Genomic DNA, 72,089 nt, shown 5'->3' with positions numbered 1-72,089 from the left:
TCCCCCTGCCCCATCCACCTCTCCAAACAGAGGTGCAGTTTTCATGCCGGGCTCCCACAGGTGGGAGAAAGAGTTGGAAGTTCAGCAAAATTTGTAACTTTGCCTGCTATTATCAACACAAAGTACACTAAGACAGGGGACATGTCCAGAGATGGACTGAACATCAGATTTGCTCCAGGAATGACAGAGATACAGAATGAAATATATCCCAGACCCTGAGGAATACTTGGTGTTGAAGGACTTCCAACCAGTCCTGTATGTCTTCTGTGTATATACCATGGTCAGCCATGTAGGGTATATGAAATGGTGTTCTTGATTAATACTTTTGGACTATGCTTGAGCTGGATGGATACTATAGATTTTGTAAAAAGTTGTTATTGTCTTTCATGGAAGTATATGTTCTCTGAATTTTGTGTTGTGCTCTGGAGAAATGAATCAGTCATATATATGGAGAAGACATACTTTGCCAAGTGCTTCGTTGCAGTCTTTTGGCAATATATTATGTGGAAAAAACCCTTGTCTGATCTTTTGATGCTCATTCTTTCTCCCTCTGGGCCTCCTGTTCAGTGAATAAGTACTAATACTTTTCCTGACTATGGGACTAGCTGCTAGTATTCCTCTGAGTCTCTTATACATTATGTGCTTTGTACTACCTATGCTGTATTTCCTGGGAAGGTGTTCTTGCTTCTTACAGCCCTTTGAATGGACAGATAGATCCAATAGTTTCAGTGAAACTTGAGTTCTTGCCTCTTACGGCCTTCTGGATGGCTTCCAAAGTCATGGCTGTTCACAGACATCTTTGGTTAACTTCTCTGCTTCCCTCAGCACTGAATGTTGACATAGTGCTTGGACTGGGAAAGGACACTGCCAGCTACAGCTGCCTAGAGATGTCTCTGTGTGCAAAAGGAGGGGTCTGCCAAAAGGTCCTCCTGTATCCAGAGCTGGATATCTGCAGTGGCAGAAACCAGAGCAGGGTGCTGTGTGCCTGCTGAGGGTGAGGGATAACCTGGACTCTACCTGTTATATATTGGCCCCAGTATCCATAATCCCCTGTTTCCTACTCAGTGTTCTCAAACATACATCTGCTTTTTCAAAAGGAGAGAGGATATATAACTCAATGGGCAAAATCACAAATAGATATCACTGCTGTTCTGTGAAAGCTCTGATGTGACTGGAAAGCACATATGAAATGAGTATCACAGCCCTCTCTTGCTGTTGTGTTTCTGTTTGCTGTTCAGCTGGACTGAAATCTGGGAGCATCATCAAGCAGGGGAGAGTGGAGATGTTACAGGAGTGACTTCTACAACACACTGGGCCTCAGCTCGTGGAAGAGCACCTGCGCGAAGTGGTATCCAGTATGCGTTTGTCTGCTTGCTCTTGCCAAGAAGCAACTAGCTGAAATGAGCAGTATCTGCAGCCTGAATTACTGCTCATTGGCAGTTAGTAGGCCCAGCAATAGACAGGATTGGGAAAAAATGCAATACATCTCCATGTCCTCTGGCATATAACAACAGTTGAATATGCAGAGGGTAAGAATTATAAATCCATGGAACAGCTTTTGTATTGTTGTTCTTAAACCTGGTCAAACTACTTTATGATATGCTAAGGGCAGGTTTGTAGATGCACAGCATCAGCCATAGCTCTTTGCACCAGGGCTAGCTAACCCAGGATGCCACATGCTCCTCCTGAAACATGTTCTGGGCAATTTCCCCTAGAGTCCATCAGCCTCAACAAGACATTTCTGCAGTGGGATGATAACTGGAAGGTTGCTAGTACTGGCACAGTCAGAAGAGGGATGCATTTTGCTGCTGCTACATTAATTGCTGCCTTTGTCACACAGGCTAAATTCCAGTTCTGGTGCCCATAGCGTCAATTCTGAGGAGGAATGACCCTCTTCTTCTGTTAGGATATTGCACCCTGGTTTAGAGGCAGTGCAGGCAGGGAAGCATAGCAGCCAGCCCATGTTCGATGTGGATTACAGCAGCACATCTAAGTGTCAGGCAGGACCAGTGGTTGCCTTCTCTAGTTTTGTAGACATCTCTGGTGGAGATTCTCAGGCTGGGTCATTCTCAGTCTGCTACTACTAATGAAAGCCTTTTGGTCAAGCAGCAATGCCCCTTCTCCTCCCCACAAACCTTCCTCTCCACTCCCCAGATCCCTCTTTGTTGACTACATCCTTCCAACATTTTTCAGTTATCTGCTAATCTCCCCACAGACACTGTTGAGCCAAGCTAAACATATGCTCTTTTATTTTTCCCTTGTAAATCAACCCCTCTGCCCCTTTCATTGTGTTTTACTGCTGTCCTCTGAACTCTGTTCACTTTGGGCACGTTTCTGGCTGTTAGATGCTAAAAGTAGAATATAACCCCTCAGCTCTGGGTGTTGCCTAGTTGGAAAGGGCTCCTGCAGCATCTCGGGGGCAGGAAGAAAATGTCCTATTGCTGCAGGAGCTGTAAACTGCTGCTCCTCAGCTCCAGCTGTGGTAAACCAGGCACCCACCTTTGTCTTCCTGGGCTAGCCAATGCTCTCATCCTAAGAGATCTCCTTTCATCAGCTGAGACAGGCCACCATGGACAGAGGAAAACTGCCTTGCCCACTGCTGCTGCACAAGGTTTGCACCTCAGATTGTCCCAACACTAGTGCTCAGTTCCATCCTGCTGCTAGCGTTGGCAAGGGAGGCTGGAGGAGGAGAGGATGAGCCTGCATTTGCTAGCAGTGCCTCGTTGCTTTTGCAGCAGCTGTGGTCTGGCTGCAGAAGCAAAGTTCCTCCAGCTTTTTGTTACGTCATATTTCATGGCCTGCTTGAATATGAATTTATTATCTGTCACTGCCAAGCCTCTTCAGTTTCACTGTTTTCCGATTTTTCCTCCTTTCCTTTGCATATGTCTTGCAGAGCACTTTTTTTTTTTTTTCCTTCTGCATTTCCCTCGCATTTTTCATCTGAGAGGAATCTAATTGCTTTTTCATTCCAGATCACAGTCTCTTAATGTCTGCTGGTCTTTCCTCTCTCTCCTGCTTTTCTGCTACTTGCAGCAGCCGTGACTTCAGGACCTAAAGGGCAGAAACATAAATAAGTAAGAGAGAATCTCCAGGACAGCAGTAAGACACAGCCAAAGTAATGAAGCTAAAAGGTTGGCTTTGTTGTATACTGGGCAGCATTTGCAGTGTGCAGTCTTAGCTCCTGAGGTACCATCATGGTCTCTTGATGATGTAATTGCAATAATGTCTTTTTCTGTGGGGCTGCTCAACTGTAGCTTGTCTGCTTAAGCTCTGTGAAATGTTTTTCTTCATAAAATAAATGCTTCTAGATAATGGCCATTCTGAGAGGACGCACAAAGTCTACAAGATCAGGCCTGTGTCTGCAGTTTGAACCATTTCTTTAGAAAAATACAGCTGCAGAAGCTGTAAATACTGGACAGCTCTTTGAAAACTTAGTTTTCTGACTAAATGCATCTGCCCCTGATGTTTTGAGAACTTTCAAAGTAAGATGGCATTTGCAAATATCCATGTCTCTTAATCCAAAAGCTTTATGGATGGCTGTATCTCAAGGAAATATTCTCTGTAGGTTATGGTTGCAAATGGATGATTTGTGAAACTCATGCCGTTGATAAAAAGTGGTGGGTAGGTGGGGCTCTTTCAAATCTTTCTCCCTGGCAATTTGAACTGATTTATTTTGTAGTCCAAATGTTTGTCCCTGAGCATTCTGCTAAACTTCCAGTCTCACATTCCAGCTTCATTCCTGCTAATACCAGCAAACCCCTCCAGTGCCCTCTGGGCCCAAGGTCTCCCAGCCAATCTGAAAAACATCGAGTCTGCTGCCTGAGAGGATTTAGCTTGTACTGCCTGGCAGGTCATACCGTGCCTAAGACACTGTGAGTGGCTGTCCCTAGGAGAGGGGAACAGTACAGCTGCCTCTGCAACCAGGTTGTCTCTAAGCCAGCACCATGGTCAACAGGGTGATGAAGTAAAATGTGAACAGTGCCTAAAAAAACAGTGGTATAATGAGGAAAGCAGGAAGAGCTGCCTGTTGATTGTCACAGCAGCTGTCATGTGTCATACACAGGACTAGGCTCCATAGACCAGAATACTGTTGAAGTAAGGTGAGGTGGTTTATCCTTCTAACTGGTGTCCTCTTGTAGGACTCTCAGTCTCTTGATGGGCTCTTACTGGCAATGTAAAGGCACATGAGTGTTTTGCTGATTAAGGATACCAATTAAACCCAGACACCAGAGTGAAAAGAGTAGGCCTATTTTACTGGTGTTAACCAATGTAACAGTGTAGTACAGAAAACATGCAGTAAGAAAAAGCAGAATAGTGCACTTAAAGCAGCAAACAGGAAAAAACAGGGTAATGCATTAAATCATTACTACACGAGAGAGAGAATGGAGATTAAGAAAAATACATCACCACTTGCATATATTATCATCACTCAGACCCACAGTCTCCGGGGAGCCCCGGTCACAGCGAGGATTTGGAGAGCCTGTCCCGGCAAGTGGGAAATCCTACGCGGTGCGTCCACCCATAGGTGAGGCTGCCAAAGTCGCTGCAAACGGGCCCAGCCTCAAATACCAGAGATGGACAAGCCAGAATAGCTGGCACCTTTGTTTTGAGCAGAAAATTTCTGGTTTCACTCTCCTGTTGGATTCCACCCAAAGCCTGGCCAGGGCTCGGGAGGGGAAAACCAAGGGAGTTTCTAACAAGGCCAAATACCTGTGTTCACAGCCTTGAACAAGGCTAAACAAGGGAAGCTGGATACATTCTCTCCTCACTACTGATTATATTTTGTCTAAGCTGGATCTTTCACTAGCGAGTTTACATACTTTGTTAATGATTACAGACTAAGTTAGCAGCTTCGGCTTGGGGCCTGTTGTTCAGGCTTCAGTATTTCAATGTTTTAGCACTTTTTACATCAGCATAAGGGTGTTGTTATAACTTAGTACAATACCTACTAGCACAATGGTTATCAGTTATAAAACATACAGGATTCATCTATAGGTCACCTATGGCTTGGGCCACTTGTCCAAGCCTTAGCACTTCAATGAGTTCACATGTATGCACACGTGCAAAATTATGAGTCATATATGTTCACATGTGAGGCAGGCTGAATAATCAGTTTGCACATGGAAAGTAGAGGTCTCCATTCCTCTGTTTCCATGATATAGCAAAGAGGTGTCTGAAATACTTACGTGACCTGATACTCTTCCCTGACCTCAAGGATTCATGTCACATAAGTCACTTGCCTCAGTGAGTGACAGAATGCAGAGCAGGCTTTGTGGCAAGAGAGATCTGGGCTGTAGAGCCTATGCATGACAACATATATTACAGCTTCTGGTGCTCCAAGTTTTCTGTGCATTTTTAAAAACATGAAATGAGACTTTAAGATTTAATCAAAGCAATTATTAGTGCTTTATAGAGTCAAGACAGAGGTACATTTGGTGGTTTGCGGGTATATACTAATTATTTGCTACTTATTTGCGATGACAGCTATGGGTATGTTTGCTATTGTCCCAGGTATTCAAAGACAGCATCAGAGATGGGATCCAGCCATCGAAGCACCAGTACATCCTTAAAATGGCCCTGAGGATTCTCTCATTTCTCTGGTAATGCTTTTGCATATTAGATTGTGTTGTACCTACAGTTCTATTAGCAGAATGGGGCTGAATTTGTTTCTCTTTGCAGTAAATCAGAGCTACCTTAAGAGCACCAGAGTTAGTGCAAATTCCCCCCTCTGCCTGTGACAGATCACCCTGTTGCCACTGAATATCCAGACAAAGCTGAAAAAGGAGAGGGAAAGAAGACCAAGAGAAAAGGAAATGTAACTTATAATACAACATGACAGTTCAGATCACTGCACTTGGAAAAATAAATCTACCTGCTACAAACATGTGCAGTTCCCTGAGAAATGCAGGGGTGTGTGTGTATGTGTTGTGTGCTTCAGATTCCTGGGCTGGTTTAAGAGATTTCTCTTCAGCAGCAGTGCTTAGCCCAGGTTAGTAACAGCTTAGGCATGTCCTTTACTTTCAGAATTGGAGCTGTCTGGGGAAGACCGAATGGAATAATTGATCTTTTTATCCAATGTAGTAATTAAGGAATAATGGAAAAGGAGAGCCCAGAGGAAGAAGGGTCTGGGGTCTGTGGTAATACAAAGGGGAGGAATCCCTTGGGAGCAGATCATATCAACTTAAATGGAAGAAATATATAGGCTTTTCTGTTCCTTCTGGCCTCTTGTAATAGCAAAATGAAGAGGAGAGCTGGAAGTACAAAGGGAATAAAGCCAGCTTCTGCTCTCATTCACTCCACTTCCAAATTAACCATTTGTTGTCTTGTGTAACTGAGAGTAAAATGGGATGTCCTTCCTCTCTTCCTCTAATTTATGGGCCAGGGAAATGTAATGATGTTGAAAAAAGAGCAGCTCAGGAGGTGCAAGGCTGATGGTGAAGAGGCAGGCCTGGAGGGCCTGGGTTTGGGGTTTGGAATAGGGCACTTGCAGCATGGCTGACAAGAATAAGCTCATGCCTCTTCCTGAGAAGCATTTGAAGAAAGTGTGGATGGTGTGTGTCAAGCAAAAAACCTACAAGCCAAGAGAAATATCTGTGAAACATCAGGAAAACTTAGCAAAAGGAACTGTCAATTTCCCTATTGTCTGTTCCCTGAAAAACATTTTTAGTGATTTATGGCATCTTTCAATATACCAGGTCACAAGGATGCACTGCCTTCCCTTGGGGAAACCTATTACACAAAGTAATGCACTATCATTGCCTGGTAAAGTTTTCTGAGACTTTATAAATTAATTTATTTCTTTATCCCTTGTTATGCTTCCTTCCAGTAATTTAGCTGCCCCTCTTTTATATCTGCCTACTTGTCAGCAATTATTCTACTTATTTTTAATCATTGTATAGTGAACTGATAAAAACTTTGCTCTTTCCACCTTTCCTTTTAATTAGAGGTCTCTATTCTGGTAATCAATGTATATTGCTCTGTCAATAGCTTTTGAGTATATAAGTGCCCAGAACAGAAAACAGTAGTTTAGGTGTAGCATCCATAGAGAAAGAAGAGCAGGGCTTGCTGCTGCATAATGTATACAGTGCTTCTGTGCACCCACAAGGGTGTTTCTTTGCCTTGCCAAAGTCATACACAATTTGCACTCTATTATAACCCTTAGTTGGAACAATGGAACGTGTTGCAGCTCTCTCCTTCCCATTAAGCACCTGTGGTTTGGGTTATTTTCCTCTTCCCTCCTGATCCTTTTAGATACATCTTTTTTGCCAAGCTTAATGTTTCATTTGGGTAATTTCTTCCTGTTGTTTCAATTTCTCCAGCTCCCTGTTTGTTATTTCGCCTCCTTGGCTGCCTTTGAAAGCAGACTCTCACATCCTCTCTGCTCATTCCTCCAAACTGTTCCAGATCTTTAATGAAGATATTCATTAAACCAGAATAAACAACAGAACAATAACAGGCTCACTGCAAGACCCTTCCTGACGCTCCCCTTACTGGGCACTTACTACCAGCCATGGCCTGCAGCCAGCATTCACTCTCTATCATGTCCACATATATGCTTTCGTGAATTTGTTTTACCACTGTAAGAATTCACAAGTTGCTCTACAAAATGCCCTTGCCCTCCTTACCAGGTGGGCAGAACTGCATCTGGTGCATTTCTTTTCTCCATCATCATAATTTCAGCAAATGTGTCAGGAAAGCAAGCCAGTGTGCTCTGATGTGCTTAAACATTTCCCAGCACTCCTAACCCACAGTGCTCCTCTGTATTCCTTGCTTGTGCTCCTCAACTTCTCTTCACAGCACTGATCTCTAAAATATTTCCCAATTCCCCATGTACCAATATACAAAATTAACCTGTGGCGTATGCATTCTTTCTAAGATTCCCTCCAAACTTACTGGACCTCATCTGCTATAAATTGTCATAATGCCACACAAAACAGTTGAACTATGTGACTTGTTCACCCCCTGGGCATCTGGATTGGATTTTATGAAAGGCCATTTGCCTGGACTGCAAATAGGGCACTAAACATCCCTAAGGCCAAGTGAGCTTGGGGAATGAAGGAAAAAAAAATAATATATTGAAGAATAAGACAGCTCTGTCAGCCAAAGGACCTGGAAGAGGGCCAGACAAGACAGAGAAAAACATCAGGATGGACTTCTGTACTCTGAAAATGCCACTAGTGTCCTCTCGGCAGATGTCTCTCTGCTCTTTGTTCTGATGGTCCACCTAGTCCTTGCACAAGCTCTTTTTCTTAGTATTGGGTCACCGCTTGTATTGCACCAGTAATTACAGCTCAGGTAGCAAGAATCTTACTGTGTAAGGTGCTGTATAAGCACAAAAAGACAAAAAAATTATCCTGGATACCTGTGTACCACTTGCCACAGGTAGATGCAGGCTGGGAGCAGAATACTATCAAAAAGAGCATGGGCAGCTTGATAGGCTGTGATCCTGGCCGTCAAATGCTGGGAAAATTGCCTCTGTGGGATCCTTCTTCTTCTACCTGATTCCCTCCCTTCCTTGGGTCCTATCTTTTCATGTTGCCCCTTTTCTTTTAGTGAATCTCCTCCTGAAAACAACGAATCTCCTAGGATTTATTACTCATAAGGATACAATAAAATTAATACTGTGATGCTTATCTGACACTTACTGCAATTAGCTTTCTCCCTTCCTGGCTGTGTGCTCCTCCTGATTAGCCCTGCCCTTCTCCTGCCTGCTCTGCTGGGATCTGTAGGCATAAAGCGCTACCTACGGAGTCTCTGGGTGAACTATGCGCAGCAGGAATTATCTGCTACTTTGGATCTGTACAGCACCTACCAAGAGAAAAACTCACTTCTCAACTGGCTTGTAGATGCTGCTGGGATACATATAAGCCATAATTAAACAAGCCCCAGACTAGATAGGCAAGTGAAAAAGAGTCAGCATATTTTAACACCTCTGGAAGACAAGGCTGCATGTTAATGACACTCTTCCATCACTTGTCATCACCTTTAATCAAGGTGTTTTCAAAGGGCTAGCCAGACTTCATTTGTTCTTTTGAGTTTAGTTACCACAAAGGAAGATAAGTGTGCCTTGTGTCCGTGACTATCACTGTCTTTTTTTGGGGAGGAAAGTAGGAAGCAGGGAAACACACCAAAGGGAAAATGCTCTAAGATGTCAGGGCTGCATGGTGCATCACCTAGCTGCTGTTTGTGAAATCCCATGGCCACTCTCCTAGAGATTCAGAAATCATTCAGTTTGTCCTAGCTGAGCCACAGTAACTCACTGCATGCTTTCCCTTAGCTCAAGACAAAGTGCCCTTGCTGAGCCCTTGCATGTGGGGCTCTGAGCAGAGCTCAGAGCTCTCTGGCTTGCCACCAGCCCTGTGTGCCATCAGGCAGCTGCTGGTGTCCCTGAGCAGAAACTCCCTGAAAAGGGGCCTTTGCTGCTCACCTCTAAGAAGCAGTTTGTACTTGAGATGGAGAAAAGCTGAGGCTTCTTGCATTCATTAAGAAAGCACTGAGGCATATAAGCTGTTGGGTTGTTGGTCATTTGGGCATTTGTGTGGATGGCAGGGTGAGAAATGTGCCTTACACAACATATGTAAATGGCAAACAATTTTTCTTTTTTCTTTTTTTTTTTTTTTTTTCTTTTCCTGAGTGCAAAAGGCCTATAAAACAATTAGAGCTTAAAATTGGACTCCTGGCAGAGAACGAGAGAGGGAGTTTATGCCTTGTTAAGTGTAATCAGTCTGGTGATAAGGGGACAATTTCAGCTGTGTGAGATGTAATTACATCATAAACTCCACATTACAAACAGGGCAAGCAGGGGTGAAAAGGTAAAGAGGGAATAAATGATTATGCCCTTTGGGGACGTGGCAGAAGAGACTTTTCTGGACTCTGTTTCCCAGAGAAGCTTTTCCAGCTGGAATGGAAGCTGTGAGCATGCAGGAAGAGCATGCTGGCACCTCAGGGTTAGCATGTGCCCTCCTTCTGCTGGGAGGCTGGACAGGGTGCCTTGCCATGGCTACACCTGACGTTTCACATCTGCCAGCTGGAGCGGGATGTTACAATATTTTGGGCAAGTTAAATATGAATCATGTTTCATAAAATAGACAAGCATTTCTTTGTGGCCTGAAGCTGGAGGAGAGTGTCAGCAGTCATGCTGCCAGCTGAATGTAGGATGACAGCCAGCTGCCAAGAAAAAGGAGGCACAAGTAACCCTCCTAGGGGTGAGGACACACGGCTTGTCTGCAGGGACAGGGGATGCAACATAGTTCAACACCACGCTGCAGAGGACACGGCTGCCTGAACAGGTGTGGGCATGCTGGTCTGGAGCCCACGGCATACAGGTCCTAAACCTTGAACAGGTCCCTCAAGATGTCCCACCAAAGGGGTGGTGGTGCAGAGCTAAGCACCACTTGTCCCTCTCCTAGGCTACCTGTGGCAGCAGTAAGAAAGGGTGTCCTCCCTCCATGTGAGGCACCCCATCAGGTACAGGGAAGGGGCCAGGCACATGCATGGGGCTGGCTTGCCCTGGGGACCAGCTCTGACCGGCTCCATCTGGGGACATATTTCAGAAAATCTGCTTAGAGCACATGTGGCTGCTTGGGTCTTACCAGGAAAAATGAGAAACAAATATCTGGAGGGGTTTAACATTTGCTATTTTAGGTAAATATTTTTAGATGTGATGTTTTGAAATGAGCAGTAAAAGAGAAGCAATACACTGCGGGGGCACAGGTTTGTTCTTTGAGAACAGTTTTTTGAAATCCAAGATTTCTCAGCTTGGGGACTTGAATTATTGACAGAAGATTAAAATAATCTTGGGAAATTATTCTTCTATAGCTTTCTCTCTCAGAAATAAATGGACATTTTTTTAAAAGCTGTTTCAGAAACTCTGGTCCCCATTTCTGGTTTTGCTGCTGTAGACCTGTCTTACAGACTAGAGAACTGCATCTGGTTCTGGGATCAAGAGTGCTAGTCTTTTCTTGTCACTGACATGCTGCATGGTATTAGATAAGTCATTTAACCTTTCTATGACATGCTTCCCCATCTGTAAAATGAGGTTGATAATCATATTTGCTTACTTCACAAAAGTGTTAGAAGAATGAATTATCGGTGTTTTTATAACCATTTATATCTCTCTCTGGGGCAAAGACTGCTTTTTTTTTTTTTTTTTTTTTTTTTTCTGTGCTCATGCAACAGCACACGAGTCCTGCTCTGTAATGGATATTCTTAAGTGCTATTATGATACAGAAAGATAAACATTAAATATAGCTTTTGACAATGCAGCAAACACAGTTTGTGAGTATAGCAAATACAGTGAGTTAGATTTAAAGAGCAAGGACTTTTTTGGTGCTGAAGAAATGATCAATTAAGTATAGTGATAGCATCCTGAAATATAACCCTACCTCACAGTGGGCAGTTTAACCCTCCTCTGGCAACCACTGTTCTGTAAAGGACAGAGAAAAATTATTGATGTCTATACAGCTCCATGAATAGATTATTATTATTACTTAGAGTGCTTGGAGGCTTTAGACTTAAATTGCATTAAGAGCTTTACAAGCCTGAAGCTGAAGATAGTCCTCACTCTAAAGAGCTTGAAGTTAAAAGAGAAAATATGAACGTGTCTCTACTTCCCTTGCCTAACTATGTCAAAGGAAGTAGAGACACATATGTCCAAGGACACATATGTCCAAGGACACAAACAGGTCACTGCCAGAGATGGGAATTCCCAGGCTGACATTATTTCAAGTCATTCATGTCACTGCCTCCACATGACTATTGCTCATGTGCTGTTCTTGTATCGCAGGTCACCTTCATTCACCCAGGTTTGGTGTTTTTACTAGGAACAGGCATGAAAATGCAGACTGGCCAATCTGGAGACTTAGTGACCATGCAGGCAACTGAGGAAGGAGGGAATGAAGAAAGCTTGAACTGGCTTGTGGAGCAGGGACCATCACCAGCCACAGTCAGTGCAACGTCAGGTAGTGCCTGATGCTACTCTCATGGGAGAGACTTCCATGCATCTCTCAGGACAGATTCAGTTATAAGTAAGGAGCTTAGCTCTCATTGGCACACTACATTTAAAAACTGATTAGTCCCTCTTGCTGTCTATAAGGAAAGACTTAAGCTTAACACAATTTCACAGGATGGCAATGAAGCAGCCTGGATTGAAACTTGCTGTGAATCATTGTTGCTACAGCTGCAGCATCATATAGGACTGATCACAAATATTTTGTGTGAAGTCCAAGGCTGAAATTATTAGGAATCTACTTCAGACAGCCCCCTTAAGACTGGCTCAGTCCTTCATACTCATGCACATCTTTTTCATCCAGCACAGAGGAAGGAAGCAGGGTCCCTAGTTTATGGACAGAGAACAGCAGCAGGGGTAGCTTGAGGCTATGCCTGTGCTTTGGGATTCAGAAGTGCTTCCCAGCTTCTGGATTTAGTTTGGGGTGAGATCCTAAATGTATACATACCCTTCCCACTGCAGTTGGTTCCCAGTTATGGGGAGCCCTGAACTGGAGAGGAGCCCTGTTGTGCTTTGGTATGGCTCCTGGCCAGACACCTGCAGGGCCATGGCTCTAAGAAAGGACACCCACCCCCAAATCTGAATGTGACCTTGGTGGCTTCCCCAAAGACATACTGAGAACACCCAGCTGTGTGAAAAGGAGAACTTGCACAGAATTGCTGGTCTTGTGTCTAAGCCACCGTGTTACCCTCCCTTGCCTTAGGGATGACAGTTTTTCTCATTTTCCTGAAACGGCAGGGCCATGATTTCCAGGACCTTTAGGGACCCTTCTCAGTTTGGCTTTCCAGAGTGTTTCAGGAAGATTCCCTGAGGATAGGCTCTCTGCCTTCCCTGCCAAAGTCACCAGGGATAGTAGGGAAGGGATGGAAATGAACGGCTAGGGTTGTAAGGAGAAGCACAAACCAGACAGAACCTCATGGAGTGGATCACTGGACAAGACTTGCCCAGTCTGAATGTGATCAACTCTGGACTGTGAGCTGTAATGAGATCTGCAGTAAAATCCTCGGTGTTTGTTTGATAGACAGCCAAAATCCCATTGGCCAGCCTTGCAGTAGTGAGCTATGTACCACCAACGTTTCATGGCTAGAGAAATGAAAGCAGAGAGCAGGCTTAGAGGGCAATAGCCAGCACTGTTAGGGATGCCTGGTGTGGGATGCATGGTCTGTGAAGGAGAGCAGGCAGTCCTCAGCATCACAGCCACATTCTGCTCTGCCTTGGCCCCAGGTGCAATGCTGGAGCAGCCCACAGGATCCTCTCATCACGGAGGTCACTGCAGAGGACCTGGTGGCCGCAGGAGGATATGGCCTCAGTGACAGCGTGATGAACCCTGACCATGTCTTTCACCATCAGCAGGAGGGAGTGAGGGTGGAAGCAAAATGTGAAGTTGTGAGGGGGAGGAGTGGAGATGGCAAGCAGTGTTTGCACAGGTTGCCTGCAGTGCTGCCTGACCCTGAGGCAGGCTCCAGCTGCCAGATGAGGAGTAGGTGCTGCAGGACCACATGGGTTTTCCAGTCATGCCACCCACATACAAAGTATGCCCAACAAACCCAGACCCAAAGCCAGTGGAATTTCACTGTATTTTTGTCACTGATAGTTCTTGTAAAGCCTGGAGACATCTCAGCTTGGCAATGTGGTGATGTCCCTGGGGCAGTTCTTGTATCAGGACTGGAGACCTCTGCTGTCTACACTTCCTCTGCTGTCGTTTTCCACAGGGGCAAAAAACAAAGAAATGTGTTTAAAACCCAAAGAAATCTGACAGCAGCTGGAAAATAGCCAAAAGAGTTGAAATCTGCCATCAGTGTGGAAAAGGAACAAAGAGAGAAGTTATGGCACGCAATCCTGACAGCCATTTCTTGAGCATCCGTGCATCTCAGATAACTTCCCAGTGAAAGTAAGTGCTCAGTGGAGAGGAATGAGGAGCTTGGAAACAAAGGCCCAATCCTTCTGCTGACCCTTGAGGGAAAACTGATGTCCTCTCCACCCAGACTGGTACTTTTGACAAGCTTGCCTCCCCACACTTTCCAAACCTCCCCATTGGTGGATGGGGAGCTCTGCCTCTCCACCCTGCTGTCTCAGACAAAATCTGTGGCTGTAGGAGGCAATGCCTCCAGAAGCAGAACTGAATCTGACTGTGACGCTATCGCTTTTCTCCCAGCACAGCTATCTGATGGTGAGAAATCACAAGCTGGTACAATTGATTTCAGCTGGATATGCAGCCCTACAGTTGGCTTTTCTTGATTTCTAAGTCCTTAGCCACGTTATCTGAGCATACTTAGTACTCACCTGATATGTGTGTGCCCAGGCCTTTTTCATCCCTGGGCATGGAAAAAGTTGACATATTGCTTTGACTAGAACTGTTAAAAGAAGTCTGCCTTTGGGTTGAAACAAAACAGCAGAAAATCCTTAAAAAACTCCCAGCAGTGTCAGAAAAGTGGCAAGAGACTGAAGCAAGGGCTTTATAATGGAGTGACTCTTCCAATCAATTGGTGTGAGTTAATGAATTAATTGCTGCAGTTGCAATGATATTCCCTCTGGCTGAGTAATCAGGAAATCAGCCACCTGAGGCTCTTAGGGAGTTAATTGCCTTAAACTTTGTTAAAGCAGAGTGATAATACCATTTTAAAAAAGTCATCAATGCACATTTCATGTCTTTTGGGATCTTGCAAGCCAATTCTTCATTTTGCAGAGCAAAACCTTTAGTTTTACTTGGAAAAATTGAGTGATGGGGACAGATGAGGTGGAGAAACAGGGATCAAACTGTGAAATACAAATTCTGTATCATCCGAAACAGGAGTTGTGCTGGTGAATTTGAAACACCCTGAAGCACTCTCCAACCTTCCAGTGTCCATCCAGACTCCCATCCTTTCTTAAGTGTTTGTTGTCCAGCAGGGAGTGGAGTTTCCCTACTCTTTTGGAGTGGCTCTTCTCTTTTCTTTCAGCCTCCTATGGAAACCCTTTTCTTTTGTTCAATTTGACTTTATCTTAAAGAAGTGTTGGCAGAAATGAGAGAACTATTCTGGGAAGAGCAGAAACCCTCCTTCATCCCCTTTCACCGCTATCTATTTCTCAGGCTGATATTGAGCTGCTCTGTGCTTTAGACCTTCCTGCCAGGTGAGCTCTTTGAGACCTTTGGATGTCAGTTGGTCCTCAGTCAGTGAAAGTGAATTTTTTTGGCTAAAACCCCTGCAGGTGTCCTTTTAAGGGGGCAAAGTGGAGGCCTTCAAAACATGTCAGGCTGTCCTGAGGCAAAGATAGCTCTGTCCTAGCAGTGACAAAATCACTGTCAGATGAGTAAAGGCTAAACTTTTTGTACATCTGACTGTCTGCCTCTCAGGTTGTCTCATGTGCTTTCCTTGCACACCCTGCTTGTTTGTGGCTGCAACATGGCAGTTTGCTCCAGGTGGCTTCTTTTGCTTCTGTCCAGGGCACCCATCTGTAGTCTGCAAGGTTTTGACTCCCTGCCAAATTATGGAGTCAGGGAAAAGAAAATTCCTACTCAGACTTCAGCACTCTAATGACTCCCTAGTCAGAGCCTGCTAGAAAAATTCAACTTTTCTTGATATTTCTAGTTGGAAACAACCCACAAAAAATGAGCTGCAAGAAAGAAACCCAAGGAAGGAAACAGCTTTGTCCCTCCAAAGTTTATCATGAGAGACAGTTGTTGCATATAGAAGAAACAGGCATTGAGGATCTGAAGATACTGATTCCCATCATTTTTATCACAGTTGTTTTACAATATTATTTTTTTCCTTATAAAGCCCTAGACCTTTGAGTTCTGCTATTATAGCATAATCTCAGGGTTTGTTAAAAATGAAAAGAGAGTCTAGCCCTTCAGATGGTGGAGGAAAGCCTGAAATGGTTAGCCCTACAGCCTCAGAAAAGAGAAAAAAATCCAAGAGACTCATGTTTTAAATGATACTTTTAAACATTCCAGGGATTTTATAGGGCTGGTTTCATAATTTTCTTACTGCTTGAGGCTGGCAAAACTGGTATTTCCTTCCTTTACCAGCACGAAGCATTCCTGGTCTCTGAGGGCCTTTTGGACAGGTGACTAGGGGTTGGGTGTCTCAGATCTCCCTGCTGCAGCCCTGACATGGGCTCCCAGCAAGGGACACCACAGTTCTCAGATACAAACTGCCATTTGTCCTTTCTATCTTATCTATCAGTCACTTCGTGTGTGAGCGCATACACATATTATTAAATATAAATACAAATCCCAGGCACACATTTTTATCCTTAAGTAATAAAATCTAATGGAAGAATTTACAATCATGGGTTATAAAGCAATAATAGTTGTAAAATCATTTAGCAAGGTTCAAATACAGGTGAAAGGAGAAGTTCAGAAGTTCAGCATCTAAATACATTTCCTGTCAGTTTCCTATGATAAACATCAAATCCCCTATTGACATGGTACCAGTAATGAAAGCCCAGAACTGTTCTCAGCTGCTCCACTTACATTTTTGAGTTCATGGCTTGTTCAGTTTTATTACTTTTTAAGTGCACTCTCCACAGGTCAGGTTATTCAGAGGGGTAATAGTGAGGACTGACTGAAGAGGTCACTGCATAGACAAGAAGAATCCACATTTCTGTATGGTGCCCCTCCAGCCCCATGAAGAGGGAATCAACTTTCTCCTTGAAACGTAACACACACAGTACTTCACACATGGAGACCATGGGCATTACCTGGAGGGAAATGGTGGTGTGGGGAGGCCAGGGCACTATTTTTGTTGGCACCTGGTGCCCCTTCAAGTAGACTTAGATGACAGTATCACTAAAATGCTTATGTGTGTATTGTTTATGTTGCAGTTTCTGCCATTTCTAGTAAGTAGCACTTTCTAGCAACTACTGCTTACTACATGTAGCCATCCTGAGTTGGGCAACAGCTTTGCTAAATGTCTTCACCATGCCAAAGCATAAAATACCTGCTCTGTCCTTAAGAGATTGAGCCTGTTTTCTTGTCTCTGTTGCTTATTAGTTTAAGAATGAAAGCAACTAAAATCAGAAATCACATGAAGCACATCAGTCAGCTGACTCAAAACTCCAGGTCCCTCTTCCCATGTGGTGCCAACCCAAAGCACTGAGACAGGAACAACATAGGAATCCCACAGCTTTTGTTAGCTCTACTTCTGCTGCTGCTACATTACTTAATGTCCCACCTGAACTTTGCCCTAATGGTGGAGGCAGATAGTAAGTTATAAGGTTATTCACTGGATAAGAAGATAACTTTGCCCTATGCTTCATTTCATAATTATTTTTTAAAAAAGAAATGATTAGAAGGTGTGAGAGGTACTAATAAACAATTTATTTTCTCTCAATAAAAAATAACTCAATTTCTTCAGGGAGCATTTCTCAGCAGACTAGCAGAAAGGAATTAACTACGATATGTGCAACATGAGAACTTTAGCATTTCTTGGTTCTTGATGCTTTTTAACTTAATTAACCTTGCCAATCTAAACTTCTTACAGAGAATCAAGGCTGTGCTCCTAAATAAGACCCAGCTACTGGCATATCTGAAGAAATACTGCCACTTCCTCAAGACCAATCAAACACTCATGTTTTTCCTGAGAATTTAAGAGGTTCCCTGTCATAATAGTGTGCATAAAACTTATATAAATGGCCTATGTTGTTATTGAAAGAGGCTGCCATTTTGTTGTTGTGATATTTCCACACCCTGGGATGCCTGCTGTGCTGAAGCAGGCAGCCAAACAGCTAATCCCTCAGCAAACATACAATTAGTCCTTCTGTGCATACAAATGCATTATTGTTTCCTGTGTTGTCCTACGCACTAACGTGGTGGTGGGGAACGAGCTGCCAGAGCAGCTTTCTGATGGTCTGCCAGGGGGGTTTAGAGGACACCATGGCCAGGCAGCAGCTCAGAAAGCTGTTGAAACCTTTCACTGGCGAAAGTAAGGATGGCATCCCTGTTCAGCTTGGGGGAGGCTAGAAGAGGCAAGGGGTTTCTGATGTGGCCAGGATGTCCTTTTTGGGTTTGTTTGGAAGCCATCAGAGAAAGCTTTAGTTCTGGAGGCAGTCAATGCATTGACGGTTTTACTTTCTTTTGCCTGCTTTTCTCCCTTTGACTTTCCTCTTTCTTTCTTACACTCTGTGCTATTTCTTTCTTTCTTTAGTCCTAACTCCTGGTGTGAGTTATTTTTCTTCTGTCCAGCCCTTTCCTCAAGGACAGGTCACAGAAAGTAAGCAGAGGATCACTGGGTGGAGTAAAAGGGCATCTCTGGACTTCCCTCATGCTGCACCCAACAGAGATCTCCTCTGGGAGTTTATGCAGTCTTGCCCGCAGAGAAATGGTACTAGATGAAGAGTAAGCTTGCAAGGCCAGTTCTTTGGAAGGCAGGGAAAGTCAGCATTTTGGCTGCCTGGAAGGCCTTGGTCCCTCTGTCTCTCTGCCATCCTCCATTACATGCCACTGCTTCTGGCTGCAGCACCTCTGAGCCTTGTCTGGAGAGGATTATTGGCTGAGAAACACACAGTCTAGGAATCGCTGCCTGACTGGGATGGGAGGTTGATGGGTTGGGCTTCTTGTGCAACAGACAGCACAGTTTACTGCGAAAAGATCCTAAGCCAAGTTTTCAGGGGCACAAGCAGACTGAACCGTGCTGGTGCTGACACAACTGTGTCCTTGCAGAGCAACAGAGAGCCTGGCCCTGCATTCATTGGAGATCTGATTAACTCCGTAACTACATGCTTCCTGACATTAAATATTTACCTGTGGTTTTGCCCTCTTTTTCTCATATATGCCTTGACCCTTCTTCAGTAAAAGCTTCCACTGAAGTATAAGATTTCTCAGTGCAATCAGAAGCCCTGAGACTGTACCCTGGGAGAAGAAGACAAGTAAAGCCATCCACAATTTGCATTCCCCCAGGATCTCCAGGTAGCCTCATTTCCCTGGGGGAGCAGCTCTGCTCTCTAAGCACTGGATGAGGCAACTGGGACAAAACATCTACAGACAGCAAGAAGCACCACATGCATGATGGCTTATGCACTCAGGACAAATATTTATAGAACAAATTTAGTACTGACTCAAGCAGATAAACAATTGGTTGCAGTATTTTATCCACATCCTCATTGTCCCCCAGGACACCATGAGCCAGTGAGCGAGCTGTTGACAGCACAAGAGATCAGACCTTACCAGCTCAGCAGTAGCTCTTATCACCGTGGATGTCAGAATCTGTAAGTGAAGATCAGTGGTGCATGCTGGGTCTACTGACATTGTTGTAAAGGCTTGTGGAGGCTCGAATTCCTAGCTTGGGAGATGGCAGCTACAGGGGGACAACACACTGGCAAGGAGAAAATGAGAAAGCATTATAGGTGGGAGAGCAAATATCTAATCCCCTCATCTGCAAGTATCTTTGTGGTAGATCCCAAAGGAAGCAATTTTTGATGGGTCAGTTTAGCCTACAAAAATTAGCTCTCCCTGCAATCAGGAAATACTCTGTATAGGGTGGTTTAGAGCAACTAAAATGAAGCCCATGTCTTTGCAAGACCTGTTGAGAGGTCTTAAAGCTGTACTTAATACCTGAGGTTGAGTACCAGCCACAGCACCCCAAAGGGTCCTGGTGTCCCAATACTTTAAAAATACTAGGTAGATGGATGCAAATAGCAACATACTTACAGCAAATGCTAAGAATGTACTATAAGGTGCTGCTTCATAGGGAACTGAAAAAATTGCCTCTTCATTAAGGAAGACTAGAAAAACTTTCTTACTGTATAGACACAGAAGCAGAATTTGGAAAAGTTGGTCAGCTGCTCACACTATATTCTTTGTTCTGGAAAGGGAATGGTAAGTGTGGTAATGTTTCTCACTTTTCGCTGAAATGGTATAGCAGTGGTTCCCATTAAGGCACTTGAGGGTTAAACCTTTTCATGTATTTTTCCTTATTTAGGTCCATGCTCCATTTCAGCCCTGCCAACACCCTGACTAGTTTATGACCTTCCTCAAAGGAACTCCAGAGCTGTTAGGAGCTGTCATATAACTGTAAATGAGTTAAGCTGGTCGGGAGTCTAATTGCTAGTAAATGACTCAATTGTTTTTTACAGCTAGCAGGAAGGTGTATGGTGCAAGACCAGGGTCATGTAACAGGTAGCTGACTAAAATAAAAAAACAAAAAAAAAAAACAAAGGCCACTGGCCTGCCTGGTCAGTCAGATACCTGTTTCCAGCCTGTGGAGCTAACTGGTCTTCCTGAGCTTTTTAATAGGTTGGTGTTGCTCAGTGGATTTGGGAGGCGCTTACCTTCAGGAGCAGGGCATGGATGCCAGGCACTCCCTTCAGCTCAGCCATGCTCCTCAGCCTCTGTGGAAATCCACATTATTTGTATTTTATAACCTTTATTTTCTGATATCCTGCCACTGCCAAGGAGCTTTAAGTGCAGCTTCACAAGGAGTGTGTGGCACGTGCAGATCATTACTGAATTGCACTTTCTAATTAGCACCTGCTCTGCCGGCTGCTCTGAGACGGAGCTGGGATCTTCCCGAGCTGGTCCTGGGGAGTAAAGCCTGTGCAATGATCAGTTCGATGAAATGAGCTCCCTGTTCCCCATTTTCTCACCTAATGGGCAGAGAAGGGTAGTGCTGTCAGCTACAGAAGTAGACACCTTCTGGGGAACCAGTGGGGCAATTAGCTATCCCGCTCCATGCACTGACCTGCGTATCTACCCTTTTCACTAGAGGAAAATGGTAAAAAAATACAGGATTGAAGCCAGGCTCTAAGGTAGGGTCACAGCTTGTAAGTGGTGCTGCTCAGGGAATGTAAAAGCAAGGACTGGTGGGGTGTATATCATGCATAACACTGTTCCTGGCAGGGCTCAGGGTGTGTGATTTTGCACCAAACTTGCCCAGTGACTGCCAGTTCCCTATAAGTGCTCTGCTTCACCAGCTGAGATACTTAGGAACAGCATCTGTTGAGAGGTAGGATCACTCTGGGCCAGGCTGTGTTTGGCATGTGTTTCTTGGCATGTGAGGAGACACAGATGTATTGAATGCAATTTCTGCTTCCACTGAGGGGCAAATACCAGACTGAAGGTCCTTTCAGATGGCAGGAAACTTAAGATGTGGGGCAACACATGGTAAAATATTTATTTTACAAAGGAGAATTTCAGCAGTCAGAAGACAGTGGTTTTGTTTTACTTTTCCTTTGCATTTTTGTCTGGCATGTGAGCATTGCCACTGCAATGGGCAATGCATCCATTGCTCAGATCAAGTGTTAAAGTTATCAGGTTTTTTAGTTGAATTTTGTCACAGAGGGAAGAAAAGTGATCTAAAAAGTAAGATAAAACTTTAGTCTATAATAGAATCAATGGGGCAATGCTTAGATTAAACCCTATTACCAAACCAGCATTGATTCTGGGTGGGAGAACTGCATGCACTTGCAGAGCTCCACAGTAGGAAGGCTGCTGTGATGCCTTCGGTTAATGAACACATTCCTACCATCATCAGCCCAGGCACTGCCTCTACACTACCCAACTAGAAAGGGAGAACAAGGTTGCATTGAGTTTTTGATGTAGTTCCTACCTAATGTGTTGTTTCCACCTGAGTTTGTCTTTGAGCGTCAGGCGTTTTTCTAGCCTCAGAAGAAAACTTGGGGGTTTTGAAATCATTCCTTCTTGGGGAAAAGAAGCCATTATCAGAGTCTTGTGCTGGAGCTAGCATTCACACAGGGTGGTGGCATTCTGCTCATTGTCATACTGCAAGATGTTGCAAGATAAATCGTTCTAATCACAGAGCCAGCAGAGAGTGTTGCTTTCTCCCCTCAGATTTTCAGATGACCCAGGTATAACAAAGAAAAAAATAATCCCTTTAAAGGACTTGTAGCTGCTTCAGCAGCAAGATTTAGTATACCACAGGATGGAAATATATGGGAAGCATCTGTCAATGTGTCGGTGTTTTAAAACAAAGAGAGGGAAAAAAAATAAACAACAAAGAAAGAAACCCCCAAGTGGACGAGATGGAGTTTGGCTGAGAAATACCATCCAGAAGGGACTTTGTTTTGCTTTTGCTTAGGTTTCTCAAGACATAAACTTGCTTTGTTGTCCCCTTGTTCTGTGCTAACTCCTCAGTGCAGGAGACTGCCTGAAATGTTGGAGGTCAATTTACAGTAGGGCAATTCCAGGAGGCTTTGCAGGAAACCCTGAAGGTGCCCTGGTGGGTTTCAGGTACTTCATTTATTTTCCTAGGTGACTTGGCTCTCTGTGGAGAAAAGCTGAGCTGAAGCAGTCACAGAATCACAGAATCATCTATGTTGGAAAGGACCCTGGAGATCATCTAGTTCAACTAGCCCATCTAGTCCGTTCGCCTAGCACAGTTCCCACCTACAGCATATCCTTAAGCTCTAAATCGACCCGACTCTTGAACACCTCCAGGGATAGGGACTCCACCACCTCCCTGGACAGCCCATTCCAACGCCTAACAACTCATTCTGTAAAGAAATGCTTCCTAATATCCAGTCTAAACCTTCCCTGGCGCAACTTGAGGCCATTCCCTCTTGTCCTATCGCTTGTTACTTGGTTAAAGAGACTCATCCCCAGCTCTCTGCAACCTCCTTTCAGGGAGTTGTAGAGGGCGATGAGGTCTCCCCTCAGCCTCCTCTTCTCCAGACTAAACAATCCCAGTTCCCTCAGCTGCTCGTCATAGGACATGTGTTCCAGACCTTTGACCAGCTTTGTAGCCCTTCTCTGGACATGTTCATTCGACTAACTCTATGTCCTTTTTTAGTGAGGGGCCCAAAACTGAACACAGGAATCGAGGTGCGGCCTCACCAGTGCCGAGGACAGGGGTAAGATCCCTTCCCTGTCCCTGCTGGCCACGCTATTGCTGACACAAGCCAGGATGCCATTGGCCTTCTTGGCCACCTGGGCACACTGCTGGCTCCTGTTCAGCCGGCTGTCAATCAATACCCCCAGGTCCCTCTCTGACTGGCAGCTCTCCAGCCACTCCTCCCCACGCCTGTAGCGCTGCTGGGGGTTGTTGTGGCCCAAGGGCAGCCCCCGGCATTTGGCCTGATTGAAACTCCTCCAGCTGGGCTCAGCCCATGGCTCCAGCCTGTGCAGGTCTCTCTGCAGAGCCTCCCTACCCTCGAGCAGATCAACACTCCCACCCAACTGGGTGTCATCTGCAAACTGACTGAGGGTGCACTCGATCCCCTCGTCTAGATCATCAACAAAGATGTTAAACAGGATTGGCCCCAAAACCAAGCCCTGGGGGACACCACTCGCGACCAGCCACCAACCAGATTTAACTCCATTAACCCCAACTCTCTGGGCCCGGTCGTCCAGCCAGTTTTTAACCCAGTGAAGTATGCGATTGTCCAAACCTCGAGCAGTCATTTTTGCCAGGAGAATGCTGTGGGAAACGGTGTCAAAAGCCTTGCTAAAGTCAAGGTAAATTACATCCACAGCCTTTCCCTCATCCAATAAGCAGGTTGTTCTGTCATAGAAGGAGATCAGGTTTGTCAGGCAGGACCTGCCTTTCATAAACCCTTGCTGACTGGGCCTGATCATCTGGTTGTCCCACATGTGTTGTGTGATGGCACTCAGGATGAGCTGCTCCATCTGCTTCCCAGGCACCGAAGTCAAGCTGACAGGCCTGTAATTTCCCGGATCATCCTTCTAACCCTTCTTATAGATGGGCGTCACATTGGCCAATTTCCAATCAGTCGGGACCTCCTCGGTCAGCCAGGACTGCTGGTAAATGATAGAAAGTGGCCTGGTGAGCACCCCAGCCAGCTCCTTCAGCACCCTCGGGTGTATCCCATCTGGTCCCATAGACTTGTGTATGTCTATGTGATACAGTAGGTCACTGACTGTCTCCTGGATTGCAGGGGGGTCGTTCTCCCAGTCTCTGTCTTCTGGCTGAGGAGGCTGGATTCCCTCAGTACAACTAGTCTTGTCATTAAAGACTGAGGCAAAGAAGGCATTAAGCACCTCAGCCTTTTCCTGACCCCTCGTTGCTGTGTTTCCTCCTGCATCTAGCAGGGGATGGAGACTCTCCCTGGACTTTCTTTTGCTACTGACATACTTATAGAAACTTTTCTTGTTATCCTTGATTTCAGAGGCCAAATTAATTTCCATCTGGGCTTTAGCCCTTCTGATTTCCACCCTGCATAGCCTCACAGCCTCTTTGTAATCACTGTGTGTGGCCAGCCCCTTCTTCCAAAGGCTGTAAACTCTCCTTTTCTCCCTGAGTTGCAGCCAAAGCTCCCTGTTCAGCCAGGGTGGTCTTCTCTGGCGTCGGCTTCTCTTAGAGCACCTGGGGACTGCCTGCTCCTGAGCCATTAACACTTTCTTCTTAAAGAGCACCCAGCTTTCCTGGGCCCCTGCACCCTTCAGGAGAGTCTCCCAGGGGATCCTTTCAAGCAGGTGCCTAAACAAGACAAAGTCAGCCCTTCTGAAGTCCAGGATGTCAGTCCTGCTTAGCTCTCTCCTGACCTCTCTAAGAATAGAGAACTCTATTATTTCATAATGACTGTGCCCTAGTTGGCCTCCAACCTTCACATCGTCTACCAGCCCTTCTCTGTTCACAAAGAGGAGATCCAGCAGGGCACCTTCTCTGGTTGGTTCACTCACCAGCTGAGTCAGGAAGTTGTCTCCCACACATTCTTGGAATCTCCGGGACTGGTCTCGTTCTGCCGTGTTGTATTTCCAGCAGATGTCTGGGAAGTTAAAGTCACCCACCAGAACAAGGGCAAACAATCGTGAGATTTCACCTAAGTGCCTATAAAATATCCATATCTCTGTCCTGGTTGGGTGGCCTATAGTAGACTCCTACTACAATATCTGCCCTGTTGGCCTTCCCCCTGATTCTAATGCAAAGACACTCCACCCTGTCTTCACTACACCTGTGCTCGAAGCAATCATAGCAGTCCTTAACATACAGAGCCACCCCACCACCTCTCCTTCCCTGTCTGTCCCTCCTAAAGAGCTTGTAACCATCAACTGGCACACTCTAGTCATGGGAGATATCCCACCATGTTTCTGTAATAGCAACAACATCGTAATTTTCCTGTTTCATCACGGCTACAAGCTCCTCCTGTTTGTTACCCATGCTGTGTGTGTTGGTGTACATGAACTTCAGATGGGCTGATGGTTTGCCCCCTTCCCCCTTCAAATCTAGTTTAAAGCTCTGTCAATGAGCCCAACTAACTCCTGCCCCAAAATCCCCTTCCGTCTCCAGAACAGGTGCGTCCCGTCTAATGTCAAAAGGTCATGTGCCCTGTATACCAACCCATGTTTGAAGAATCCAAAGCCCTAATGGTAACACCAGTCTTGGAGCCACTCATTCATCTGCTGAATTCTCCTGTAATCTTCCTCATCCATCCCCCCAACCAAAGGGATGGAGGAGAACACAATTTGTGCCCTTGACCCCTTAAGCAGTTTTCCCAAGGACCAGAAGTCTCTCTTCATTGTTCTCCTGTTGATGTCATCACTACCTACCTGAAAAACCAGGAGAGGGTAGTAATCCTTCGGTCTCACTAGGATAGGGAGTGTTGCTGTGAGGTCCTTGATGCGGGCCCCAGGGAGGCAGCAGACTTCCCTGTGAAGTGGGTCTGGTCTGCATATGGGGCCTTCGACACCCCTTAGAGTGGAGTCACCCACTACAATGACTCTTCTGGGGTTCCTTTCAGAGCTGGTTTCAATACATGGTCTGAAGTGACCTGGCCTTGGTGGACCTTGGTCTTCTTTGTTTGTCTCATTTTCTTCCTCCTTCTCTTCTTTGTTCAAAAGTTCCAGGGCCCTGAATCTATTGTGAAGGTGCTGTGTAAGAAGGCACAGAGGAGTGGGCGGTAGTCTGTGGCCGATGTGCCATACACCTCTGGGGACCCCAGGCGCTTGGCAAATACTGTCCCCTATTTTCAAGGATCTTTGCCCATGTAGTGGTGCCAGAATGACATCACCAGGAAGGGAACCCAGAATCCAAATTGTGTAAAATATTTCCAAGTTTGTATAGGTGGTTGACTTTCTTGGTGAATGTGGACTGTGTTTCTGTAGGAAAGAGCTGGTGGGGGAAAAACTCTTCCCAATATGCCCACCACTCCCTCTGTCAGCCTGGAGCTTGGATGTCTGGTGAAAGGTGTCCTTGAACAGGGGGATGATGTCCAATGCAAGTGAATACAAACCTGTTAAGAAGAAGTTAATAGACCAGTGTACAGCCAGTTACAAGCAGAGTAACTTGTAACCCTGTAATATCTATATATCAGATACTCATCTCTTGGGCACAGTGGTTGCTGGCATTTCTGAAGAAATTTTTATTTTTCTATGTTTATCTAAATGATTTCTTCTGAATCTTCACCCATGAGCAGGATGCAGGTGACCAGCCTGGCGGCTGAGAAACAAGAGCCTTTGGGGATCAGCCAAGAAAAAATACTTCAGTTCCTTTTCAGAACTTCATGTGGTCTGAACACCACCAGAAGGTTTTCTGCTTGCATTGTGTTTAGGCAGCAAAACTCATCGTTGTCAATAGAGAAACTCTGAGGCCTGCCTGACCTTCCCAGAGTTTTCTCAAGTCAATCTTAATAGGCACATAGATCTCGGCCTGTACAAGGAGAGATTTTATTCAGTTTAAGTACAGGCAGGAGGGGAGTAAGAAAGGATGTGTGTGTGACATAGTTATGCAGAGGCAGTGTCCAGGAAGCCGTCTGTAGGCCACCCAAGTCAAGGGGAGGATACTGCAGCTCCTGGGTTAGTGTGCCTAATCAGCTTGCAGGCTGAACCTGGTTGGTGTCTCACCAGGTTGTTGCTCTGCACTGGCCAAAACTAAGCATACATCAACTGTCACATCAAAGTACTGTGAGGTGACGTTTAGCATGATCGGTGCCTGAGCTCCATGCCATGTAAAAATGTCAGCATGCCATTTGGCTGTTTTGGAGATGGAGGGACAGGTCCTATCCCTGGGAGATGTAATCTATTTGATTTATTTAGCAGCTGTGCTCCTGCTTGTAATTTTTTTACACTGGGAACTTGTAATGAGTTTAGTGAGTTAAAATCAGATTTTCAAGGGTGGCTCTTACTGCCAGCAAAAGAGAAAAAAAAATCATCAAGAGCTTCTTGTCTACTGCTAGAAAATACTTTTCATCACCCCTAGGGAACGGTGCCTACTGGAGACTGCGAGTGATCCTGGAAGAAGCAGGCAGGCAAATCACTTATTTTATTAGCTATATTTTGCAGCCCAGTATGTTTGTACAGTAAATAATGTTTTGCATAAAGTCAATGGCTGATGCTGTGCTTTTTATCATGGACTGCTATTTTTTACAGCTGCTCTTTTAAGTGTCAGCACTGAGCATTTGTTGGTGTCATCATCTGCACTTCACATTGCTATGTGCAGCAATATAAAACTTCCAAAGCTTTGTATTGTGACAAGGGTGTCACAGTTATTTGGGAGAGATGGAAACACGCTTTGAACATTTTTCATTCTTTGCATGGCCACATTTATGGTGTTTGTAAAATTCTGTGCGATTTTATGGCATTTGTAAAATAGCGTCATTTTATGGCAGTTGGGAAGTGCTGTGATATCAATGAAAAATGGACTACACTGGTTTCAGTGGAAGAGTTTTCCAGTGACACTGAGGGATAAAAAACAAACCCAAACTTTCTGAGCATAGCAGAAAACTCTTCTGAGGACAGCAGCAATTAAAGTGTTTTCTGCCTTTGGCATGTAGTGTTCTGCTGACTAAGGATACCAATTATATCCAGACACCAGAGTGAAAAGAGCAGGTGTATTTTACTAGTGATAACAGTGTAATACAGAAAACATGCAGTAAGAAAAAGCAGAACAGTGCACTTAAAGCAGCAAACAGGAAAATACAGGGTAATGCATTAAATCATTACTACACAAGAGAGAGAGAATGGAGGTTAAGAAAAATACATCACCACTTGCATATATTATCATCACCCAGACCCGCAGTCTCCGGGGAGCCCCGGTCACAGCGAGGATTTGGAGAGCCTGTCCCGGCAAGTGGGAAATCCTACGCGGTGCGTCCACCCATAGGTGAGGCTGCCAAAGTCGCTGCAAACAGGCCCAGCCTCAAATACCAGAGATGGACAAGCCAGAATAGCTGGCACCTTTGTTTTGAGCAGAAAATTTCTGGTTTCATTCTCCTATTGGATTCCACCCAAAGCCTGGCCAGGGCTCAGGGGGGGAAACCAAGGGAGTTTCTAACAAGGCCAAATACTTGGGTTCTCAGCCTTGAACAAGGCTAAACAAGGGAAGCTGGATACATTCTCTCCTCACTACTGATTATATTTTGTCTAAGCTGGATCTTTCACTAGCGAGTTTACATACTTCGTTAATGATTACAGACTAAGTTAGCAGCTTCAGCTTGGGGCCTGTTGTTCAGGCTGCAGTATTTCAATGTTTTAGCACTTTTTACATCAGCATAAGGGTGTTGTTATAACTTAGTACAATACCTACTAGCACAATGGTTATCAGTTATAAAACATACAGGATTCATCTATAGGTCAACTCTGGCTTGGGCTTGTTGTCCAAGCCTTAGCACTTCAGTAAGTGATTATTCTTTTTATGGTAAACAGTATTTGCTGCTTTGCATGATATATATGAGAAAAAAGTGCAGCGAGAAAACCTCTGTAATTAAGAATTTTAATAAAGTAGAACCTCAAGGAAATTATATATTTATAGTCACGATATATATAAAGGAGTAATCATGTTCAAAGGCTGCTAAGTCCCTTATGTCGATAATGGTAAAATTTATGTCTGTATGAAGGGCCAGAGAAGGGGCTTTGGGGCTTGTCTCTGCTTAGTATCCTCCATGTTAATTTGCCCCTATGTACAGGATGTTAATGCTCCTGTTTGTCAGAATTAAACAGGAATGTCATTAAATACCACAGTCATTTTTATTCTTTGCAGCTGTGTAACCTTCAATAACTATGGACAATTCTCCCCACCTCACCTTCCCTTCTTGCAGGCTTCACTCTTAGCCATAATTGGAGAAAGATCCAGAGAAGGGTTGGAGGTGAGGTTTGTTAGAGCTGCTAATTAGCTGAGGCCATTACATCAGAATTAAAATCCAGTTCCTTGGAGGACTCCAGAGCCTCTTCTCCCCAGCTCTGAGACACATGCCAAATTTACCCTGAGAAAACAGGGACAGATGATTAGTGCTGACACCCTCCAGTTCCCTCACTGAACAGTCTGACACAGGGTAGTTGGTTTAAGGGCCTTGGCTGGAATTAAAGGGTTTTCTTTCAAAAGTTTGGGTTTTTGTTGTTGCTATGTTTTGTTTTGTTTTATTAAAAAGATTCTGAGACTAATTCAACTGATGGTGAAATTTGATGAAGGAAATTTCCTCTCCAGAGCTTCTTATTCTGGGAGGAAGGGAAAAACAACAGCAGCTCTGCTGATGATAAAATTCAATTAGAGTTGAACTACCATTGATTGTTTTGATTTCATTTGTGTTTATTTTTTAATTGAGCTATCCTTAATTAATCCTAAAATTATCCTAAAAATCCTGATTTTTAGTTTTTTTTAAAAAAGATTATTTTTGTCCTCTTTCTTTATGTGTGATTTCAGGAATAGGTGTTCTGTGAGCCTGAATGAAAAGGTATAGTGCTGCATCCCTTATTTGCTATGCTGAATGATGAAGACAGCCTTATAAGAAGGTAAGTATTGTTAAGATATATATTTGTTATATTGAGGACAGTATCCAGACCATGCCTGATTGGGAAACCATAGTTTTATGGCCACATCTGGGCTGCCCGAATCAGGTAGTCTCCCTATAGATTCTATGGAGAGATTTAGGCATTCTTGAAGTCCAAAAGCCCCTGCCACTTAAATATGATACATAATCTGTCTCAGAGGTGGGAGTAGCCAGCATCACTGAGGGTATCTGCCACCAGCACTGAGGGTGTGATCTCTGCCACTGCTGAAATTTCCAGGCAAAAAGCCATGGCTGGACCTCAAACCTACTGATTCACCAGGATGTGTGCCCTAACTTTTCTCAGACTGGAGGAAGATGGGATGCACAGCACTGGTAGGGGGGAAGAGGGTAATAATCCCTTTTCAGGCTGGGTCATGGTGCCAGCAGGAATGCAAAAGCTGTGGGGCCAGGAGAGCAATCATCAAAGAGCCCAGCCAGGACCTAGTAGGTCAGGGTAGTCTGCTGGGAGAAGCAGAACTGGCATTTATCTCCCTGATTCAGTATCCTTCCCATGGAAGATGAAGGCACAAGATTAATTTTGTTTCTAGTAAATACTTACACTAAGAACCAGCTATTTGCATAACAGTGTGATAAAACATTTCCTGGGCTAGTGCTGTGTGCTGCAACAGATTCTACAAGAGCTGAGAAGACTTTACTTCCCAGAAGAGGAGGAACTAATTTTCATAGCTCCTTCAGCCCTATTGTTCATTGTAACATGAGTATGAATTTAACTTTATTAAAGCAACACTTCCAAGGTAGCTTAGCTAAAGACAGAAAATATGAGATGCCACCATGCATTGTTTTCATAAGGACAGCAGCTTTAATAATGGAGAGCCATAAACTGCCTGGAATGATATTAAGTCCTGGAATGCTGTGCTAATGCTGGTCTGCACTTGAGTAACTCCCAGGGCAACATATATGGGCCTCCAGCTGTGTTTTTGCTCAGTGAGTAGGTATTAGAGGCTTTTTTTTCCCAACATACACCAATCTCTGGTTCTGCCAATGAATGTTTTCCTGTTTTCCTGTTGATAACAATAGGCACTGAACCAGACTCCCACAGTCAGACTCACCAACCTTCCTGCAGCCTTCCCTAGCACCCAGCTGCAAAGAGCTGAACGGTAGATTTTAACAGGAGACACTGTTTGCCATATAGCACCCTACTCATTTTGTGACTGGTCATAGGAAATTACCTGTTTTATGTGCAGTTTGTGGGTTTCAAGAGTTAGCAAAGGCTCATGACACCTGGAGGACATTTTGGATACTTGGGTGTTGAAAATATATCTGCTTTTTGCATAAGACACATTGCATCGATCTCAGACTTCAGTCAGTCCTCAAAGAGTCTGAGTGAAAAGTGGGTGGACTGTGACTATGCAGGGAGGCAGGTGCTTGTGCAGGATGATGAGATACTCTACATTTTTGTTCTGAAATAGACATAGGGAGGATGCTGTGACTGAGTATTTTACACAGAGGAGGAAAAGGATAGGCTTGGTCATGGAGGGTTTCTGGTGGCTGGGGAGATACCACAACTGTTTCATTTGACACAATTTTCACAGCTTGGCAAAACAAGATGATACCAAGGACAGAGAGGCTGCCATTGAGAAATGACAGCATGTTGGGTTGCTTGCCTGAGCTGGGTGAATGCACAGAAATAACCTGATGCACACAACACAACGCGGAATAGCACATGGCAAAAATATCCAGTGCTGATCATCTGAGCACTCTCTGGTACTGGGCTGGGTGTTCATTTGGAGTTTGATCCACTGTGGCTGTTTTTGTGTCCTTTTGCTCCCAGTTTCTATAAAATAAGTGGTTTTATCAGTGGAATTTATCTTTTGGCCCAGTAGACTCTAAACAGTTTCATTCAAGAAATGCACACATACATATACACCCACATTTAAAAACACACATACACTCATCAGATGTAGCTATCTATGTATTATTCTATTGCTGTCTTTTAGTAATGTATGATATAATTAGATAATGAAATGCCTTCTAGTGTGGTCAGGCTTTTTCATCAGTCAATGAGAGTTTATAGCTCTCTGCTCTGCATGGCACGAAGGATTCTTGCCCTTCTCACCATTCAGCCCTCTCCAGTGATGCTCTGCACAACACCACAGGCAAAAGCTGACTAAAGAAAAAACTATCAAGATAGCTAAACTGGGTACTGGAAAGTGTAGGAAACCCCAAGAGGGTGGAATGAATCCTCAGCTCTGCCCCCTTTTGTGCTTGCATTGTGACAGAGTCCTCAATTAAATGATTGCACAATGTTCTTTTCCCTGCGGGATCAGACTTCATTGAATGCACAGGATGGAAGGACTCACTGTAAAACAGGCCTTAGATAGGACTTGTTTTATTCTCTTTATTATTAATTGTGAGCTTTCAGGTCTTAGCTGCTGCCTGTTTTGGTGTTAGAAGTATTCCCAGCCCACTGGGTTCTCTGCAGTGCTCCACCTTGGGGGTATCACAGTCCCACAGACTCATGTCTTGTAAGGGCATACAATCCCTGTATTGTAGACAGGAACTGGGGTACAGGGTGGCAAAGACTAGGAGCATTCCTGATCTTGGGACACCACTGTCAGATTTTGGGGATCTTATTTTTGCAGGCAGGCAGTGCCAAATAGTCCTGTAGTGTGATCCAGCCAAGCGGGCAAAGGGGCCTTGCATGAGTGAAACCTGCAGTCCGAGTCACTAGCTGAGCATCCCATAGGAACAGGTAGGGCCAAACCTGCCCTTCACCCTGCCTCAGATCAGCTCTTTGTCCCTGTGCAGTCCACTGCTACCCACCCCCCGGCTCCGTGAACCCACTGGCATCACCTCCAGTTGCACTGCCCTGACTCCCCAGCAGAGTCTCCTTGCCCAGCCAGCTGCTTCTGCCCATGCTTCTCCAGTCACAACCCCTCCCTGTTGTCTTGCCTTCCCCAGGGAATGTGCTCCTGCTATTAGGATTGAGGAGGTTGCTCCACTGTGCTGGTCCTGTGATTGAGGTGGTGGGGCATTCCAAAACCAGTGGAAAAGGGCTCTGGTGGCTACCATGAAAGTCTGGGCCACGTGTTGTTCACAGCAAGCCAAGAACTGAGCTTGTGAGGGAAATTGTGTTGAGCCATCAGAATAAGCATTGCTAGGGAGCACTGACTCCAGAAGGAGTGTAATTGCTATAATCTGAGTGACACAGGATAAACCTGTGCAAACCAATATTTTTCAAAGACACACTTTGGCCAGAGGACAGTAGTTGATGACAATGATGGCAAAGAGCACAATTAATGGAAAAGGCCACCTCCATGACAGATTTCAAGCTCCTGCTCCAAGTACTCTCTCAAAAGGGTACCAGAATTTTCTCACCATGAGCAAAATAGTGCATTTTCCCCCAGCCTCAAGGACTGAGTTGCTTAGATTTAAGAGGCAGACAGATAACACAGAAAAATATTAAATTTTGAAAGTTAAAACGTGGTAAAATTTGAAGTGTCTGAGAGCAGAGGAATTGCACTGGGGAGTGCTGTAAAATGCCATCAATAAAATATTGCCCAAACACCTGTGATACAGGCTGGGATATAAGACCCCCACGTGGGGACCTGCTTTTCCTTAATTATAAGAAGGATAACCCTGGGAATCATATGGTAGACCCTGAACACCAGATGCCTATCTATTCCTCCTCCAGGCAAATGAAGGAGAAAGCCTCTCCTGAGTAGCTCCCTACACCAGCAACCATTTCATGGCCCCGAGGAGGTGCTTTGCACTGCCTGGTGCCCTTAAAAGAGTACACACCTATTCCTGCTTGGGAAATCCTGGTAGCATTGTATGGGACAGCCCTAAATTCAGAGCAGCAAAAAGAGATTAACCGAGGGAATAAAAGTAGCAGTAGCATTTGTTCTGTTAATGTGTGGCAGAGACAAAAGAAAGGAGAGGGGGAATAGCAAGGCTTCAGAGAGTGGAAAATTAGTGACAGGCAAGGTTGATATTGCTGAGAGCCCTAAGCATTTTCCTAGCTTCAGCAGTCACAAACAAAGCGAAGGGTACCATTCCAGAGACAGGAATGTGCTTCCTGCAGAGAAAGAAAGAGAAGCATTAAATTGGCTTTTTATATTGTTGAGGAGCAAAGAAATGGCCCTTTTCTGCTATTGGAAGACTTTGAAACCCTTAAAATATGACAAGGCCCAGGGTCTGTAAGGCAGTAAATAGAAGCATCTATATTTAATCAAAGATGATGAAGCATTCAGTGAATTTCTGTCTTGTAAACGTGACATCAGCCATGTGAAAAAGACAAGGAACACAATGGCAAAGAATGTGACTATGAGAGTTTTGAAATGCAGAAAAAGGGGGCAGCTGCTATGAATTCCTGGCACGCAGTTTCTGGCTGGTACTCTTTAATTCCATATCAGGCTGCAGATCATTCAGGTGTCCAACACATACTGCTTGATATGCTGGTCCCAGAAAGAGTCGCAGCACCAATGCAAGCTACCCCATGAGGGAACATCCTCTTCTTGAAATGCCTATGAAAAAGGCTGTCAGAATAATGAATCATGTGCTATTTTGAGACACAGATCTTTTTTGCTTCGAGTGATTAAAAAAAAAAAATTATCTGTTTGGGTTTCCTTTTAAAGCATTTAAACTAAACTCATCTTCTGGCTTTGACACCAGGTTCATTTTTGATCAAAATCCAGAGTCCTTTCAGAAAGTCTAGGCTCTGAAGAACTGGAATAAAAAGCATTTTCCCTTCCTGCTCTGTCCATTCTTCTGGAGTTCAGGTGGTCAGGGGGTGAGCTTTTATTGCTAGCCACTTGAAAATAAAATTAGTCTGTGCAGTTATCTTTGGACGGACACTGTAAACGATGGATTCTAGCAAAAGCAAGAACGTGTCATGGAAGTGGAGTAAAAACTGGCTCAGGAACAGAGCAGGTTTTCATGAAGACACAAGCAAGGAGGAAGTGCCACAAGAGGCCTTCTTGGAAGAGCTAAGTTCTTATGGATAAAAGCCCACCTGAACTATTTCACTGACCATTATATTATGAATTAAGCCCTTATTTAAACCCAGTCTTTTTGGTTGATCTGCCTGAGATGCACAGATGTGGGCTCATTTGGTCCCTGAGATAGATGTGATAGCATTTTCTAATAACATAAAAATACACCAAACTACCAAGGGGCAAAAAAGGGAGCAGAGCAAGAAAATTGAAGTAGGTGCTTAAGCAAGACCTGTACTCCAGGCTAAGGGGAGGTGTGAGGTAATGGAGGAAGAATACTTCACAGTTGCTTAGCAAACTCAGGTCAGAGCACAGAGCAAGGAAAGAACAGAGCTTTGTCAACAAGCATGAAGAACCAGATATTTGGCTGCTTTAAATCACATCTTTTTTAGACCTAAGGTCTAGTGTGTATCTGTTTGGAACTGCAGAGCAGGCAGCACCCTCTCTGCACACTATCTTTCTAACTGTGATCAGAGCATGTGGTAATCAAAGGGGGAAAAAAAAAAAGAAACCTTTAAAAGTAAACAACCCCCTCCAAACTCCACCTCTCTTTTCTAACCACGCTCACAAAACAACAGCAGCAACAATAACAGAAAATCTTTCTAGAGACCCAGGGGTCTCTTACTGTGGTACAATTAAAAGCCATCCAAGCTGGAAATTCCAGTTAAGAGTAAAAAAATACCCCCAAAATGAGCATTTGATCAGAATATCAATCATTGCACACATGACTTCTTGCTCTGTACACTGGTATACATTTCAGTCTGATATGCAGCAAGTTTTCCACATTAAATTGTCTAAATAAGAGTCAGGTAGCCTCATCATCCATTTTTTATGTGGAATCCTTTTTAAGCTGATATTTTCTCCTGTACAGCCATGCTCTCTTTCCTTTCAGCAGCACAGGGCCCCTTCTCACAGGTAGCTGATAGATGGGCAAATCTGATCCCAACCCTGTCAACTTGCCATGCTTCCCACCCCTTTCTCCCCTGTGAGTATTTACCACCCACTTTGGACTTTGTCCCAGTCGCCGCCCTCTTGATTGGTGCTAATGTATGTCAGTTCTTGGACCTTGGTCATCCATCCAATAGTTTTTAATCCAATTAAGAATTTTGCCCTCAATATCTATGTCCCAGAGGGACTGACAAGAAAAGATTAAGGACAACAGATAGCTAGGTGAGCTAAAGGACAAGCCAGGGCCACCTGAGGGCTCAGGGGTGTCTGTGGTGTGCAAACATCATTGGCAGGATAATGTCTTCCTTGTGCTGAAGAGGACTAATTTCCTTGAAACCAGTGGCTTGGCTCATTGAGAAAAGTCAGTGTGAAAATGGAAATCATGGCCATAAACTGGTGGGAGGAATTGTTCAGGTTATAAGGGATTTTATGGGGGATTAAAGGATGAAACTGTCATATAGAAAATGTAAGCAGTGTCATGGAGAGCTGTGAGACTGCAGAGGGGTCACCCCTGAGGGAGCTGTAAGTCCTGTCATTTGAGTCACTTGAAATTAGGTGAGGCAAAACCTCTGAGCATCTACCATAAATAATGGCCCTGCATTTTCATCAGAGACTAGGACAGGATGGGGCTCTCCCATCACTTATTTCTGAGATGCTATTAGGCTAACATGACCTGATCCAGCGGACTGTGGCAACAGCCTTCCAGGACGTCCATTGACAGGGAGCACATACCTCCACGCTGTTGCCTCTCATTGCTGCTGCCTTCGAGAAGTGATTCAGATGTGTTGAGGGAACAAAATGTTATCATGACTGGATTTGAGCCTGACTAATCTGCCAGGCTCTTTGGATAGAGATGATAATGAGATTTTTTTTTTTTTGAGAAGTGGGATGAGTCTGCTGAGAGGTGGTCAAGGTGTTTCTGGCTGGGACATGTGTAGCACGTGCTGGGAGATCAGATGGACTGCTTCACTCCAAGGCAGCACAGCTGGAGTCTTATGCTGGTGGTGAGAAATATGTTTCCTTTATTTCCCATTCACCTGCTCAGGGAATACCACAGACTAGCACTCTGAAGTTAGGATGAAACTATGACTGCATTTCTATACACAGGTCTTGCTAGTATGTGGTCAACTTCCTTGAATGGCTTGTTCCTCTAGCAACACTTCGACAGGTTTAAGGTACACTTATGCCCAAAGAAATCCTATATGTTTGAAGAACTGTGGAGTTTAGGGTGTCCCAAAGACTGGTGTGCCCAACCTGGCATTTTCTGGAAACAACAGAGTATAAAACAATGCAAAAATGACATCCTGAGGACTAGCACAGACATGAAACAAGTGGACTTCCTTACTTGTTGCTTTGAAGATAGGTAGGGGGTGCAGAGGAAGGAAAAGATGCCACTATTAGATGATGAGGGATGAAAACTGGAAGATTAGGAGGTGTTGGGATTTAATGAGATGGCAATGCCAGAATCTGTCCCACTTGCTAACTTCTTTTGGCTGCACTTCAGAATAAAATTAAGAAATGGTGGAAAACAAGGCAATAGTATTAACTGTCTGGGATTTGACCAGCTGCATATAAATGGAGATGCTACATATATCCTGAAACCTAGATTTGCTGTTCAGTGGAAAATTCTGAAACTTCATAAATAAACAAGAAAGCCCAAGCAAAATTGTTCTACATCACAACAAACACTCAAAGTATTGAACCTGCTAGCAAAAAAAGAATTCTAAGGCTTTAATTTTTCAAGATGAAGTTGATGATGTTTTCTCAATGGCTCTGCTTCTCACCTCTCTGGTCCAAAACAGAGCAACTAGAAGACTTCGGAGTCATGAAGCAGAGCTTCCAGAACCTGGGCAGGCATGATGATTGTGTAGGACCCTGGCCATGGGGTTATCAGACAGACATGTGGAGTGGACAGAAAGTAAGCAATAACCCTGGGAAGCTGCTTGGTTTCTATTAAAAGACTGATGAAATTCAAACACTCCATATCCTGACAAAGAAAAATGGTCACATTGTGATCATCCCAGAATCTCCCTCTATGCTACAGAAATATTCCTGCAGTTTAAGCTCTCCCAATGCACATGCTGATTTGAAGCCCCGGTCTACTTGTGCAGAGTCACACCCCCTTAGTTTTAAATTATTACAATGTCAGTGTCTATATTCAAGCTAATCATTGCATAGCAACAATTCACACCCTGGAAACTGCACTGATGTGTGGACTTTACCTAACCTAGAAACCTTGGTGCGGTCACTTTTTTTCTTTAAAATGAGCCCAGGGTCCTTAATTCAGGTGTGTGTGGTTGCATGAGGTAAACACCATAGCCAATTCCTGTTGATTTTAATGAGTTTAAACCTCTTTGTTAGAGCTGAAGTTTAGTCCGGTATCTGACTGGACTGTCCTTCAAATGTCACATAAGATTACAGGGATGAAGAGGGTATAGGGTAAAGGTCTGAGCAGTTGTGGGGAAAAGGTCTTGTGTAAGATCTATAGGAAGAACACAGTATATTTGACTTCTGCTGAATAGTTGTGGCCTGGAGAAATGAAACCCATACAGGGTAGGATTTATGTTTTCCCCTGCAACAATCAGCTACTCCCTAGCTTACAGGTATCCCAAACCTGAACTACATGGAAAGCTCGTGTACAAGAAGAAAGCTATTGACTCACTGTGATCCACTATGTAACTAACAATTAGTGGCTAGAAGAAGGCTGAAGATCTGGCAGCTGCAGTCTGGCCAGAGGGATTTCTTAAGTAAGCAACCTGTTCAGAGTCATTAACCCACCTGCACTTGCAAGTGCACAGGGCAGCCTCCCCAGCAAGCCTTTGGGTCCCAATTTGCTTTGCTTTTGGGCTCTGTCATGAATAGCCACCCTTACCAATGTTATGTCTGGGATGGAGACCACATTTTAATGGCTTTGATCAGTAGCTTCTCCTGTCAGTGTGCAATATGTGCTGTGGCTGCAAGATGGTGCAACCCTTTAAACAGTGCTTTCCAACAGTGCTTCCCATAAAAGTCAGTGGAGACATTAGTGGAAGCAGGATTGGACCCTGAACAAGTAGGGTAGAAAAAAGCACCATATGCTGGAAGGAGATGAATATTATGTAAATAATAGGACATACAGACATTTTGTAAGTGGGCAGGCCAATCTCATTATTGATCTTTAATCAAACCAAAGTGTGCGGTCATACCATCCTATTGTGTCTAGTAGATTAAACTCAAGCTGTGTTTTTGTTACTGTTTCTTATGGAATTTTGGAACTTTATTAATTCAGGAGAAAAAAATAGAGGCTTCTTCATAAGCATTTTAATTAACCATCTGAAGAATTCTCTTGCCCCCAAAGACTCGCAGTACCAAATCCAGATCTCAGCACTGCTACTCCTCTCAGACTGCCATATTTCAACTCAGATTGTCTTTGTGTCCCTTTATTCAAGTCAAAAACACAGACATCAAATCATTCCCACCCCCCTCCATCATTGACTGCTTGGGGAAAAAAGGTATCTTGAAAGTTTGATTTTTAACCAAAACCTGTTCCTTGCACCCCCCAGTGCACGAAGACCAGAAACTATGAGGAAAGCTACCTAAACTTGCAGAGAAAGGCTCTTTCATCTGGACCTTGGGGCTATGCACTCCTCATTGCAGGCATCTTGGCTGCCCCAAGCCACCAGCACAATAGGGTCATCCAGTGTTGTCTCAGGGCTGAGTAAAATCCCAGTCCTTTCACAGGGCTGCTGGGTGCACTGTTCCCCCAGGGAGAGGCTGTCATTTGAGCAGCTGTGTTTCTACAGAGCATGCTGCTCCTCCAGGCAGATGGGGAGTTCCTTCCTGGTCCATGGTGTCTCTCACCCATGTTCGCTAGGCTGCACTTGTGGTGGCACTTCTGCAAGCAAGCTGACCTTGCACCACAGGCCATCCATCGTCCTGGCAGGCTTGTCAAGGAGATGAACTGCACACCCCCAAAATGGTCATGGGTGAGAAAAATGTGCCCCCAAAGTCCCTCACTCCCCAGTATCCTTCTCTATGTGGAACTGACGCAGATCCTGCTCCTTTCCAACTTGTGGGGTAGTGGCATGCTGTAAGGGGGGAGGACATTGAAGAACAAGTATGGTTTTGGGAAGGGCAGAAGCTCCAAGTGGTGGGGGATGAAGGAGAGCGTGCTGGGAAGCCAGGCAGTTGTCACCTGCCCTTGCAGCGGTGAGTAGTATCCCACGGCAGGGATGGTAGCAGTGAGCTTTCTTGGCATCAAGCTAGAAGCCTTTCAGGAATAAAAATGCAGTCTCAGGTGAATCAATACAGACTTAGATACAATTTACGATCAACCTTACTTGTTTCCCTGGGGCTCAGTAATGAAGAAGCAAAGTTTAGAAGAACAGACTCCCTAAAACCCAGGGAGCAAGGCAAAATACCATTTGTTCTAGCTAGGGAAAAACTCCTGACAGGGGAAGAGCCTGTGTGCCAGCCTAGATAATATTAACTGTCCTGGACTTGGCAAGGACATGGGTCAAGGGCAAAAAGCACTGGTCAGCCTAACAAAGCTAGATGTTGTAAAGATATACTGTCTATAAAGAAACATAGTTTTGTGGCTGCAACTGTCATATTTCTTCCTGTTCAAGAAATTGATGAAGGTAAAGGTATTTTGAATCAAAGTATGATTTACAGAGAAGTGATTTAGAAGTAAAATGGGGAAGGATTATCCTGCAAGAGATACCTCAAGGCATATTTACAAAACAGGTTTAATTTAATTTAAAAGAAGTGTTATTTGCCCATATTTGCTAGGATTTCTTTTCATCATATTGCCGGTTTTGTATTTTCCAGTCCTCCTTCTCCGGGATAGTCCCATGTGAAGAGGTGACGTGGTGAAGGATACCTATCTCTCCCTCAGTGGCTTTCTACATACTCTCTGATACTCACTGTGATATCTGACTTGGGAGCAGGAACAAAATCAACCTCTGTTAGATGCTGAAGGCCACCAAAGTTGCCAAATTTTTCATGTTTCCTCCACTTTGCTCGCTGGTTCTGGAACCATATCTGGACACAGGCAAGAAAGAAAAGGCAGAGAAATGAACAGGAGATGAAGGAGGAACTGCTCGCATCCAACTACTTTCCCTCCTCTCTCTAAGCGAGCATCAAAAAACAGTGACTTTCAGCTCAGCAGAACCAGGGTCTGAATCTAAAGGAAAACATTGGGTTTGACACAGCACCTTTCACACTTGGCATAGCATGTGGGATCTCTGGACTGTCATCATAGCCTTTTTTCTCTTGCAGCTCACAGAAGAGCTAGGATCTCCCTGTTCAAGGAAAGACAGTGTCACAGCGTGCAGCAGGTATTCCAGGGCTCTCCTGGGAAAACAGATCCTTTTTCCGTCAAAGCTCTGCAGCAGTCAAGGCACGTGGCATTCTGTTTTCCCTAGTAGGTGTGATCTGTTGCACAACAGGGCTATTTCACCCTGTTCCCAGGTGAATAGACTGGGGAAAAAACCCACCTAGATGTTTTGCTGCGCTGCAGTAAAAATGTGTCACCAGTGGAGATGTATTATAGTAACAGGGTTCTTCTTATATTTAGCTGGTAACATTTTGAAATTCATATAAGGGACCTAAGCAAAAGACCCAAGGGGACGAAAACTTCTAAATCACTCAGCAGTCTGAGGATGTTATCCGCCACATCTTTTGCAGTGGAAAACAGACAACTAATTTTCTCAGGGGAGTTTCTTTCACTTGTCAGCTGATTGACCGAACTGGCTTCTGCCTGAGGCACACAAGCATTTATTGTGCGGCCACAGTAGTGAATCTTGCTGCATTGCTGTGAAAAGTTGAATACTCCTTCCACTGCAGTTCCTAGCTGGCTTAGGAACTTGCTGTTTGAATGTAAGCAAAGTGTTGCACATGAACACAAGGTGTTAGTGATCAAAACCAAATGCTACTGGATGTAAATACGTATGTATTTTAAACCAAATAATGAACAGCTCAATTATTTCTGCATCTCTTGCCCAGAAAGTAATGGGAATATCAGGAGCCCTCTGCTATATTGCTGATAGTTAGCAGTATCTGAGGTTACTGAAAGGACAGCTTTGTTTATCTGGGTTTGCATGTGTTTGAGAACTGCTTAGTCTGTATGAACAGATCCATTCCCTTTCTACCATGCAGGAGTTATATGGTGAAACAGTACCATAAAAATGTCTCCTGTTTAACCCTGACAAAGTGATTGACAGCAGAATAGAAACTAAAGACAAAATTCAACCTTTAAAGTGCTCCTTCTAAAGTCTGCATATGGGATAAAGTCCTCATTTCAGGGATTTATTATTATTTCTTTTTTTAATAAGGCAAAACTGTGTTCACAGACCGAACTGCTCTTTTTTTTCCCAACCAACTCTCCAACACCTTTACCCCTAAAATGATTTCTCATTGGCAACCCTGTATTTTTTTTACTGGGATTTAGACCTATTACTCCATGCTTTGTCCACCACAGATACCAAGCTACAATTTATTCTCTGCATGCTACCAACCTTCAGTTTTACAGTGTTCCTGAGCTATGGCAGTGAGACAGAGCACAGTGTTCCAATGTCTGTTCATGTAAGTCACACTAGTGCTAAAGCCAGGGATGAATGCCTCCTTAATACTGCCTGACATTTTACAAAAGACTCATTTGCCCTCTCAGTGGTCAGCAGGCTATCCAAAGAAACAAAAACTAAAACAGAGTGCAGAGGGAGGGTGGCGTGCCCCATGTTGTAGGAATGGCCTCCATTTGTTGCCCTGTAAGACTGTTTATTGTTCTCTTGCAGACACAGGGCCAATCATCCAAAGCTTGCTGTACTAAAGAATCAGCCTTTTCATTGTTTTCCACTCCCCTAATCTTCTTACCACTTCATAGCACTATCATTAAAGGTTTTACTGATTTTGTAGTTCAAATTTACCTTTGTGTCAGTAAATGGTTCCTATGAGAGACCACCTACAAAATGTTCTCGTTTGTAATTACTCACTTGTTGCAGACCTAGCTCTTTGTCTCCTAGCACATGCTATTTGATCTGCTCTGTATTCTTAATCCAAGCAGGACATAGGACCAAGGCAAGGTACTTACAGTGACATGCCACCAATGTAATTATGTTTATCAACCAAATACATAGAATCATAGAATCATAGAACCATAGACTGGTTTAGGTCAGAAGGGATCCTTTAAAGATGAACTAGTCCAACTTCACTGCTATGGGCAGGGACATCTTTCACTACATCAGGTTGCTTAAAACTCTATCCAACCTGACTTTGAACACTTCCAATGATGGGACATTCACAACTTCTCTGGGCAACCTGTTCCACTGTCTTGCCACCTTCACTGTAAAGAATTTCTTCCTTATATCTAATCTAAATCTACCCTCTTTTGGTTTAAAACTGTCACCAATAATCTCATCATTAAAAGATGAGTTTTACATCTATTTTCCATAAACCAGTATTAGTAAGTATTAAATGCATTATCCTTTCTTTAATTCTTCATTAACAGAAATTCATATTGGCTTTATCACTGTTTCGCTAAAAATGTTTGTCTAACAGGCCAGTCATTATCTGGTTGTCCTCTTTACCCTTTAAATACTGACACAAGATTAAATTTCTTCAAGGCCCCTAGAATGTCTCTTGCTCCAGGAATGATTAAATATCAAGACTGATGACCCAAAGTGCTTCTCAAGCAGCTTTTTAAGAACTACTGGAGGTAAGTCACCTAAATGTCTGGATTTAAAAATATCTGTCTGTAGCAGCTGCTGTTCAACCTTGTCCTTATGGAAAGTGTCTCATCATCATCATCATATGATACTACCACCTTACCTGACATATTTCCAAGGATAGAGCAGAAATTATACCTGAACATCTTTGCCATATCTGCATTATCCTTGACAGTCCCACTGATTTTATAATGTAACAGATCAAGATAATAGTTCATTTTTTTTGTTTGTTTGTTCTTAATGGACTTTTATTGAGTTTCTGATGATCCTTAAGTTTTCTGACAAAAGCTTTGTCCTCTATCCTTCTGCTTTGTTTATCCATTTTTTATAATTTCTTGTTTCTAACATTTACTCATCCAGCATTCCTCATTTTGCATTGCATGTAGGCATGCACACATACAGGGATATAATTCTGCATATCCACTTAAACTGTTTCACAGCAATCATCCTTTTGCTTCTTGACTGGAGGACACAAGTTTTTTCATACTTATGAACTGTTTCACTTGGTTACCCAATGGTTGATCACTTGTTTTCCCCCAGTTAAATTATCTCTCTGAGGTGATTTGTCAATACTGCTTTTAGCTTTGCTAAAACTATTATTTCAAAGTACCAAGATCATACATGAATTCTCTGCAGTCTATTTTGTTTATATGTGGCAAATGCAATCAGTCAAAGGTATAACAACTTGTAACTTGTACCTAAGTTACTGTTAATTTTTAGTTCTGTGGCCAGTTTCCCTTTATCAGCCAAGATGAGGTCAAACTCAGAATTTCCTGTGTTGTGTAACCCTGTCTGAATTGGGAATTTGCCATACGCAATACATACATGAGGGGCTTTTTGCTTCCTTTGTGTACATCTCCGGTTGATGTTTCCCATGATAACTATTTTACTTTTACCCCTACAGATTATAAATAAGTTTTTAAACAGAAGATCACCCTGTTCTTTCATGTCATTTGCTGTTCTATTGGAAACACTGACTAGTACCCAGCTTGTGCTTTATACCATTGGAAATGCATTGTGGGTGCACTGTTATCGCTACAGGGCATATTACGGCTATGCTGTTCCAATTCTCCCTGTCACTTAACTATGAAGCAATATCATCATGGTTAGTCGATAGTCCCAGGCATGTCATAGTCAATAAACTGCTCTGTATTGAACTTTGATTGTTAGAGAGGGGTATGTTCATAGAAGTACACTTATGACCAGCATTACAGCAAGTACAGAAACTGCCTTGTGCAAAAATTGTCACAATAGTGCCTGGTAAACCAACACCAAATGCCAATAAACAGTCGTATGTATATTTTAATGTAGTAGATTTCATATGCAGTAACATTTGGGGTCAATTTTGAGCTCAGTCAGTGAGACTACATTACAGCTGGGGGAAACTGGATTAGTCTCCATGCACTGAAATTACAGCCAGGGTATTTAAAGCCTGTGATATCAAAATACAGAAATAATTTTCATTTGGGCAGTTATTTTCACTTTTTTTGAGACCCTGTAGAAGATGGATGTGGACAACAGTTTGTATGGGATGTACATTAGTCTATGAAAGGTTGATAAATGATTAATAAATATTTTAATAAATGGCTGCTCTGTTGCTACTGAGTCCAACAGGTTGTTCATAATCATCTGTAACTCGTATTTGCTGTGCATTTAGTATGCTTAGAGCTCCTGTTAACCCTTTGATTAATTCCATTTGGTTAGTCCCAGCTGGGTGACAAATACTTTTTTTCCTTATTTGTAAAAGGGAAAAGAATGATACTGGCCTCCTCTTTAGGGTAACAGAGAGGTCACATATTTCATTAGTGTTGTCACCCAGGCATAAACTATTAAAAATGTGCTCTGAATAAAGAATTGGTGCAGTGAGCATAGCCTTTTGGAGACACAATGTACCTGAACTCTGGCTTCTGGGAGGTTTATCTTTGCTGCCAGTTGATTGCGAATATGGACATCTGGATAGTGAGTCACTTGGAAAATCTTCTCCAGTTCTTGAAGCTGCTCAGCTGTGAACGTTGTCCGGATTCTCCGTTTCCCTTTCCTCTCAACTGTGCAAACAAGGAAAGTTGTATCGCATTTTATAGGAAAAGGCCACAGAACCACAAGAAGATTCAGATTCAGAGATACAGCAATTTCTGTAGATTGCTATGCAGCTGGGATGGCACCTCCAACACCTTCTAGAGGTGTACTTACCACAGGTGACTGTCTCCTGACCCAGCAGTGGATGTGAATGAGCTCCTTTATTCAAGAAGTGAGTCAAAAGTCCCTATGTGCAGTGCTAATTCCATGGATCCACAGCTACAAAACCCTATGTATTTTAACCATGCTAGCCCTGTAATGGGTTTGTCATCGAAATCCTTTAGGTTGGACCAGCCTTTGACCCCTTTTTGCTCCTGTCACATGCATGCATTTGTGGCTAATTTATAATCCCTTATTAATTATTTGTGAAGAAACCCTTAATGTAAATGGAATGAGAGTAGATACTCCATCTTGTCTTGGAGCTGTTCTGATGCCTGTAACAAATCACCATCTTTCTTTCAGCTCACAAATTTTCCATCCCTGTCCTTTCCTGTCATATGAGTCTTACTAAGCTTTCCTCATGTTCTGAGGTATTATTTTATCCTATTGTCACTCTGTCGATTTTAATTTTCTCTTCCTGTATTCAAGATCAAAGAGTACCCAAAATGCATGAATGCTGTGAAGGAAAGTCAGCTATTCCAGACTGTCTGAGTGATGCTCTCTTCCCATACCATTACTTTGATAGTATTTAGGGACAGCCAGCAGTTTCACTGCAGTGTGACAGTGGCATAAAAAATGTTACCTTACAAAGAAAAGTCATGGTTTTACTGACTGTGCCATTGTGGTGTGGGGATCTTCTAAACAAGCTTAACCTTAAGAACAACAAGGCCTTAAAACCCATGGAGCAGCATATGGGGAACTCTGGGTGCTGTGAATTCTGAAGGGGACTCTTCTCCATTCCTTCACCTACTGTGGTCTGACCATACTAAAGACTACCCTCATCACTCCTACACTGTTTTGGAAATGCCTTCCTACACCAGGGTATTTTATTTAGAACATTAAATCTCTGTGCCACTTGGTATAGGTTAGAATAAGTTCTAGGTTGCTCTGAAATGATGCTGATGAGCTGATGTCTTGCAAGGAAGGAGAAGGGGAAAGGAGCAGCAGAAGTGAGCTCTAAGGCAGCTGATCTGCAGAATGTGGAGTTCAGCCTTGTCCCAAGGCTTGAATCCTCCCTGATGCACAAATGGAGTATCTTCCAGCTGACACTGAACGACCAGCACAAAAAAACATGCCCCAAACATTGTGAGTCACAGGGTTTTTTCTACAGAGCGTGGAAAACTGCAGCCTGATAGGAGCATAAAAATTCCAATATCACTAGTGTCTCTGATGAACTTGCTACTCAATGACCTGAAGTGATTGGCAATAACACCATGTTGCTCAAGAAAATAACATTTTTTAATAAATGCTTTTGGTCTTCCATGGTCTCATGACAACTACCAATTCATACTATGTAACTAGATGCACACACTTCCTAATGGGAAGAGTTAACCAGAGGTTTGCTTAGTCCCTCCAAGGGTCTTTGTACATTTTTTTCCCCTTTTGTTCAAGCATTAGCATAAACTTTTCCTTTTGGGGGGTAAAGCAGTGAAAAAGGTAACTGAATGCCTTGGACAATATAAATTGGGCTCTGTGTCAACCAGAAAATGACATTTTTCATTCTGTAATCAAAACTTCATTGTGACTCTGTTGACACAGAAAATAAGGAATAAAAAATTCTGCCTATTGACTTGGTAGGAAGGTGACTAGGACATGGTATCTGGGGACCAGTAAGTGAATATATTCCATTGTGCATATTTCATCTTTACTAAATCTTTCAGGTACTTTGAAAGGAAACTAATCACGCAAGAATAACCGAGGACTGTAATTTGTCATAAACACCATCAATACTCCCATATCTCAAAAGCAGCCTAATAAAGCTGATGTCCAACACAGTTAGATCCATATCATTAGACTTTTCACTGGCTTATCAAAGTCCTACTATTCATTAGACTGCAGAGCTGTCTTCAGCCCCAAGAGAAAAATGCTATTTACATTGAGTCTTGCTGGCACTACCAGGGCAGAGATCCGAAATATTTTTGTGCAATTATGCTGAAAATAACAATGGGCACCCTCTCTCCTAGTTACAAAGTTGCATCTACTGGAACCTTCCCAAAAGATGTCTGTAAGGGGGATTTATTGCTATATGGATTAAAAGGGAAATATCAATGCTGAGGATATGAATCTCAGGACACTATGTTCCCTGTAGATATGGTAAAGTTAACAGTTTCTATTGGTGTCTCTTGTCTGGAAGATTTTCACCTCACACCTCGCTGTGGGGACTTGCTTCCATATCCTCCTGGGAGATACTGCAGACAGGTAAGATTGAGTACCAGGCTGATATTTTGTCAAGCACATCATGTTCTGTCATACAGTAATGATTCTCTCTGCTGTATTTTATCCTTACAAAGTATATTTATATTTCTCTAGCACAGAGCAATTCATATAGCTGATCCCTACAACAAGTGAAGTTTGTCCTGACCTTGTCATGGTCTCAGAAATTTGAGGCCTCCCTGAGATGTCCTGTATGTGTCTCTGAACACTGAGCTGAGCTGAGCTCCTGCCTCTATCCAGGGGAAAAGACTGGCTCCACAAACCTGGGAGAAGATGCAGTCTACCTCCAGAGTGGATCAAGAGATCCAGGCTCAAACTGTGACCACCTCCTTGCTCCTGTGTTCCAAACTGTACACAAACAACTGGGATTCTGGCAGGGCTCTTGTCCTGCCAGGTTTTGTATGCCCAGGCAGTCTATGTATTATACCTTGTAGCAATCAGAAAGCCTTCAGGAGAAAAAGAACGAACCTGTCTACCTCCTGGAAAATTTCCAAATTAGCAAAAAAAATCCCAATGTACATTAAAAAAAAAAAAGTATTAGATTAATAAACTGAAGTATAGTTTCATGACTATACAAAACAAGAAAGAAACCATCTACATTTTAAAACCCAAGCTGTCACATCAAATAAAAAAAAAAAAAGGTGTTTTTTAGTATTCTATCAGAATACAGCAATTAATGATTTAGTGCAATATAAACCCTTCTGTCTCATACATTAACCAGACTCTGCAGAATTGGGGTGACTGAACAGGACCATGATGGGATTGAAAGTGACTGCCAAAGACCAGCTGGATCAGGCCTCATCGCAGGGGGCACCATACAAACAGCAATCATTAGTTCTTGCCCGTAAGCACATATGATGACAGCTATCATCTCCTCTAGTGCCCAAACTAGACATTACTATCTGAGTAGAAAGGAGTGGTTTACATTATTAGACCATGCTAGCTGCAGGACTTCTCCATACAGAGTATGTTCATACACACCAGAGACTATAATGTGGATATCCCCTGGCTACCAGCTTAAAAAGTTGTGGGTGCTGGCAGAACACTTGGTACAGAGTTCATTGGATTAATCAACCCAGATAGATTCAAGAAATCAGCTGTTACAAGCAATGCAATACCATCTCTACAGTGTTGAGGTGTGGAACAAACTCAGTAGTGAAGATTTAGAAGTAGCTGCAAAGTGTACCTTACAAAGAATATACAAGAATGAGAAGACAAAGGCTCTAAGTTTGGGAAGAAAATTTTAGTTGAGCTGGGATGTCTTATGGTACCTGACAGCTGTTTCCATTGTCTTGAACCACACAGTATTTTAAGCTAGAGATGGGATGGGAAATAGATCTGCCAGATAATCTTACTGTGTTCTGTCACACAGGCAGCTAAAAGTGTCCAGGACTAGAGAGCATGGCTTCAGAGAGAATAGGCTCGTGAGTTGCTGGTGTCTCATATCAGCTTCTTTGGTATGAAAATGACCCAGATAACTTGTTGATGGGCAAAAGAAACTCCCTATCAGTTCATCCTCATATCCTCCACATTTTTCCTTCTTGAAAGGTAAACTGTTCTACAGACAAGACTTTTACATAAGGGAAGGGTCTAGACAGTGCTGTGAATTGTCAATCCTACTGAAACGAGATTTTTCAAAGCTGAAACTCATCAGATTAAACAAATACAATAGCATATGAGGTCAGTTATGGGCCAGTAGAGACTGAAGGATAAGCTTTGATTTCAACTGCAAATGAAATTAAATTGCTAATGAAATGGACACCTGTGAACTAATCAACACTTTTGCCAGCAGGAAATCTAGAAGAGTCCTTTTTTTCTGTAAGTAATCAGTCATTCTATTTGGTGTGGGTTTTTTGTTTGTTTGTTTTTTAAAAAACACTATAAAAATACAAAAAAATCTGGGACTCTATGTTAACATTTTCTCTTGCACGATGAGACTTCCTCTGACTGTAGCTTTGATACTTCCTTTGCCTTGGGACCTTAGCTTAGAGATCCCATAGCAAACAACAACATTCAGAATTACAGTCTAATAAAGAATGTGGGTGGAAGATATAAGACTTGAAAATGTTGGAAGTGTAACATTGGCTTTACAAACATGGCTCTAGAGTCTCTGGGGAAATAAGACTGTCTGAGTTTCCTAAGCTATTTTCTATGTAAAAGCTGACGACATTCAAGTGTACTTTTATGCTCTGTGAAAGTAATTTGCAGGTTAGCTGACTGCTGAAACCAAGCCTGAAAATACCAGTCAGCTAAATATGTCAGCATTTGCAGATGATTAGAGATACAGCTGTCTATACATTGCCTTACTGTTGACATTGGAAGGGCCAGATTCTCCATGCTGATAAAGCAGTGTAGCTCCTTTAAATTCAGTAATAGGCTCCATTTATCCTCTGCAGAACTGGCTTTATTACTAGGTCAGACTTAGAGCAAGTTGAAACATTTGAACTTTGTAGAAATACAGATTCTTCTTGAAGGTGAGCAGTGAAAGGACAAGATCAATGGGTACAAGTTGCAGCAAGGAAAATTCTGATTACATAATAAGAAAAAGTGTGTTCACCATTAAGGTAGTCTGACATGAGCCTGGAGTGGCTGAGACGTCTCAATCCTTGGAGATATTCTAAACTTGACTGGACAAAGGCCTAAGCAACCTGATTTAAACTTGCCTTGCTTAGAGCTGGGGTTGGACAAGATGGTCTCCAGAGGCCCTTCCCAACTTACTTTATTATGTGATCTCTGACCTCTAAATATCCACATGGACTGAAACCCCCCCATCATTCCTTTCCTAAAAGGTATGAAAATTTAAGGCTTTAATACTATGTACAGCTCAGAGAGTCTGATTTGCAGGTTTTTATTTACACAGTTTTAGCTTTGTGTATTACAGCTTATTTCGACTATCTAGCATAACACAGTCACAAGAGATGAGCAAATCAATACCAAAGACTACTGCTTGTTTCTCAGTTTACTAAGTAAATATGTGCAGCTGCAGCAATGCCATACTTTGGCAAATTCATTCTGGACTATAGTCTGTAGTAGGCAAATAGCCTATGGCAGGGGTTCTCAACCTTTCCTTCACCATGGACTCCCTTTAAATACCTTTTGTGGCTGTGGACCACCAAGACTTAATTCAAGATTTAAAGCACTAGACTGCATCAAATATTTATTTCAATTTTCTCATGAAGGGTTTTCAAATTTGGAGAGAAGGGAAATAAATTAATCTGTTAATGCATACACTTATTACAATATCTTTATTGCAATGATTCCATATGAATTTAAAATAACAGCATCAGCACTCCTGCTCAAATGGCCCATTTTATGGTGTTTTTAACATGCTAATTCTGAATTTGATGCCAATTTTTACATTAAAATTTGATTAAAAGTTTTTACAGTTCTTCTCACCTCCCCTCTTGTTTGTCTGTGTTCAGTCACTATATATTTTTGTTTACAGGTCCAGGGCCACCACTTGTAGGAACAGACTTCAGCCCCATTGTGGCCCTAAAGAGGGCCATTGGGTTAAGAAAATGTCTTTAAGGGAAAAACTGCCTCGTTAAAGTGGGTCCCACCAACCATACTAACACTGAATATACTAGCTTGTCAGGGCAGGTGTTTGGGGTTGGGGGTTTGAGTATGAGAGGAGGATTGAGGGGAGGGGGCTGTGGAAAAAGGAGGCTCAGAGCTTGCTGTGGGCCAGACCAAATGTTTCTGGCCTGGATGTTCCCCGCCCCTGCTTTAAGCCTTTGTGGACCCCATGTGACAACACTGTGGCCCCTCAAGGGTCTGTGGACCACAGGTTGAGAATCACTGGCCTACGGTGCACCTTGCACTGCTGCTTCTCAGCTGCCCTGCATACCTGAACCAGCTAGATAAATACTACCTCAGGGACATCACTGCAATTGCATCTCCTATTTGCTCTTAGCCCATTAGCAGACTAAGACTGTATTAAGCCTACTTGGTCTCATTATAAGGTCATATACTGGAGGAATAAGGAGCTAAAAACCCAAGAGAAGAACTGGAAGTCAGTGCTGGCATATATTTACTTTGGAGTATCTAATCTAGGTAGATGAAAACTGGTGGCACCAGTTTATCTTACTGCAAACCTCTTTGTCATTTCTGGACAGACACTCTCTTACAGTACATGATTTTGCTGCTTTGACAAGAAGAGAGAAGGCAGTTGCATAAGCAACCAAGTGGTTTTAGCTACATATCCTCAGAAATACATTTTTCTCTGTGTAACAAAGTTGACTGTATCATTTGTTTCTCAGAAAGAAACTCAGGAGCATTGAAAAAGGTCCTCATTATATCTGGTTAAGTTCTGGTTTTCCCTTTAAGCCTCTTTAAAAGAAGTTTCTCTCTTCTTTTTAGTTCAGATATTGCAGATAAGTGGGTCTCCCAGCTGGTTCCTTCTTGTGGCTTTTCTGAATGTTGCTCTCTTATGGTGCCATTCCGCTCATGGCTGCCAAGCCCATAGCAAAAAAACCAATTGTGACTTTATCAAAGAGTTATTACAGAGTCATGATGGCATCAGGACAAAACGTGCTTGTCTGCATACAGAGATTTGCCCATGGCAGTCCTTCTCCTAGTTAAAGAGGTGGCTCACAGCTTTCAAAAGAACTTGCACTGCAATATTTAGGTGGGAGTATGGCAGTGTGGCTAATTTTTATTGAAGTGGTTTTTCAGCCTTTGTTAAGGAGGACTGGCATAACCACCGATACTGATCCTAATTGGACAGGTACAATGTGCTCTGGATAGAGCCTCCTGCTAGCAAAATGCAGCATTTAGCATCCAGCTGCTGGCTGTTCAGGCGTTGCTGGAGTTAAGACAGAGCAGCATGACTTGAACTTTTGAAGACTTGACTTCCTCCATTCAGTCCACAACTCCTTGATGGAGAGTTGCTTCCACCCTGGCACAGAGTACAGTGCCTAATCACTTGACAGCAAGGCTGAAATGCAGAGAGGTACAGACTTTAGGAGGTGCGAGCAGGAACGCTAAAAATACCAGGCTAGAAACCTGTTTAAGCAAGCTGTATGGTGGCGGCCAGGGAAGTTTCTTAGTCTGCTTGTCAGAGGAGTTGGCAAGGAGTAGACGGTATGTATGAAACTATTCCTGTGGACAGTTCATTGCCAAGGAGATCACCATCAACCTGATCCCCTGGTGAATTTAACCCTTCCCATCTGTCAGCAAAATTATGATAGTGTTTACAAATGCTGTTGCCGTGAAATGGTGGTGTGCATAACTCTGGAACAAGCAGTGGTCAGCAAAATACCTGAGGAAGAAGCACGCAGGCCATGGTTGAGGGAGTCCTACTGACAGAGGTGTGTGTTAGTTTCCATCGCCCGATATCAGTTCTGTATCCAGGATAAATGACTTGCACCTTCATGAACTCCTTCAGGTCAAAGCAGATTTGAAGTAGGTATATGTGTAGTTTCCCCATTTGGCTAAATCTCAAGGTTGAAATGTACATTCTGTGAATGTTCAGCCATTGTCAAACTTCACTTGTAAAGCAGTGGCCAGCCTAATCCAGTAACAGTTCATAACAAGGAAAACAGGTTCTCCACAGCTCTCCCCACACTAGGTCTCTGGTCAACCACCTTTGTCAGAAACCATCCATTTGCCCATGAAGAAAGCCAAGCTTACTGCAGATTGCATAGCCTGTCTTCTACTTTATTTTTGCTCTTTGTGGTTATTTGTACCTGTAAGCCTCCTGACATCAGTCAGGCATGTTTGTTTACATCCCTGCCTCAGAGACTGCTCTCCCTCCAAGAAAGCATAATTCCATCATTATTTTAGTATGTAGTCTCTACTGTTTCCCATTTCAGCATAAAACACTTGCTAATACAACAGGTAAAAAGCCTGCCCTCAATTTCAAAGAACAATAATTAAAAGTACCACATCTCAGGGATGTAATGAAAAGTTCTCAAACAATTAAGAAGCCGCCAATAAGTACTTGCAAGACCTTTGAAATAAACTTATCAAGATGTGCCATCAACTTTACAAGTGGTCACATTACACAGATTTGACTAGCAGGAACAAATTCACCTCTGGGTCCTGTATAATGTACCCTTTGGATCCAAAATTCCCAGGAAAGAAGGGGCCGCTCGAGGCAAGCACTGAATACTAATATTTGCTGTAACTAAAAAACCCCCCAAACCCACAAAGAAACAATACAAACAGAATTCATGATAATCCCCCAGCTGCTGACAGCTTTGCTTTCTTCAGCATTTGCTTGTATCAGTGATACTTCTATGTGAACACACTCTGAAGAGTGCGAGTAAAGGATTCAAGTTCATGCCTTTAATTTAATATTCAGGGTGTGATTGTACACAGGTAGTCTTCGAAGAGGGAAAATAACAAAGAACCAACCTTCAACAATGCCTCAGGTAAATCCACCAAAAAAAGGTCAATTGTCTGCTGCATTTCTGAATGTATATAGGAATACTGCACTACAGAGACATGGGGCTTCAGGGACTATCACACTTATAACAGTAGACTGGTGAGACAGCTAATGGCAGCCAAATCATATATACAGGCTTTTTTTTTTTTTTTTTTTTTTTTTCCCCTCCTGCTTTTCCTTTTCATTTAGAATGGTTTTCTTTTGTTCTGTAGGACAATGGGATGTTTGTGCCCTTTCTTGTAGTCCCATTGGCGTATTCTGAGCAGCCGATATTTATCTGGGATTGTGGTTATACAGTACTTCATTGTTTCTTGGGTGTTTTATAAACGCATTAAGATAAGTCAGCATATTGGAGAAAAGACTGTTCTGCAAGAGATAAACCATGCTGTTTCATAGGGGTACATGGATTTGACCATATTGTCCACAAATGAACAGTATAAATGAATTTATGACTTCAGAGAAAACATAAACACTAAGATAAAGATGCCTGTGACTGGCATCAGTACAGAGGGATCCAGACTTATACTGGAAGTTCTCCAGAACTGCGATCATCTCTACATTTCCTGTTGTCTTTATGATAATTACTGACTGGAATTTGTCAGTAAGTTTTGGGATCAAAGATGCTATCATAATCATAAAACAGATTAATAAAAAGATTCCTGAATGCCCAGTCAGCAACCTGCAGAGGATTTCTACAGTGGAAATATTTGGGTGATGTTGACTCATTCTGGCAGCCTCCTCTACAGTGAATAATGAAAACATGAACTGCAGGAAATAACTTAGTCCAGTTTTTCCCATGGCCTGAAACCCCCAGTTTCTGGCAGACTTAGGAGCCAGATCCATTTATTGAAGTCTGATCTAACTTGTACCTGAATTATTGCACAGAGAAGAAATCCCACAATATTGGGCACCCACCAGAGTCTTGAGGTGATGCTTCTATCTGGCTTCTCCAAGGCACTGACTGCTTCCTCGCTGGAGCAGAGGACTGGAACCATTACCCATGTGCAATGCTGGGCACACTCATCCACTGCCTTTGGATGTAAAAAGTTACAGCGCACACACACAAATGTATACGATCAGACCCAGCATGCAAAAATGACATGCAAAAGAATTGACCACGAGGATCTGAACTACACTGGGGTCTTGTACATGGCAGTGTCTGGCAGGAGCTACTGTAGATCAGGCAGGTGTGTGGGAGCATGTAATCCTCTGAGGGTCCAGTGCTCTGTTGCTGTGAATTGGTCAAGTCCCAAGGGTGCCACACAAGAGCAGACAAAGCAATTAAGAGGAAACTGGGAGCTCAGGATTTAAATTGGGTGTTTACATGGACACATTGCTGTGATGCTGACTGATAGCCACAAGAGTTTGCCCTGCTTGTTCCTAAGTTTTGAAGACCTTGGCAGTGGTGGTGGTTGCACATAGCAAAACGGCAGCAATGAATCATTTCACAGAGAGCTGGCCCAAGCAGAGTCTGTACCCACAGCTCCAAAGTAAGGCCTCTCTCATAATGGTCTCCTTCTAAAATGGGTTTTATCAGCTTCAAAGAACCATGCCCTATGTAAATGTTCTGCTGAGCTTTTTGTGCGTAAAGCCACAGGTGAAAACAGCCAACATTCACAACAAAAGCTTCCAATATCAAATAGGGGCTTAGCAAAATCAAATGTCACTGTCAGCATGTCTCTAGCATATGAGGGTTTTTCTCTTTTTTTGCTTACAGTGCAGCCTCTAAGTGCAAAGTGCAAGAGGCATCGCTTCCTGTAAATGGTTTTTGATAAGGGCATAAATCTATTTAGTTTAAATGACACTGCATTTCTAAACCGCTTAGTCGCAGAAGCCATTTTGTAGGAAAAGCAAATTTTAGGAACACTACAGTGTTACAGGGTTTCCTGGAAATATGTTCCGAATTCACACTCAGGGTCACAGCTGGAGTGCTCTTGCTATCTCAAACCACCTTCCCACAAAGGGCATATTGTCATAGCCTCCTCATCTTTCTGCTCCTAATAAAAAACCTACCAGATAAACCCCTGACCTCTTGCCTCCAAGGTCATTGTATAGCATGCTTGATTTCTTCTGCTCCCTGACAACTATACAGATGTGTACGCTTAGTCAGAGTCTAGCATCCTTCCTTACAAACTATGCAGGTGTTTTATATGGATAGAGGTGGGCTGTGAAAAAGAGGTGAGGGAACACCCAGCCAAGGACTTCTGATGTCTTTCACAGCAGAAAGCTCTCCCACTGCTCAGGTTGGTGCTATTGCCCTGGACTCTTGTAGGTATCCTTGGTGTGAATGTGAGAGAGGTCCTGGGGACACCTCTGTGGCATATGCTATGGGCATTTGGCACAGCTTATAGCGCCCATGACAAAAGCACATCTGAAGCATCCCAGAGTTGCTAGGCATGGAAACAGAAATTAATATGCCATCAGCTAGAGCTGTCAGGATTACAGATAGACTGCACCATCCCTGGAATCTATCTCTCATCAGGTACTGCTGCTGACCTCATCTGGGAAAGGTGATCACAGCCAGAGCTAGGAACAAAAAGGAGCTGCCAGTTCTTCCCCCCCTAACATAAAGTGTAGGAAGGAGACTGAAGCTCATGATGCTGGAAAGGATTTTAAACCCAGGCCTCCAGCTCTCTGCTAAGAATGACGCAGTGTGTGAATGGGATCCGAAACATCATTGTTTGTGCACTGCAGGGAAAATGCCAGTCCAGTGCTTTAGGATCCTCCCCCTCCTTCAGACAGTTTCCATCAAAGGCTTGGCAACTGCGGGAACCAGTAGCCTAGAAAATGACAGATCATTAAACCTCTGCTTGGTTTCAAAACCCTACTGCCACCAGGAAACAGAGGGATTTTTTTAAAATGCCTTTAAAAAATAAGTTGTCATTGAAAGGGCCTGCTCAGCTTGGCTCATTTTTGTGCAGATAATTGCATGCTTCCCCCCCTGCTTTGTTGATAAGGCTGGTACCAACCACTGTGCTGGTCAATGAGGCTAAGTGCTGAGTTGAGACAGCCACCTCCCTCCTCTGTCACCCTGGGAAAGCCATCTCCCAGCTCTGGTGTGATACCCGTGGCTGGGGACTCCCTACCGCATGAAATACAGTCCTTTTTAGCACTCATGGGCAACTCTGAGTGCCAGATACATACAGTCCTGGCTCTTTTGCAAGGAGGCAAAGTGATTTTGCCCTGCTGCCATCAGGGAATGTGCAGCTTTGTACTGGGTCTGGCTGAGCTGGAATTGCTTTTCCCCTGTAGCAGCCCTCACGGTGCTGTGTTTTATGTTGGGAGCTGGCAGGGTGTTGATAGCACACTGGTGGTGTGGCTACTGCTGAGCAGTGCTTACACAGCACCAAGGCTCTTTGTGACATTTTTTCCCCACCCAGTGGGACGGGGTGGGCAAGATCTTGGGAGGGGACACAACCAGGACAGCTGACCCAAACCGACCAAAGGGATATTCCATACCATATGATGTCTGCTCAGTATAAAGCTGGGAGAAGGGAGGAAGGGGTGGGGTCACCCTTGGTCCTCCGAGGCAACCACTACGCATATTGGAGCCCTGCTTCCTGAGAAGGCCCGACATCGCCTCTTCATGGGAAGTAGAGAATAAATCTGTTTTCTTTTTTGCTTCCATGTGCAGACCTTTGCTTCGCTTTGTTTATATAAAAACTGCTTTTGTTTTACCCGCAAGGGTTGTGTGTTTTTTCCCCCTATCTTATTTTCTTTCCCCTCTTAGCCTTGTTGAGAAAAAAAGGGGGAAGGGGGGAAGTTATAGAGTGACTTGGTGGGTACCTGGAATTTAGTTAAGGTCAAACCACTTACAGGGCAGAGGTTAGCTAAAATATCCAGTTATCTTACAAGGCTTCTCTCTGCATCAAGACAGACATTGTCTTGTGCAGGAGGAGGAGGTGACAGCAGCTTGTCACAAGACTCATGTATACCATAGCAGCAGCAGGAGGAACAAACCTCTTTATTCAAATATCTTTCACGGAAAGAAATGTTTCCACTACCAGCTCGTAGAGTATGGGCCAATGAAGATGTGTGAATCTCAGTGAAGCCAGCTGAATAACCCTGCATTTGTGGTCACAATGGTCTTCAATGGACTTCATTAAAATTGCTTTGTTTTTTCCTTTCAGAAAGGAGTGAATATTAACAAACTATCCAGGAAATATCTTACTGCAGCTACTGAGAACCTGTTTTCTGGAGTGTAGTATGATTTCTGTATTAACCTTTCCTAAAACTCAAAGTACTTAAAGCAGTTTGTTTGTTTTTTGTTTTTTGTTTTTTTTTTTTTCCACACGCTACTTCAAAACTGCAGTCTGTCTCTTAAGAACTTGTCTTGTCCAGGTATTATGCATCCTATTTAGATTAAAGTTTCTGTGCAACTTATTGGCAAAATGTATTTGTATTGTCCTTTGCTTTGGTGAAGAAGTAGACTGGTGTTTACCAGTGCTCACAATTAATGAAATTAGCAGACCTACCAACATGGTCAGACTTTAAAATTGGGCCTGACACATTCCACATGCCAGACCTACTGCCCATTGACAGCCTGTGTGCATGCTGATGACCTCTTCATCACCTGTACAGTGGGTCCAAGGTGTACAGAACACATCAAGCTGATTCGGCATGTTCAGCAGCCTCGGTCCCTGTGTTGTGCAATGCACATTTACCAGGAAATGGGCATTGCACAACCTGGGGAGTGAGGTTGCTGAATATGGTAACTCCGTAGACTGCCATCCCAAGTAGGAGGGTAATAAACACCCAAAGCAGTCCCTATCACTAAAATTGATAGGGTTGGCAGGCCTGACCTAGATCTTTAGCTCAAAGGGTGGGTCTCCATGTTTTCAAAGGTGTGACTGAAGAACCATCCCCATGACTCAGCCAGGAGCTTAGCAGTAGAAATCTTTGTGACATCTGTTGATAGGTATTGCCATATACATCGTTGTAAGATAACAGCTGTGGTTTTGGGTACTCTGGGAGAAAGTCTGCATATAGAAGCACTCACCATGAAGTGAATGGGCCACTGTGATATCGCATAACCGATCTTCCTCTTCCTTGTGTTTTCTTTTGCCTCCCAGGTGTTCACATACTGTGTCCTCACCCAGGAGGGATGCTGGGCTGTCAGTAGGTCTGCAGTGAGTTGCCTGCATTTTCTTTGCTGTGACAACAGGTGCAGCACATGTGGCAGGGAGAAGCATTCTGGCAGAAGGTAAGCCACAGTCTAACTGACTCCTGCTGCTGGAATCTGTGAAGGACACAGCACAAGATAGCTTTGAGTAAAGAAACCATTGTTCAGTGCACCTTCCAGTTGGTGTGAAAAAAAAAAAAAAAAAAGCGTGGGTGTGTTCTAGATACAATTCAAACCTGGTAGTATTTAAAAAGGCCTTAATCCTTCTGCGCTGTGCATCAATGACAAGGTGACCTCATGTTGCAGGGGCATGATCCTGGTGAATTTGACTGCAAAATCTAGCCTATTCTTTGCTTCCTTCCACTTTAAAACTTCCATTGGTCCTTGTGGGAGATTTTCAAAAAAGGAGTGTAGAAGTAAGGACACACAACCAAATGATTAAGAAAGCTCAGCTTCCCTGTCAGTATCCAAATTGGTGGCTGCCTTTTCTGAAGAACTCAGAAGTACAGTAGATGTAGAGCTGCTCCAAACATCTGTCAGCAAGATTGCCATGGAATTTGCTGGATGCCAAATGCATTTAAAAATGTGGTCCTTTCTTAAATGTCTCTGTAGGTGCATCTACCCTATAGGACAATGGGCCAGAGAATATGCTAAAGGTCAGTGTCTTCCCTGATTCAGCTCCATTTCTTCTACATCTGGGCTGCCTACCACTCAGATTTAGGCACTGGATAATTTTAAAGGTAGCCTTTTCCCAGGCTGTCAACATTTCCCATCTGCCTTTGTGACAGGCAACACTGGTGATATCTAGAAAGCTACTGACAGCCAACTCATCTTCATGAAATCACCTGCATGCTCTTGTTGACAGGACAAACATAAGAGAAGTGCATGTTGGCTCATTTTCATGAAGTGCAGCCATAAGGTTATCTTAGACTTGAGCACTGGTGTTATAAACAATCTCAGTGGGATCTGAAGGTAACCTCAGCAGTAACCAGTGGTGACATGCTAGGACACCTGACCCTGAGTGGTGATGAAATTGCTCACAGAAGCCACAATCTTTCTTCTGCTATGGTTTTGCCTTATTACTAATATGATCATCTCTGTCTGTAGCAGGGGCACTTTCAGGATCTTTCAGATGAGTTTTATGCTCTCATTAATGCAGTATGAGTCCTTTCTCATCCTTGAAAAGCCTGCACTGAAATATAACATGCTGGGAAGCCTCATGGTTCAAGACACTGGACTGTTTGTGGCTGTTAGCATCCCAAGAGAGGTATACCAAATACTCCCATTCTCTTACCCACTTTTTTCCACATTAAAGCCTCATCATAAGCCCAAATTCTGAGTGCTTTATGTGCTGCCTTTGGCAGATGCAATCAAGGCTCAGGCTTGACTCTTCAGAGTCAAGATAACTGAATCTGTGTTGCTTTAATGGCAAACCTGGAATTTGATGTAGTTCTCCTCCATGCCTGGATTTCTCTGCTTGGAAAGGCAGAGTAAGAGGTAACATATTGGGGAATTTAGGTTCTATTGTTAACATGACCCTGAACTGAATGTGACAGCACAGGTTTGTCTGCTATTACCACCAAAACCCATTAAAATCTTAATGCAATAATGGACTGCATTCCTGAGCAGTCTCTGGGGTTTGCAGCATCTATGGTTGTTTCTCTCTCCCCTCTCATGTTGAAATAACAGCAGGTGTGAACTCCAACATGTTGTACTGGAAGAAACTAAATTTTTAATATATATTTTACTTTTGGTGCAGTAGATAGCATTGACAAAGATTTAACTCTTTAGACTTGTCAGGGTTTTATTTTCTGAACAAATAACAAGTTCTATTTGTAACCAGCCTTGGAGCAATGATAATTATAAAATCTGGAGACAAAATGCCCCATTCTGCCCTCAGTAAATGCCTACACAATAAGAATTTTACAGAGGGCTGACACTGACATGAAGAAAATGCAGTTACAAGAGCTCTGGAAATTAGCCAAAGCCTCATGTTAATAAAGGATGATTGTTCAAATGTTATTTTTTTAAATTATCACCAATCTTTGGGTAAACTTCTAAACACAATTGCATGTGTGTAGCCATGCTGACCTTAAAAACCTTGTATGAAGTCCACCTCTCTGTTTGAGGCATATTGTACAAAATGGGTCTTATTTAATTCCTTTAGGATCAACTAGGTTTGAGTTTTCTGGTGAGAAAACAGGTGAGGTTTCAAACAATATTTGTGGGATAAAGGAAAAGTACAGACCTGGGAGTGTCACTAGCATGGGGCTGGGCTTAAATGATTCACTCAAGAACTCAGAGCATATCAGTATTGGCATAGGTTCTTAGCCCAGGATTTCTATCTCAATCTGCAGTCCCTAAATCAAGGACTAGTTGCATTCCTTTACTAGATGTGATGCTGAGAAAATGAAAATGTTAAAGAACGGATGGTGCTTATACCCTACAGCAATGTGAAATGTAAGCATACCTGAGCAGGGTGCTCTTATGGGCAGTGATTAAAGCTTTCTAAGAATAACACTGGCATTTTCTAAATTATAGAAAACTTCAGGTCTTCATCCTTCATATTCAACTTTCCTCCCCAAAATTTTTCTTTGAGGTGCTCACGTACCCCATAAGCACACCTTACATATGAACATGGACAGAATAATTACAGGCTGAAGAAGAGAAAACAGGGAGGGAATATACCAATGTCCCTGTAAACTGGTAAAAAGGAGTGAGAGGATCAAAGAAGCAAATTAGAGTGGCATGAACCTTAAAGAAAGGCTGGAAGAATCAAGGAAGTTTTCTGGAGACTAAGATTGAAGGTAGATGATACTGAGTTTAAAGCACATATCTGAGAGTTAGGAGCCCCAAGGTCTGGTCCTGTTTGTGTTGCAACCTCCTCTAGTGCTTGTTGTCGTGAGCAAGCAAGGGGATTGTCTAAAGTGTTAGCTCTTTAGGTCAGACAGTATTTTTTGGTGCATATTCATATGACTCCAGCAGAGCACTCTGAAAAATACCTATGAATTGGCATGGGGTAAAATTTCCTCCAGGGAATGCAGGTTGTTTTTGTTTTTTGTTTTTTTCTTCAGTGATGGCAATGCCCTGGCACAAACAGGAGATATTTTGTTACTGCCATGCACAGAAATTTCTTTGACTTGTGGCTCAAAATGGTCTTTTTGGCTTGACTTTCAATTGCATAGGAAAGCATGGGAAATTTCAGGGAAGATAGTACGACTTCTTTTTGGAAGCAGGAGGTTATTTCAGATGGCCTAAATTGCATTTAAGCCTTTTTGTGTAATCACTGGGGAGAGAGAGACCTGTTGTAGGCATAAGGCTTATGATTTTAGGGTGTAAACGTGGAAGAGTCTGTCACTGAGAAGTGCAAGCAGCTTTTTATTGTGCTGTTTTTCTCTTGCTTCTATTCTTTTTTTTTTTTTTTTTAGGAGATTGTTTTCCCTTGTAATAGGTGGGGTCAATTGGTGATATTGGCCAGGTGGTATCTGTTCAGTTATATTCTTTTAGCTGTTTCCTCTTTTGCAATAAAGCTGGGTGGAGTGTTGCTAAGGGTAAAGTAAACAATCACCATATTGACATTTATGTGTGAAGTGGCAGTTGTGTTCTTATCAATTTGCATATCCTTAACATAATGGTGCATAACACAGGCAGAATGACAAAATTACTGTATCCTTTACTGCTTTTGCTATTGATTTCCCACATGTAACATACTCATCCCAAGCTGTCCTTGACTTCATAAAGGTTCCTGGTGGTGCAGCCTCACTGGCAGAAATCAGAGGAGTAGTGAATAATTATTTCAGATATACTTTGAAGCACATTGAAATCAAGTTCCCAGAGATTTCAGAAGGATCTCTTCTGAAATAGGACTGCTAGCCTTCTCTATTTAAAATGAGAGTTGGCACCAGGGAGGAGATCAGCATTTGCTGGGTGTTTATTTGTCCCTTTCAAAGACCATGGTTACCCTTTCTAGGCACTGTGACAAAAAGGAGAGGGAAAGCATAGATTGAATACAAAAATGCCTTCTTGTTCACTATTCCTGTTTTAACTTGGTATGAGTCTTTCAAAAATTCAAAAAACTCAGTAGACCTCATATCAACAGCTGCAGTTTCAGGTCATTTAGTAATTGTGTTTGTGCAGTAAATTCACAAATGGCTAATATTGCAACTGGGAATTCAAACATTCCTGGGAAGACTGCATACTCCTTATTCCAAGTCCCACTGGAATTGCACTCACAAAAACCTGTGAATTTAGGAGTCAGACCCACAGATCTTCTCATACATGATCAAGTCCTGCCCCAGCTTTCTGTGAGAGGCTGACACTGTATATCACAACATCCTTTTTGTGAAAGAATCATAGAATAATTCAGGTTAGAAGCAACTTCTAGAATTCATCTGGTCCAGCACCCCTGGGTTTTCTTGGGAAAGGACTCCAGGGTAAGCTTTGTCCATGTCCCTCATTGTGACATTCTGCATCTTTTAGTCCTCTGGTCCTATCCATCTCCTCAGGTCTTGATGGCTATATTTAGACTTCAGAACAAATGTGGTGTTAGTATCTAGACTGTCTAGATCAGCAGATGAGCTGGATGATAAATTCTAGCCTAGGTATTTACCTTATGGTAGTCATGAGTATGTGTGTGGTGGCAGTTCTTGATCTTATATGGATCATGGCTTGGATCAGATACCTACCATATGGGATGTGGGAAATGTTCTTAAAATTCATAATAAGATATAACTCAGTCCTGACCTGTGGTACTTCCTTCTTTGCTGCTGTTGAACTGTTCTGGGAAAGCAGCTGGATTTGTGTCCCATCCTGGAATTTCCAACAAGTTCCCTAGCTCATTTCAGTTCCCTGACCTTGGCCAGCACTGAGCCAAATTAGATATGGCTGACTATTTACACAACTTGTTTAATGCCAGTGTTATATGGCATGAAGTTGAATGACTTTGATGAAATACAGCAATTATCCCAAGATGTACAGCATAGGGTATTGCACTTCTGAAATAAACAAAGCTTATCTGGAAAAACTGGCAGTTCTGCTGGGAAAGCAAAGGGTAATAAGCTTAGGTATCTTTTTGTTGTTATTAAGAAACCAGCAGTGAAAAAGCTTCATTTTAATTTTTTTTTTTTAAACGTCCATGATCGACTGAAAAAGCAATGTGCAACATTTTGGAATATCTACAGCTTTCCTGTTTTCCCAGCTCCAGCAAAGTGAATCTTCATGTGTATATACTATTTTTGTTAATTAACATTTTACATTGCCTCAAGTTTATTAATTCAACCTTGCTTTCTATCAGGGGAGAGAAGAGTAACCATATTCTCTTGCTACAGATACAGTCTCTCTCTGGCTAGGTGATGAAGCAAAGTCAAAGGCAAGGCCTGGCTGTTCTGCCTGCATTGCTTTCAAGGTGAAAAACCGACTGTACTCCCAGGTGGAGCAATTTGGGATGAGACAATACTGGCAGTGCAGTAATGCAATCCTAGGAACCCACCATGTCCTGCATACAGATCTGTTAGACCTTGTGCTTGGAGCAGCATGCTTATCCAAGGCACAGAGTGAAACAGGGCTTCAACATATTGATTGAAAACTAGACTTAATACAAAAAGGTCCAGTCTCTCACATATTTCTCTGTTCCCCGAGAAGAGTCTCATGGTGTTAAAATGCAGTTCTATGGTCCATGTTATGAACAGCACTGACTTCATTTTCTCACTTTGGATCCAGTGGCACAAAGTGACTGCCATGGGCCCTGTGTAAATGACTTCCAGCCCACAAAAGCTCACTCCCACAGAGCTTACACCAGCATTTCCCCCTCTTCAAAACCTGGCACCTGGGCTCCTTTGGCACATGGACCCCATTACACTTGCACTAGCATCAGCTATGTCACTGCCCACCCCTACAAACTACCAAGCTCTCGCCTGCTTCAGCACCATATTTAAAACATAGCCTGGGTCTGCTGTTGTTCAGGTCCAATCTGCACTGGCAGCTTTAGGAAACCTCTAAATGCTGCAGTCCTCCAACAATACCAGTGGTGAAACAGCCAAGCAACACTAGCCATGGCCTTCAGCAACCTTGCCTATCTTTGAAGCTGCCCTTCCTTTGAGCAGCAGGGCGGACTTTCAGATTACCTCAATAGGTCCCATCCAACCTCAATTATCCTGTGTTTCTGTGAAAATTCAACAGCACGCTGTCCCTCTTCCCCTTTCTATGGAAAGTCACAGGTAGTGGCGCAAAGGCAGTGGTTGTATACTCAGCCCCAATGCTTGGGGCTCCCACAACTGCAAGATGTGTTGTGGTCTGGCTCTGCCCATGGTCAGGAAACAAACCCTGTACAGAATGAGTGAAGTTACCCTGTTCTAGAGTTGAACAAGAAAGTGCAAATCTTTTGCAAAGCATGGCTCAGAGGCAATGTTAGTGGAACCAGGCTGGAGTCCAGCTGATGACTGATATTACACTAGTGAGTGTGGTGCTCACTTCATTGTAGTTTTCTTCCCAATTTAGGTCTTGTTCGCTTTTTAGTTCAGGTCAGTATCCAGTTTTGTCATAAAAAGAGCTGAAACCATGTGAATAAGTAATGGTTAATTGGACTGTGAGGCTTCTGGAAAAATACTATCTCCCTTACTACTGGTGGTTCCTCCAGAGTCCTGGGAAATGGGGTCTTGATCCACGAAAGGATCTCTTTGTTACAAAAAATAAACTGTAGCGTTAAGCTTTGTTGAAGCCAGCTGAGCGAGAGATGAGTGAAAAATTTCTGTTAAAACTACAGGTAATTTTTCAGTTAAGTGGATGTGTTTGTATACATAAAAAATGTCCTTTTTCATGGAAGATGTAGATTAAAAAAGAAGAGAAAATACTACATCCAGAAAATGTTGGCCATTGGTCTTTGTTTAAGGAAAAAAAAAAAAAAAAGACAATTTCTGTGGGGGTAAAAGGCCATAACTAAACTGAGGAAATAGAAGTTAAAAAGGCTAATGCACTTACTGGATTGCTAGGAGCAAAGTCATGCTAGTTTTCTACTAGCTAGTTTTATTTAGTTCATGAAAGGATCTAGTGTCCATTATGATAAGGAAAAATGATTAAGCACAAATGCTTTCTCTTTTCTTGTTCCAGCAGTTGAGTTCTAACACTCCCTAGCTACCATTACCCTTACAGACCATTTCTTCCACTTGATTTATCAGAAAACGGTACTGATATGAAATTCGGCTGTAATTCCAGACAACAGCCAGCTCTTGATATAAGTGAAAGTCCAACAACTTCATTAAGTAGCAGCAGTTTTAGGCTAGCTGCCTGACTTTGAATGCCTGTCCTTCCTTATGACAGATGTGTTTTGTTTTTTTTAACAAGAGTACTGTTTTTTAAAGAGAAAGACAGCAAGATGTTGTATTTGTTTACAATAAGCATCTCACTGTTACTGAAGAGAGCTACGTGCAATAACTGTTCAGGTTACATATCCATTTCTCCAATGACACTGGAGCTTCATAATGTACAAAATCCCACCAAAATCTGTCAGTTGAGCCCAGTCTACTTCAAGGTTGAAAGCAATTATTTTTTTAAAGATTATTTGTGTTTATATAATGAATGATTTGTATCTGATTAGGGAAATCCCTGATTCCTACAAAAGCTAAAGAATAAAAATTCTACATAATCAAACAGGGTAGCTTTAGAGGTTAAAAAAAAAAAAAAGGAGTATTTTCATTGTCATAACTGGTACTTACCAAAGGCCAGGGGCAATCCTGCTTTTAAGGCTGGAGGTCTCTCAGTGTAGTTACTTCTGTTCCTGGTTTCACTGCATAGGGTGGTGCTGACAGAAGGTTTCTTTAAGATTTCCTCAATTGAAAAGGACAGGCTGGGCTTCTCCTGGCTGGAATACACCTGGGCATCTGTCATCTTCCCTCCAAAGCAGCCACGGGGCAGAAAGTCCTCTCCTGCTCTTCTGGCTCTCGATGCTCTCCGAGAAACATACAGCTGAGAAGGTCTGTGTCTCTCCCCACCTGTGTCCAGCCAACCTGCAGGAGTGCCGAGAGGAGAAACAAAGGCAACCCACAAGTGAGCACAAGCACCTGCTCCTCTCTACTGATAAGCTTGAGACCAAGACCTGTGCTCCCATATCTGAGGAAGACAGAAGTGGGGGTCAAAACTCTTACCAACCCCACCCACTGCCAAACATTCCCCAGCTGGTGCAGATTTACAGAGCTATGAACAACTGCATGGCCATCCCAGCAGGAAGTGCACTCCTCGCAGACCCAGGTAAAAAGTGCCATGGGAAGGGCTGCTTCTTTTTAGTATATCCTGTTTGTGGGGCAGTTATCCTCCTTTTCTGCTTTCAGGCTGAAATCTGTGACAAGCCCATTGTTTTTTTACTATTACGGAGTTAAGAAAATAATTGTCAGGATGAATATTTGTCCTTTCTGCTATTTACTAGCAAGAGACACACGTGTAAACCTCTCTTGCATACAAAGAGGTGTCGCTCATGGAAACCTTCCTCACTAGCATTTCCCAGGTTATCCTTCAGCCATCCCTCCCAGCCATTATCTTTGGATCAGATTCTCTTTTCTACTACTTTGGAAACCCTTTGAACTTTCCAAACACACACTTTTCAAATTCACCCCATCTTATCAGTCACAAGAGAAAAAGAGATGTCCCTTGCAACATGCTTTAGAATAGGAATTAGTGTCCTCTACTCCCCATCTATACTCCTAGAGATAAAACATTGTAATCTTTCTCTCCTGAGCACAAGACAAGCTAGCCTGATAATCATCCCACCAGCCGCTTGCACCTCCCAGCCAGATGTCCACTGAAGGGGGAGATTTCCCCTGATAATGTGGATGAATGCCAGCTATTCCTATCCTGAACCTCTTCTGTCTTCTCGTTAATTTTTATTTTGGGAAGAATGTGTGGTTAGATACACTCCCATTCCTTCCCTCTCCCTCCCCCAGTGCCATTTCTTGCTGCCTTGTGGGATTGCCCCTCACCTTTTAAATTGCTATGGTTGTGTCTCCTGTTCCTTCTGATTCTCCTCTGCACCTTCCTTATCAGACTCTTCTAATTGTATTGGCAGGCTCTGCCTTATTTGACCAATGAACTGACAATTCTTCAGCCGATGCCCCATCATATGACCTCTTCATGGAGTGGAGACCAAAATTACTGTATAACCAGGAGGCAATAAACCACACCTGATAAGATGAAAGGATTTCGGCTTTTTTCAGTTTCAAGATACTGGAAAATTGGTGGAGGTGGTGGGGAAAAGAACAATCAGAGATGTAAAAAAACGGTGCAGCCAGTCATGAGGAAGACTACTTAATTATCTGATTTTATTAATCAAGCTTCTCCCTGGGTAACAGTGTAGACAGGTGAGTGCCCTTCACGCTCATGAAATGCATGGGGTAGAAAGTGGGAAGTGCTTTTCTTTGTTCCCTTTGCATCCCTCTGCCCAGTGGCTCAATGGAGCTGTTTGTGTAAAGGAGGATCTTGTGCCTTCCTGGTTGTGTGATGAGGTGACAGCTGTTGCATGGGTGCAAAAGGTCTTGTAGCCCTTTCCCTAAGTAGAGGACATTTCAATGAATGCACACGGAGGGATGCTGCTCTGGCCAAGCCATCCTCTCCTGCTTTGCTGACAGGGACTGTGATTCTGGCTGGGCACACAAAGAGGGATATCTTCCCCTTCTCTGCTTAGGTAGAATGAGGGAGTGGGTAATTTATGGGCTAAGAAGAGGTGAGCATGTCATCTGTATGCAGAAGGAAGGGAAAGGAAGATGCTCTGAATCTGCACCCTCTATGAAAACTGCCCTCTTCCTTGTGATTCCTGATGCAACACCCATGAAAAAGCACGAGGAGAAACCTGGTGCATTCTTTTACAAATGCCCTACTTTCCCTACTCAGCTTGCTTAAGGCACTAAAAAATGGGCAGATCTTGCTTTTACTGTCTTGCTACAGAGCAATGGCTTCAAATCTTACTCACTTTCCAGATGTCATGAGTTGAACGTCCTTGACCCAGCCTTCAGTGTATTAATTTAGCATACATGACAGTGTCTGGACTCTGATGTTTACTGTGCTACCTTTATCTGAAATCTTTCAGTCACAGGACGACCAGCTTTAGGGACCAGGTGCCTCTGTTTTTTAAGCTTCCCCTGATGTCCTTTTTTCTGAAGGCTCTGTGTAGGTGCAGGAGTGAAGCCCATGGATTTGTCTGCTTCAGTTGTTAAGTGAAGCCCAAGAAAGGACACATTTTCATTTGCTGTGGAAAGCTTTAGCTTTGGTTTCTTATTAAAGCCTCTTTATGTTCAAGTTTCTTGCTGCAGGGGGAGGAGGAGGATTTCACAGGAAAGTCTGATAGGTCCCAACTTTGGAGATCACTGGCTGGGTAAATTAGCCTAGAGTCTCTCAGGGCAAAAAATACACCTCTTCCTCTTCCTCCTCTTTGCTCCAGCTCCATTTTTGCCGAGTTAAATACACACTGTTGTGAAAGGAAGAAACGTAGCCTTCTGGCAGTTACATCTCTGAACACTCACACCAGCTCCAAAAGAAATACATGTACTTATGTGTTAAAAATTTTTGGAAGAAAAGAGAGCTGAGACAGGCACACTCCAATTTTTCATCTCAGTGAAATACCTTTATTCACTGATCACACTGACAACATGTACCAAGTGAAACCAGAGTATCTCTGTATTCAGAGTATGCACTGCCTGTCTCCACCGCCACCTACTTGCTGTGGGTAGGCACCTGCTGAGACAACGCTGTAGATGCATGTCACAAAATAAAACCATGCATGTTTGTATAACTATTCTGTCTTAGTCTGTGACTTTAAACCTCCCTGCTGCTCACAGAGACAAGTTGATTTTCTGTGTTTGTTTAAATGAGATGCGCACACGCAAATTTACAGCTTGAAAGCTTCCCTGTGAAGGCTTTATTTTTTGTTCTGCCTTATTGTATTGTTATTTTTATTAAAACTGAAGGCAGTTCCGACTGAGAAATATATTTTTGTTCTTCTATACAGAAAAACACAACCAGCACTGAAGTGGGAAGTAGGATGAATAAGACAACTCTTGAAAGAGGATTAGAAAGCAGTAGTGTAATGATGCATAAATCCCATGTTTTGCATATAAAAGTTTCTTCAGAAAAAAAAAAAAGGTGGATTTGTTATCAAAATGCTTAAATAATACCAAAAGACTTGAACATTTTAATATTTTTTAATAAAAAAATGGAAAAAATAGTGATAAATACTATTTCATTAACTAAAAAAATTAAATACTTTCTTTGGAATGACTGGTAGTTCAGAATTTCTTTGCTTTGTATTATGTAAAAATAAAGATGAGTGGCAAAAAATGGAAGTTTGAAATGCAGATGAACATTTTGCAAATTAAAATAGTTCAGTTGACCCGCTTTTTCAAATGACTGAGTTGCTGAAATGTAACAAATTATTTATGTTCAAAACAATAAATTATTTACTTTTAAATTACCACAGAATGAAGAAGTTATTACTCTGTCAAGTTCTAATATGATGGCTTTTGTGGGGTAGTTTGGGGATATTTTTACATTTCTGCCTGACCTGGAAATGCAGATGACTTTCATTTGTTACAATTATTATGCTACTTGCCTAATTTAGTCTATAAATTCCCCGAGGCAGGAAACACATCTTTCCCTGGGGTTGCTGAGCTCTGAAGGCAGCTGTCTAGGGGAAGATCATGCTGTGTTGATTTTCTCAACTCATTCTGCCTGTGCCAGGCAAATGTAGAGCTCCACAAAGCCTGTGAGGTTTTTAAAATATGGTGTGCTTTCAGAAAGTGAAAAATCCTGGATGTGCAGACTCTAAATCAACCTGGGATCAATATTCGGGAGTTTTTTTTTCCTATATTGCCTGTCTTGAAGAGGAAGAAGAATTGTATTTAAGCTGTCAGTCAGAAAGCATGACCATTCCTTCCACACTGGTCTCTTCCTCTGGATAAAGATAGTAACAGGATGATATTCCACCTGATGCCTCTGAAGCATCTCCTTTAAGCTCTGAGTCTGTATGTGACTCAGAGTCAGAGCTGTCCAGTGTTTATGCACAGCATGGGTGCTGCAGTTCACACCACTTCACCTCCAAGGGCTTGTGCTCAGTCAGCTGTTCAGAACAAGTCTACGAGCTCAGGCAGACAGGGGCACCAGCAGTGGCCAGTGATGGTGCAGCTGCAAATTGCCCATGTCACCTCCGGAGTCTAATGTCTTTGTAGGTTGTCTTCCATCCTTTATGCTTTACTGGACTCTGACAATCTCCCCAGTGTCAGCTGAGCTGCTCTGGTCTTCTCAAAGTTCAACAGCTGGCAGTGATCTAGCAGAAGGCCCATGCAGCATGCCTTCTGGAGTCCTTTTAACTTCAGATTTATTAGCCCTGTTGTCTCTGTAGATTTCTCAACAAGCTCACAGATTAGAAATAATAATAAAAGGGACACTGTAGGTTTAAACTGATAACATTTATTATGGTGTTGGTTTTTTTTTTTTATGGCACAATTATTATCAATTGACATTTAAAATGGCATCAATAATCCATCAAGGTGAAATGAACTTGGAAAGATATTTCTCCCACGCCAAAAATAATAACAACAGCAGCAGCAGCACTGCAAGAGGAAGCACACAAAGAGTTTGAGTCCAGGTCACTGATTACAAAATTTGGTGGTGTTTTTTTAGCAACTTCCTCTGTTTAATCCATTCTTCTATTTCATAATGCTGTTTCTCCCCTGCCAGGCCTCTCAAGCCCTTTGTAGAGGTTTTTCTATCAAAAATCTTTACTTAATACATTATGGGGAGCCTGGATCTTTGCTTGGAACAGAGCAGGAGCTGTTACATGTGGGAAGGGATGGACAGATCAAAGGTTGTCCTTTTCATAGCA

The 72,089-nt window shown here is 43.1% G+C and overlaps 1 protein-coding gene across 1 annotated transcript; it reads right to left on the bottom strand.

Moving 5' to 3' along the window:
- Nucleotides 1–39,580: 39,580 nt before the first annotated feature.
- Nucleotides 39,581–67,111, bottom strand: ISX (intestine specific homeobox). Its single transcript, XM_074901169.1, has 5 exons — nt 66,940–67,111; nt 59,108–59,347; nt 45,165–45,316; nt 40,474–40,590; nt 39,581–39,817 (listed from the first exon to the last, which is right to left on the bottom strand). The coding sequence occupies exons 1-5, from the start codon at nt 67,109–67,111 to the stop codon at nt 39,581–39,583; spliced, it is 918 nt and encodes a 305-aa protein (XP_074757270.1).
- Between the last annotated feature and the right edge of the window lie 4,978 nt (nt 67,112–72,089).

This window comes from Athene noctua, chromosome 3 (genome assembly GCF_965140245.1).
Source record: "Athene noctua chromosome 3, bAthNoc1.hap1.1, whole genome shotgun sequence".
NCBI lineage: Eukaryota > Metazoa > Chordata > Aves > Strigiformes > Strigidae > Athene > Athene noctua.
The sequence above is the reverse complement of the archived record's forward strand: the minus strand, read 5'-3'. Positions and strand labels throughout refer to the sequence as shown.

Coding starts and splice junctions, on each gene's coding strand:
- ISX (XM_074901169.1), bottom strand. CDS start 67,111: ATGACAGATGCCCAGGTGTATTCCAGCCAGGAGAAGCCCAGCCTGTCC. Junction 40,591..45,164: donor TCCCAGAAGCCAGAGTTCAG/GTACATTGTGTC, acceptor GCCTGTGTCCAG/ATATGGTTCCAGAACCAGCG. Junction 39,818..40,473: donor CTCCCAAGTCAGATATCACA/GTGAGTATCAGA, acceptor TATTCCTGAAAG/GCTTCTAGCTTGATGCCAAG.